Below are 60,948 nucleotides of genomic sequence, written 5' to 3' on the forward strand. Positions count from 1 at the left end.
ATCTGACTTTCTATAATTAATATTTTACAAATGTAATTGTTGAGAGAAGGGGGATCATGAATCACACCGAGTTTTAGTCGTCCTCTTCTGGTTGAACTAGATGATATGGGTTGACTTCAGCAAATTCTCCGCAGTCCAAATTCATTCGGTAATCGTGTAGATTAGGACACCTCTATTTTTTTTTGAAGTTCCGTTCAAAGCTTATTTGTGATTAATCAAAGCCCTGCACTTATCTATCCAGAAGATATTACGCTTCTTTGATCATCGCCAAATATTTAGGTTTGAAAGCCTAAACATGAAGTGTCTCTTCGTTTTTATACTGAACTGGTTCCTAAACTACACGATTACATTCATTTTAATTATTTTTTCCCGACATAAAATTATTTCAAAATAACTATCGCCAAGTATGTAGGGTGGCAGATATGTCAATGTGCATTTGATGTTATAACACCTCACCCACAGATTCTGTGTCTTGATTGGCCGAGAGCGAGTCACTATACAAATATTGAGTGGCTCAGCGTGGAATGGGAGGAATATTATCGCAAGGTAAAATCTGGACTTTTCCATTTCACGAGGCGAAGCCGAGTGAACTGGAAAAGTCCAGATTTTACCGAGCGATAATATTCCTCCCATTTCACAATTTAAAGCTACTCAATATTTGTTTTATATAACTGACATATAGATCCTTGTCATTTGATATATTTGAACTTTTTTGTCAATACAAAATTGGAGGAAAATGTATTTCTCTCTTCCAAACCACCCTTTCACGAAAATGTTTGAACCCAACGCTGTAGCGCTGGCTCTTTGGAACAATACGCGCTACGCGCAACGCTGAACGCCGCACACCAGCATGCATTTGCACACAAATACCGCGTCATGATCCTAACTGTTGAATAGTATTTCCCATTCCCCATGGGCGGATAGTACTTTTTGAGCCGCGGCATGAATGGGAGCAATAACAAATGCCACGTGATGTGAGTTCCACCAATCAAATGACAAGGATCTGTATGTCGGTTATATAAATGTTACTTTCTAATTTTGCTATCTTTTGTGCAAGGCCAAAAGTACTATGCGCGTAGCAACCAAAGTACTATACCATTAGCAACCAAAGTACTATTTCCACGGCGCAGTATTTGTGTGCAAATGCATGCTGGTGATGTGCGCGTTGGGCGTTGTGCATAGCGCGTATTATTCCAAAGAGAGCGCGCCGCAGACTTGGGTTCAAACATTTCGTGAAGGGGTAGTTTTTAAGAGAGAAATACATTTTTCCACCAATTTTGTATTGAAATTGAAGTTTATTTCAACTGTGTTCAGATTTAAATAATTTAAAATATTAAAATCAAGCAGAATCTGTGAGTGAAGTGTTGTAAAACAAATATTGAATGCTTTATCTCGTGGTGAAGTAAAACTAGCCTCCCTCGGTGATCCATGGACCATTCTATTTTCCCTCGGCTTCGCCTCGGGAAAATAGAATGGTCCATGGATCACCTCGGGAGGCTAGTTTTACTACGCCACTCGAAGCATTCAATATTTGTATAATATGATACAAGTATGGCATTTGGCACACAGTCAGAGTATGTGATAAAAAAAGATATCGGTTGTAGGGTCATCGCAGATTTGTCCTTTGAAAGGGGGCGGGGGCTCATACCATACTTTTAATGGGGGCGCTGTTCAAATCCGACGATTATTAACACTACATTATACAAATATTGAATGCTTCGAGTGGCGTATCTAAGGCTTACCCCCACTCTTGGCCTGTGCCCCTCCCCCATGAATCCCCAACCTTCTTAGAATTTTGGGGAGATTCAACGGAGCGTAATTGATCTTGTAAATACAGTTGAGGTGCCCTCCTCCAGAAAATGAGGTCCCTTCAATTGGATCCCATCAGTCACTACCATTGTATTTCTGTTGCAAATCTTTCAACTGTTTGCACATTTCCTAGACAAATTTAAGCAATTTAGTGTTGGATTTTGTGAGTGTGTGGTATGTAATTTGTATAAAACCTGATATCAAAAAAAAGAAAGAAAAAAAGTTGATCCCAACTTCTGCTTTCTCTTTTAACCCCTCGCCCGCCCGCCCTGTCCGTCTGCTTTCCCCACTTTTCTCGGCTATGGCCCGAAACCAGTTCCAGCCGATTTAGCAACAACACGAATCACATGTCTGTTCGGGTTGCTGGCGAGATTTCGATCGGCCATGTGCGCCATATTAATTTCGTATAATCTATTCAATTATTTGCATGAAGTCTATATTTCTGCTGCAGTCATCACAACGAAATTAATCAATCGGAGATGCATTTTCCTTGCTAATTTTGAGTTCAACCTCCTCTCAGGCTCGGATCCGGGGGGGGGTAAAAAGAAACAGCTATGTCAAAAATACAAATTCATAACCCCGAAAAAAGATATAATTTTCAAATGCTGTTTTCCTAGCGACATGAAGGTTATTCACTTTTGAATGAGACAATAATTAGGTCTGAAAGCCTAAACATGAAGTATCTTTTCGTTCTTATATGGAACGGTGTCCAAAACTGCACTATTGCAATTCATTTTTTCCCGACAAAAAAAACTATTTCAAAATGACTATCGCCAAAGATAGTCCGGTAGATATGTGGAGGGATTGAGCCTTTGATGATACAAGAATGGCATTTGGCACACAGACAGAGTATGTTATAAGAAAGATAGCGGCTACCGAGCATAGGGTCATCGCCTATGTCGTTTGAAAAAATATATAGGTAGAATAACAAGCAATGGCAGTCATTTTGAAAATGGGGGCGTTGTTCCACGGTTTCTCACGCCATTCAAACTACTTATGCTACACATCGTGAAAACTAATTGCACGAAATTTCAATTTAATCAATTTTGTATTTCTCAAGTAGTTCATCGGAAACGAGGTTGTTCTTTTTCTTCACTTGTGCAGCATCCGTGTTGATGTGTTGTTAAGACCACTATTTATGTGGCGCGCCCTCTTTTATAGTGGTCTCGATCTCCACCACCTAACCCGATTTCGGACCAACAACTCAAGAAATACACGTTACATTAAAATGAATTTTCGTACACTCATTTGTCATGATGTTTGACATCAAAAGATTTCATTTCATAATAAAAACGTCAAATTATCAAGCTATTATGACCGTAACAATACAGGATTTTAATTGCAACAAATACAATCCTAATGTAAGTCAACATGGATTTTAACGTTTAAAACACTAGATTGTTACGATCATATTGTGATTATAGCTCCACGGTTTCTCACGCCATTCAAACTACTTATGCTACACATCGTGAAAACTAATTGCACGAAATTTCAATTTAATCAATTTTGTATTTCTTGAGTAGTTCATCGGAAACGAGGTTGTTCTTTTTCTTCACTTGTGCAGCATCCGTGTTAATGCGTTGTTAAGACCACTATTTATGTGGCGCGCCCTCTATTATAGTGGTCTCGATCTCCACCACCTAACCCGATTTCGGGCCAACAACTCAAGAAATACACGTTTAATACATTAAAATGAATTTTCGTACACTCATTTGTCATGATGTTTGGCACCAAAAAAGTTCATTTCATAAAAAAAAAGTCAATTAATCAAGCGATTATGACCGTAACACTACAGGATTTTATTTGCAACAAATATAATCCTAATGGAAACCAACAAGGATTGTTAACGTTTAAAACACTAGATTGTTACGATCATATTATATTTATAGCTCCACGGTTTCTCACGCCATTCAAACTACTCATGCTACACATCGTGAAAACTAATAGCACGAAATTTCAATTTCATCCATTTTGTATTTCTTGAGTAGTTCATCGGAAACGAGGTTGTTCTTTTTCTTCACTTGTGCAGCATCCCTATTGATGCGTTGTTGAGACCACTATTGATGTGGCGCGCCCTCTATTATAGTGGTCTCGATCTCCACCACCAAACCCGATTTTGGGCCAACAACTCAAACTTGTTCAAACGAGGTTGTTTCTTACGAAAGCCCATTAGCGCCACTGCAAGTATATATGTTGCGGATTATTTAATTCGTTATTACGGATTATTAATTCGTTATTACGGATTACTAATTCGTTATAACGGATTATTAATTCGTTATTACGGATTATTTAATTCGTTATTACGGATTACTAATTCGTTATAACGGATTATTTAATTCGTTATTACGGATTATTAATTCGTTATTACGGATTACTAATTCGTTATAACGGATTATTAATTCGTTATTACGGATTATTTAATTCGTTATTACGGATTACTAATTCGTTATAACGGATTATTTAATTCGTTATTACGGATTATTAATTCGTTATTACGGATTACTAATTCGTTATTACGGATTATTAATTCGTTATTACGGATTACTAATTCGTTATTACGGATTACTAATTCGTTATTACGGATTATTTAATTCGTTATTACGGATTACTAATTCGTTATAACGGATTATTTAATTCGTTATTACGGATTATTGATTCGTTATTACGGATTACTAATTCGTTATAACGGATTACTAATTCGTTATTACGGATTATTTAATTCGTTATTACGGATTATTAATTCGTTATTACGAATTAAATAATCCGTAATAACGAATTAAATAATCCGTTATAACGAATTAATAATCCGTAATAACGAATTAATAATCCGTAATAACGAATTAAATAATCCGTTATAACGAATTAGTAATCCGTAATAACGAATTAATAATCCATAATAACGAATTACACAATCTGTAACATATATACTTGCAGTGGCGCTAATGGGCTTTCGTAGTTTCTTCACTTGTGCAGCATCCCTATGGGTACACACCGGTAAATCGATCCGCCAAGCTCATGAATAAAAGTTATACCCTCAAAATATTCTATATTAGAGAGTTCTGAGCGCCGTAAAATTGGGGAATTGAAGAGATATGGTAGTGAACCTCTGGCCCGGACTTGGGGCTTCCAATTCTGAGCATTTTGGATGCTATTGGGCTCGAAAGTGGCGCTATTTTGCCATGTTGTGGAGGGATCGTTTTTCAAGATGGCTACTTTTCCGCTTTGGGGAAAATAGGGGTCGTCTTCTTTGCGTGAAAATATCTCGAAAAGTCAATGGTCAACCCACCATAAATTGAAAAGAAATTGAAAGATGACACATTGATCATCATTTTTCTGTGCAGCTTGAATACCTGTGAGAGTTTTGAGTATTTTTAAAAGAATTTTGAAGTACGGGCATTTAGCACTAGTGTCTATGGGAGTTTATTTGCAGGTATGCACCCCTATTAGTATTGATGCGTTGTTGAGACCACTAGTGATGTGGCGCGCCCTCTATTATAGTGGAAAATACAAATATTTCTGTCTTTGCATGGTATTGACTCTTGAGGGCGCTGTTGACCGCGCGAAAATCTTGACATCTGACATGGCTGAGTGACATTACACATGTTACATGCATGATATGTCATGTATGTCTCGTCTGATTGATCGATATGTGCAGTTCTTATTCATGATGACATCCAAATAGAATACATGGAATAGGTCTCCAGGCAGGACAAAGGTAGGAACTTCGGAAAAAAATCCATACTGGGCCACCACTCATCCATGTATTCCTCATATATGGCCTGAAAAGTACCAAAAGTTTAGTCCAAGTTAAGTTACTAACACAGTAACAGTAATACTAACTTAGTTAGACCCTTGAACGTGGCTATATACGTAGCCACGCTTCAGGCTATAGTGAAAACACTCTATTGTTATCCGCTGTTAGTGGAGTGACCATTCTAGCCGAATTTCAGCTACATTTGACGGAATATTTGCATACAAACATGACAAAAATGAGTTGTACAGAAAATCAGCTCAGAATATTTTTTTCTGCAGAATTATGAAGTTGAAGGAAAATGAAAAAGATTGGAAAGAAATAGGCAGTGGATATTTTGCCGGAGACGGCAAACCTTCAGTAAACGTTACTTTGCCTGATATGCACTGAACATGCGCAGGTACTGTTTTTTTGTACTTCAAAATTTTCCGGTGACAAATTTTAGTCTGGCTCCATTTACGGGGCTAGCCTAGGTTGCGTGTCGTTGTGTTAAATATTATGACCCTTTTGTCACATGTGTGACAAATTTTTTGTCCCTCTAAAAATTATAAGTTTTCCCTGTAGCGACCTATCAGCCATCACAAAGCTATGTCCTAAAAAGTCAAATTTAGGCCAAAAAAAAATAAATCAGTCTCTGGTCAGCGCGCGCGTCAATTTTAATCATGCGCGTCAACCTTTTTTTTCTTGAAATTGTCCGCGGTAGCTACAGCAGTGCCCTCTATTGCCACACCTCCTCAAATTTTTGTACCAAGGAATGGTGAAATTGCACCAAGGCAAAATATGGAGGTCCCCAATGTATACGAGGACACAACAAAAGCAAAATAGTACCCACCTTGTCTGTACAATCCATGCTTCAAAAAAAAAAAAGGCCAAAAAAAAACAAAAAAAAAAACCGCATCGCCGCATCAATACCAGAACTGTGGTCTGACCAGAGACCGAATTTTTTTTTTTTTGGGCCTTACCAGGGAAAATATTGAAGCAACGCTGAGAAAACACTTGGATATGTTCAGACCTGTCTCATGGGGTTTGATTGATGCATGCATATGGACTTCCATTTCAGTTTGCAAATAAAGAGACAAATTTCACCAGAAGAAAGCAAAAGCAAGTCCAAGTGGGATGCTTGGGTATTAGTGCATGCCGAGTTTCAGGCATAATGATTCCCACGAAAACAAGTGCAATTGCACAATAAGCTCTGGCCGTCTTGCATGAGAGTCTTGCATGAAATGTGACAATTACTCACTTAGTCGTGATTGTCAATTGTGTTGCCTCTATTCAAAAAGTTCATAAACAATGTCACGAATTGTTACACACAATTTTTGTCAAGTATTTAGTGTATTTTTTTAGACAGTTAAAATTTGGTACTTACAGTTTTATGGGTGAGTTAGGGGGTTTGTTTTTGGTCAATTTTCTTGGGGGGACCGACTGACCGACCGACACCTGAGTGACTTGTAGAAAATCTGTTGCCAGAGCTTTAAAAATGCCATTATTTTCCCAAGTTTTCAAGCTCATGTGGGAATGGCGTTGAGCACGGAGTTGACTCCAGTGTAGGCTATAGAATAGGACTACCCCCACACTAGTTCAAATTGCAGACATCGTCAGGAAACTTTTGGAATTCGGTCTTGTCACAGGGTGCCACAAAAGTGCAGCAAACGCAGGTTGAGAATAGTTGATTCAGGTATTAAACAATGCATGTAAAAAAATTAAACATGAACAAATTAATTGACCATCATCCCACCCTACTTTTTTGTCTGGCTATAAAAACTTGGAGCTAATAAAAACAATTTATTCACAAACCAACCCTTAATTTTTTGTCAGTGTTATGCAAAGACGAAACGAGTCACTATTTTTGTGATTCGAGTCGAGTCGAGTCAAGTCATTTTAAAGAAGTGACTCAAGTCGAATGGAGTCATTAGGTCAAGACAGTCAAGTCAAATATATATAGTCAATTCGGGTCACGACTTAATTTTGAACACTACATACCAAAATTTATAAAAGGAGGGCATAAATTTAGCTGGTGTTCGAATCCAAGAGATTGATAAGAAATCGCCCAAACCCAACATTAACAATGAAACAACGAATTGGAAGACGTGTTTAAAGTCTGGTTCCTGGTTAGTATTTTGTGCATTCTACAACCATGAGGTGGGAGTCTGTGACACGTTGTGTGTTTATACAAGACAAGCGGCTGCTGTACCGTAGTGTATTCACAAAGTGACGTGAACATAAATTTTGCACCGTACATTGTACATTGTAAGTCATCGCAAATGCTTTATGCAAAGTTTTGCTTTTATTTTGGGGGCTCAAGTCTTATTAGCCTTTGCTCGAGTCGAGTTGAGTCTTCTGATGAGGGATTTGAGTCGAGTCCTGACATTTGCTCGCAGTGGCTCGAGTCGAGTCATTTACCCTCAGGGACTCGAGTCGAGTCACCAAAAAATGTGACTTAAGTCAGACTCGAGTCGAGACATTGACTTGAGTCATTACAGCTCCGGTGTTACAGGAATCACAAGATGTTTTTGTTTTGTTTTGCCTTGGTCCAGTGTGAGCAGTCCAGGCTGGTACAATCGTCCAGAACAAACTACTGGGAATTTCTTTATAACTTTAACTGAGAGACATTTTGGAGCTCAGATCTGAAGACAGACTTTTGTAAAACGAGGTCATCATGGGCAAAGCGAGGACCAAGCGTAAAAGTGCTTCCACTTTGGAGACAACACCGGGTGAGTTGACTTCAACCTATTATTTTGTGCATGAATGACAAACAGAAGATACATGTAATAGCAAAATTTAAGGGCAAATAAAAAAATTTACAACAGTATCTCATTGGACCCCCAAAAAAGTCTCCAGTTTCTGGTACATGTATGTGCGCACGTCACCGTAGCCATGTGCGTCGGCAAAATGAAATGTAAGATGATGTCTCAAAACTGCCAAACTCCCTGGTTTGACTGGAATCCTGCTGCTGCACAATTTTAACGCGTTTTTAGATGGGGTTACGATCGACTATAAGCTTTATGTGGCCTCTCTGGACTCCCATATATTTTGCACGAAATTTAGTCTGGCACTATTTGCAGTCACTAGCGGACATTTGAAGAAAAAAAAGTAACTAAAAAACGTAGCCGCATTGCCGCACCACTTTTGGGGCAATCTCCATACCAGAAACCGGAGACTTTTTTTTTTGGGCCTTACTGCCAGCTCCTATTTTTCCCGGCCGCCACTTTTTTTGTGTCGCCTAATCAAAGTTTTGGGGGCACTTACCAGTCCTAAATTCTGTATCCCCATACGACTGTATAACGTTAAGGTTAAGTTTTGAGAAAAAAAAAACATGTAACTTCTACATGCTTTCTTGGATTTTGATGAAACTTGGATGCAGTGACTCTTGGGTGGGAAGACACAATTCTGCATTGGATAACTGAGGTCAAAGGTTATGCAGGGGTCATTAGAGGTCATTGTTTCTCATACATGTTTCAAATGTTTCTTTATCTACAGAATTTGATAGATTTTAATGTAACTTTGATGGAGTGATCGTTGGATGGAGGTTCACAAATTTTCAGAAATTAGAGGTCAAAGGTCATAGGGGTCGTTTGAGTTCCTTGTTTACAATTGCACAAGATGTAACTTTTTTTGACAGAAATCAATGGGTGTTCACAGGGCCGCCAACTTTCACTCAAGCATTTCAGGTTATTCTCACGCTCTCACGCCCACACAGGATTTCCCACGCATAAAAAAATAAAAAAATAAAAAATAAAACAATTAAGTATTTAAGAATCTTACAACTTTATTATACAATTTCTTAGCCCCACTAGTGTGGCCGTCGGTATGCTGCGCTGAACCTAAGGCCACACACCGTGGTACCGCGCACTACTGAGGACGTTTTCATAAAATTTGCAGGGAATTTCTTACATATGGTTGTATTCTACGATGTCCCATCTATCACTTCTGGGATGCTTAGGTGTAATGATGTTCAATTTTCCGAGATATTCTTGAATCTTTCTGGAGCCCATATGCACTCGTGAAACGTCCGGTGATTGCAGCCATCTTGAATGTGACAAGAGATGACCTCAAGCTGTGACGTCGCGTTTATGCAAATTGCTTGTCGAGTGAGGGCGCGAGTTGCAAATGCGACGGCTGTTTCCTGTACCATGCATTTATCGTCTGGGGGCCACGTGCACTGATCTCTATTCAGGATCTATGGCACAGGAAACAGCCGTCGATTTGCAACTCGCGCCCTCACTCGACAAGCAATTTGCACAAACGCGACGTCACAGCTTGAGGTCATCTCTTGTCACATTCAAGATGGCTGCAATCACCGGACGTTTCACGAGTGCATATTGGCTCCAGAAAGATTCAAGAATATCTCGGAAAATTGAACATCATTACACCTAAGCATCCCAGAAGTGATAGATGGGACATCGCAGAATACAACCATATGTAAGAAATTCCCTGCAAATTTTATGAAAACTTCGTCCTCAGTAGCGCGCGGTACCACGGTGTGTGGCCTTAGGTTCAGCGCAGCATACCGACGGCCACACTAGTGGGGCTAACAATTTCTATGCTGTCCCAGCGTGTGTGCGGGGTTTTCTGGTCGCGCGACGAACGATTGCATTGGCCGTCATCGCATTGGCGGTGGCTGTCTGCACTCCCTGACACTTACGTGTTCCATCTCATGCATGTGTGCAAATTTCTCACCGTGCTCCACACACAAAATGATTTCTCATTGGGGAAAATCCCTCAGCACGCAATACACAGCAGCGGTGTCATAGCCAAATCGAACCCTGCATATTTTCCAAGCGATTTCGTATTCCTATACATCGGGACACCCAGATAATGATGATCTTTTGTTCCCCCCCAAAAAATGATAAAAGTGGTCAGAAATTGCCTCAGATCGCACCACAGACATGACAGAGAGTCTAGAATCCAAATTTGTCCCAAGTATATCAACATTTCAACGCAATGACCCTAATCCTCTTTTGTCCAAAAATGCGGTTACAAGAATCGTCGTCACAAGTGTCTTCAAACATCACCCAGCGATAAAACCTCAGTTTAAAAGTAAAAAACATTCAACAAAGTCCTTTTGAAGGCCTGTCTTAAAAAAGTGGATTTTATAAATCATATTGTTTGCCTAAAGCATGATTATTGAAGATATTGTACACTGCAGTTGTTAACAGTTGTTGAAACAAGTGTTCTGAGGCATTTTCGTTTTTGGTTCAAGCAGTCAGAGCACACAATAAAATGCTTTTTTTTTTTTAGACGAAAGAGGTTTTAGGGTCATTGCCTTTAAGTGGTGATATTCTTCGAACGGATTGAGCAATTTCAGTAATTTTTTCATTAAAAAGTGGTTTATGAAAGTGGCTTTCCAGTCATTATTATGTTTTGGTGCTACAAATTTTTTTCAAATATGAAATATATTTTTGGGGGGTTTGGGTTCTGGTTTTTTTTTACTCGCCCTACAGGTACATGTGGGATTTAGGATCTGAACAAAAAGAAGAGGGAAGAAAAAAAAATCAGAACAAAAACAAAGGCCTTCCTGCAACTTTGCGGAAAAACAAAACATAAGCAAATGTGTGGTGCAAAACATGTATCAATAGCACGTATTTATTTTCATTTTTATTTCAATGTTGCTTTTCAGTTGAAATATTTGTTGCTGTTTGTGTGGTTTAACACACGGGCTGATAAATCCTGAACATCATGTAACAAAAAGTGGTCAATTATGAGAAATGGTTCAATTTGGCACAATTTTCATAATTGGAAAAATTCACAATTCACCGCATCCGAAATTGTTTTAATTTTGTAAAAAAGTACATATATGTATGAAACATATAAAGATTGAAATTTCTAAAAATCAACGACAAATCGGCAGAAATTGCATGAAACCATTCCCCCCCCCCCCCCTTTTCATTAATGTAATTTTCGGTGTTTCGTTTGGAATTTAGGAAGCAAAAGGAGCAAAAAGTTGGCTCGTGGGAGCGCAAACCAAGGCCCTTCTCAACCCACGGTGTTAAACGATGACTCGACTTTCGGTCAGTTAGTGAAGGACGCTGGCTTCGTATTGATGGCTGACAACTCCCCAAATCAGCTAAGTATGTAGGCCTACTGTCTCATTACATATCCTGGATATGTTGCGGACAAGTGTATCTGCTGTAGTCCCATTGTAGAGCGCCATAGTCCAACGGTGTTTTACTCTTGTACCTTGTGGTACGTAGGTTCGGACCCTGATGAAGAACATGCTGCTTGTGTCTTTGGGCAAGACACTTTACTACAATTACCTCTCTCCTCCCGTGTGTATAAATGGGTACTGGTGAAGATAGAGACCAGAATGCGCTGATCTCAAGCTGCTGCTGCTGCAAAAAAATGGTTTCACCACCTGATGAACAGGGGTAATAATTGTGAAGCGTTTTGAGACCTTTGGTATAAAGGGCAATATAAGCACCATATTATTATTAGTAGGCCCTATTGTTTTTCAGGATTTAATTGCCAGATTCCAAGCAATTTTCCTGGAGTCTCCCCAAAATGAAGTTTGAAAGGTTGTGAATGGGACTTAAAACGTCATTACAGGAGGATTCTGGGGAAGACATTCAGAGTTCTGCAACTACTACCCAATGCAATGGGGCTACTGCAGATAAACTTCACCGTACAAATGTAATTTATCCGTGATATTTGATTGTTTTTTTTTTTTTTTTTTCTTTCTTTCTGGTAATGACACCAAGGATTCCTCAAAAGCCCCCTGGGCACTGTAGCTCGCAAGCCTGAAGAAACCTGAAGAGAGAAGACAATGAGAAGAAATGACAGTTTAAGAGGTGGGAGGAAAACCCCAGAAGAATATTCTGGGGGAAACCCAAGGAATTAGGTAGGGACTGAAAACCCAATCCACATGTGGACCAGTGCAGGAATCGAACCCGGACCGAAGTGGTGGCAGGCGGGGATAGTAGCCACTGCACCAACCTGACTCCCCTCAGAGGAGGGTGGGGGGGGGGGGGGAGGGGGTACACTTTTGTCATCAAGTGGAATGTGAATGATGACGACCATCCCTTTTAATGTATTAACCCGAAACTCTTGCAGATTCTCCATTAAATTGAAGTTTTTTTTATCAAATTGCATTGCATTCCTGTACATGGGTGGATTGTTTGTATAAATTGTATACGTTGCATCAGCATTTACACTGTGTTTTGAGTCTTGTTAAATGTGCAGACAACATTTCATGCTTTTCAATTCTTACAGGTGTTGACCAGGCCATGTTTCAGCAGAGGCTGTCCAAGGCTTTGAAGCGGTCCAGCGATCTGGAACAGGTCTTGATAATCATTTCTTTTTCTTTTCTTTTTGTTCCATTTAAACCTCTTTCAACTTGTAGAATTTCCTTTAATTTTACAGTTCACATTCCACGTGTCTTATTGTCCACTTTTGTTCACACGCTCAAATTCTAAAAGCGCATTTCAGGAAATACGCTTTAATACCCAATGTCTGATTTTCAGTTTTCGATTTTTAAGGGTTGGCAAAATTTGAAGCTACATGTACATGTAAACGTACTTAATAACTGTTTTCTCCCAATTAAAGGTAAATAGACACCATTTGCCAACATTTCAAAAGGAAACTGTCCCAATATGAAATATCCTACTTGACAAAGTAGATAATAGGATCGTGTGACATTGTTGCGCCTAGTATGCTGTCATTTTTGAAAAAATTTTAAGAGGCATCCACCTTCAGTTCCTTGTGACGGTAAGGACCAAACCATCGTGCCTTCTGCAGAAACTTATGCTTTGCTTCGAGAAAAACGGAGGTGTATTTACACCGTTTTCTCAAAAACTTGGATATTTACGAACTGAAATAGCGGCAGATGTAATAATCTGCTTCAAATTTATTGTATTGTTGTCTCCTGAATCAGCACAAATGTGATGCGATCAGGCTAAATGAGTCGTTTGTCAGGAATTTTCATTTGGAGATTCAGGCCAAAATAGGACCACTTCATCACATCACTTCATCATATTTCTTGGAGTTCCGACTTCCCTCATTTTTTAGCTAAAGGTGGTATCAGCATGCGGTTTTCACAGCAGTAATGCTGAGATTGTGCTCTTTTAAAATCTGTAAAAAATAAATTGACCAGGGTCGACAAACGACTCGTTTATATGTAGCTTGATCGCATCACATCTGGTGTTCATTACATTTAATGTACATACCACAAAGAGAATAGTATTAATGTTAGAATTGGTCCAGTGTTAAGGTTGGGTTAGCATATGTGAATATACCATAAAGTAGTTTAGATAAAAGTGCATGTAGCTCAAAGTTTGAACGTTATTTGCTGCACCTTTCACTACAGAATCTCTCTTTTTGGTTTTAAACATTATTCGAAACATCTGCAATACCATGCTTATCTTGAAGATTATGCGTAAAAAATATCCACCTCTTTCTTGCTTTTTTTTTTTTTAGATTGTTGAAGAATTCACAAGTGGAATTCAAAATCACATTGAGGATCCTGTTCGGTAAGTAAATTAGTCCAACAAAGTTGCTTCACTTGTAAGCCAGAGGTCATGGGTTCGAGTCCCACCCAAGCCAGCTCGAGATTTTTTTTTTTTTTCAAGCTCTTGACAGCGCCAAGTGTAAAGTTGGGTTGAAATTACGTCCGTGAAGGGCAAACACAATGCTTAGAAATCCATACAGAATAGTTTTCAATATTATGGGAATAAACGTGTGCTTGGGAAGTGTTAAACACTATGTTTAAGACTGGTTGGAGTCGGGAATGCTGATAATTACCCGAAGATAATAAATACCTTGTCGGTCATCAAATCAAAACTGTTCTGTCCAAAAGTCAAAAAAGTCAAAAAATTAAAAAACTGCAATGATTTTGTTCAACAATTTTAATTTCTGTATTTCAAAACACCTCTCTAACTATATTGTGGAGTGTCCAGCTAGCGAGTAAGATGTAAACAACTCCTTTTATGGAGATTGGGGCAGCGCCACCGCCAACAGCTATGACACCGTGCAATGGAAGTTCTATTCACCGTGCAATGGAAGTTCTATTCACCGTGCAATGGAAGTTCTATTCACCGTGCAATGGAACTTCCATTGCGCTGTGCACTGCACGCGCTGTGCGTTGGGACGAATAATTCAAGAACATGTGATCAATGATCCACCAATCAGATGACGGGGATTTATTCAGGTGTTGTATAAAATGCTCCATTCCACTCGGAAAGTATGTATATTATTCCACTCGGATTGAATATTACACAAATAATGAATGTTTGTGAGCGCAATGGTAAGAATAATTTCATTCATTGACAAGTGGAATGCTCCATTCCACTAGGCATCGCCTCGTGGAATGGAACATTCCATTTGTCATCTCATGAAATTACTCTTACATGTATGTACCATTGCACTCACAAACATTCATTATTTCAACACATGCTATGTACACTTGGCATGTACCGTACATGTACATTACCCTCTTTACAATAGTAGCAGAGTTGTAACGAGTATTTGAGCACTATACAATAAAAAAACACAAAAGCGAAGTCATTTTTGGCTTTTTAAATATTACATTCGGGCTATTACAAGTGGCTACACCAAATTTGACTTTTAATGAAAATAAAAAGGGGGTGCCAGCTGATCGTCATTCAACTAATGGGGACACTGATCAAACCACGTATGTATATGTATACAATATTCGCGAAAATTCTAACGTGACGTAAACAAAAACCGGCACCGGCGTAAGTCATTGCAAATATTTTTCGCAAAGTTTTGCTTTTATTTTTGGGACTCGAGTCTCATTAGCCTTCCTCGAGTCAAGTCGAGTCATTCTGATGAGGGACTCGAGTCGAGTCATTTGCTCGCAGTGACTCGAGTCGAGTCGAGTCATTTGCCCTTAGGGACTCGAGTCGAGTCGAGTCACCAAAAATTGTGACTCGAGTCGGACTCGAGTCGAGTCATTGACTCGAGTCATTACAACTCTGAATAGTAGTAGTACTAGAGTTACTGCAAAGCTGGAAAATGGCAATCCGAGATCTCTTTCGTTACTAAAAAAGTAAAAAAAAACTCAAGTCTTTTTTCTCTCCTTTCTTCACAGCTTCAAGTACAGCTTGTTACCCACATTAACATCCGCTGAATGCGAGAGGTACAGTATGGGCTTATCAGATGACCAAAATTAGAAACTAGATTGTAAAATTGGTTACCACTGCCCCCCCCCCCCCGACTTGTGTACATTGACCTCCTGCCTTTAACCTGAAGTCATAGTTGGCATATCTTGATATATGCTGAATCTGTAGTCATTGACATATCTTGATATATGCTGAGTTGGCCTATTCAAACTGCTAGTTAATGCCTTCTTGTGTGATTTGTACGCAGCGCCAGGGGCGGAAACCAGGACAGTCTGATGCGACTTCTTCTGGGAATAGATGAACTTCAGGTATGGAAGAAGCAAAGGAGATCTTAGGGCCCGTTTCAATTCATCTCCGGGACACGTTCCAGACAGGTTACTGATCAAGCCATTCACTTTGTCTCGAAGAAGATCTGCATTTGTCCCGCATTTGCACCGGGAGAAATTTTCACTAGCAAATGCTTGACTCGCCAATACCGATAACTTTAACGTGGGAAGATTGCAGGGGAAAATGTTCAGAATCCTTCAACTTCTACCCGATTCAAGGTCCGCAACTTGTCGGGAGTTCGTGCTAAATATGAATTGAGAAGGGCTCTAACTGTGTCATAGTTGAGTCCTTTTATGAGTTTCAGGCAGTATCAGCAAAAAGTAGATTTCAAATTCGCTTCAGTCCCAACTTTGGGAGAAAAATGGCTTAGTCAGGCCTTGTCTTGAGCCCTGCTCCAGCATTGCATTTCAACACTGGTCTTGGGCTTGCCTGGACTTCCAGATTCTAGATGGGAGTCTTAAGACCACTCAGACCTTAAACAGGTGTGTAACAAACCACAACCTGGGCTCACTACTACATTTCTGAGTATGTACAAACGCTGGGCTCAATCTCATGGAGCTTTTAAGCCAAATGTACTTGTGTAGAAAATATGTTTATATAACTGACATACAGATCCTTGTCATTTGATTGGTGGAACTCATATCACGTGACATTCATTATTGCTCCCATTCACACCGCAGCTCAAAACGTTCCATTCGCCCATGGGGAATGGGAAATACTATTCAACTGTTAGGATCATTCTTGTTCCATGACGCGGTATTGTGTGGAAATCCATGCTGGTGTGCGCGTTCAGCATTGCGCGTAGTGCGTATTGTTCCAAAGAGCCAGCGCTACAGAGTTGGGTTCAAACATTTTCGTGAAGTGGTAGTTTGGAAAAGAGAAATACATTTTCCGCCAATTTTGTGTTGAAATAAAAGTTCAAATACATCAAATGACAAGAATCTTTTTGTCAGTTATATAAAACAAATATTGAGAAGCTATAAATTGTTAAATGGGGGGAATATTAAATCTGGACTTCTCCAGTTCACTCAGCTTTGCCTTGTGAAATGGAAAAGTCCAGATTTTACCTTGCGATAATATTCCCCCCATTTCACTGTGAGCCACTCAATATTTGTATAATAAACTTATACAAGCAATTTACAGTATAGAAGCATTTTGGACGATATTTTGACCTTTTTTCCCTTAGCAAACGTGAACAAAAAGTTAGTTGATCTCACGGCCCATTGTTAAGTCCCAACACTTGATTTTTTTTTTCTCTGAAAAAGTATGTTTCTAAAAATAACAAATGTTCTCACTGTTTCACACAGTATGCGGTTCATAAGTGCGACTTCATTTCAACTTTAAACCATGCCCACTACATGGAGTAGCATTGAAAATCATTGGAACCACTGGAACCGGAAGTGCAAAGTGGCGTGTCTAGCCAGTGGGCGCTAGTAATCATGGTTGCGTCCGCGTGTGTGACGCAGTCACTTACAAACCGGATTCTCCGGAGGATGGACAAAAGACACTCTCTGAAACTTGCAGAACCATTCTCCCCACCGGTTCTTTTCAGAACCAGATTTTTTTCACAGAAGAGATTCATTCCATGGTGTACCTACAAACTCACCATTTTCTTGTACAATTTGTTTTCCGTTTTTTTCAGTCGCCCATAATCAACGTTCTCTTGGAGAAGCTGCCAGAGTTTATGGAAGACCAAGAGTGAGTCCCGATAGATTTCATTGTTGGTTATTTCTGCAAACAAAGCCTGGACCCAACAAAGACTTGACCAACAAGATGAATCAACCAATCTACGGAATCTCAGCACTTAGACTTGACAAATTCAGAACATGCATATGTCATATGCCAAATAGAGTAGGCGATATGATAGTGGAATGAATATGTGCTTGACCAGTTTCAAACGAGTATGTTTAAAGGGAATGTACAACATTTGCTTTGCTGCAGTTTTCAGAAATAAATGGATTTGGAGGATTAGTATGTTAAAGCAAATATTGTTAAACTGACTTGTTTCACGTTTTGGGTTTGTAGACGCTGGAAAAACCAAGAAAACCAATCATATTCTTGTAGTCTGGTTCCCTAACCCCACTTAAGGTGAAACAGAACAATTTATAGACTTGGGGAAATGTACGTTCAGAGAATCAGTCTAACAGGCTTGTACCCCTTCACAAGTGTGTAGTCCATTGCAATGAAAATGCGGAGTAACTAAATATGAACAATTAGGAGCAGTATTTGGAAAAAAGCCAGTTTTCTCCAACGCTGGTCGGCCGACCAGCGTTGGAAAAATACAACTTTTCTTGAAAATGTCAGCACACCAGGAGCCACGATTTTACAGGATGCTTTAGACTGTCATTCCCTAACAATCCAGTAAGGTATTTCGTGATAATTTGATCCTTTCGTTTTTTGATGTTTGCAAATGTTGTATCTTCCCTTTAAAGCCGGCTAGGGGCCTGGTCGTGGATAATGTCCCGAGCATTCGATTCCCACTCATAAATACCATTTTGGGTAAAAAAAGTCAAAGTAAGTCAAACATTGACAAACTTCCAATGATTGTATTCAACAATTCTGGCTTTTCACAATGCAGTGCGCCACCAAGAGTTTGCCACGTTGCCATGGAGAGTCAATTTTCAAGTTTACAGTCGACAAAACAAAGCCCATTGGAACGAGTGTCAGTAGACAACTTGACCTAATTTGTTAAGGATTAGGCGTAGCATTCTGCCGCCTTACAAAAACACACCATAAAAGAAAAGAAAAGGGCAAACAGATAGTGGAATCATATGCTTACGAAAGCACTGAACAGACAAACTAACAATTTCAAATAGCCCACGCTGCGAATTTATCGACCATCTCCTACAATGCACTGGAAAAATGAACTCTCCATGGCAAACTCTTGGTGGCTCACTGTATTGTGAAATGCCCGAATTCCACTTCATGTTTTGTGACACACAAATTTGGCAGTGTCTATGGTATGTACCTCGTGCGCGGCACATACTGCGCAACCTGGCACGTTCTGTGCCGGTAATTAACTGGTGGTTTTAAATGTGAGTGGTTCTCGACCAATAGGAATAGGTTTTGTCTGCGGTATTGTCTCAGGTATTTGTGAAAATGGTCTGCATTTATTTTTATTTTTTTTCGGTAAGACTAATTGAGAAATAATTGGCAAAGTGAGCATTATTTTTTGCGTCATTACAGTAACCAAATATTAAACAGTAACATTTTCAATGAACTGTTTCCTCCTTCTGTAGTAGCATGTTTGACCACAGCGATGCGGCCAATCTACCCAGACTCATTCTGAATCAGTTCCAGTGGCTTGACAGAGTGCTGAACAGTGAGGTGAATGGGCTTGATGGTGTGTGACATCCCCCCCCCCCCATTATTTGTTTTTTGGCAAAATCGTTTGCCAATCGGCAAATGTGCCACATCAAGTAAACACCACCGATTGTTAGATGGTGTCAAAATATTGTCAGCTTTGAACAGCGCCCCCATTAGTCAGATAGTGTCCATCCCCCACCCCTTAACCCCCCCCCAAACCCCTCCCCCCCCCCCACTTTTCCAGTGGCCAGATGACTCGAAAACATTACTTGCTACCTTCCAGCACGAATTTGTTGTTGACCCCCCACCCCTTAACCCCCCCTCAACCCCCCCATCCCTCGACCCCCCTCCCATCCCTCGACCCCCCTCCCACTTTTTGCAGTGGCCAGATGACTCGCAATTATTCCTTGCTACCTTCCAGCACGAATTTGTTGTCGACCCCCTCCACCACCCCTCAACCCCACCCCCACATCCCTCAATCCTCCCCCTCAACCCCCCTCCCACGTTTGGCAGTGGCCGGATGACTCAAAAACATTCCTTGCTACCGTCCAGCACGAATTTGTTGTCGACCCCCACCCCTCAACCCCCTCAAACCCCCCCCCCCCCCCACTTTTTCCAGTGGCCAGTTAACTCAAAAACATTCCTTGCTACCGTCCAGCACGAATTTGTTGTCGACCTCCCCCCCCCCTCAACCCCCCGCCCCTCAACCCCCCTCCCACTTTTTGCAGTGGCCAGATGACTCGCAAACATTCCTTGCTACCTTCCACCACGAATTTGTTGTCGACCCCCTCCACCACCCCTCAACCCCACCCCCACATCCCTCAATCCTCCCCCTCAACCCCACTCCCACTTTTTTTGCAGTGGCCAGATAACTCAAAAACATACCTTGCTACCTTCCAGCACGAATTTGTTGTCGACCCCCTCCACCCCTCCCCCCTCAACCCCTCCCCCCTCAACCCCTCCCCCCTCCCTCCCACCCTGCTTTAATTTGCAGTGGCCAGATGACTCCAAAACATCACTGGCTACCTCCCAGCATTAATACTTGTATGTTGTAAAAAAATATATATATATTGATGACACCTTTGCTCACACCAATATAAGGATGGCATTCCAGAGACGTGCCAAACAAGATGTAGTATGAGGAGCGACTCAAATCGACCCAAGTAGAGTTTGGTTTAAAGGGAATGTACATCATTGGCTTTTGCTTTAATTTTCAGAAATGAACTATTTGAGGGGTTAGTATAATAGATCAAATTATTGTTACACTGACATGTTTGAAGTTTTGTTTTCGAAAATGCTGGAAAAACCAAGAAAAACAAAAAAAATGTTCATGTAGTCTGGTTCCCTGACTCCACTGAAGATGAAATGGATCAGTTTACAGATGCCGGAAAATTGTACGGTAAGGGAACCAGTCTAGCTGGCCTGCACCCATTCATGAACATGAAACCAATAGCAAACAACATTTGGACTGAAGAAAATGGTAAATTTGGAGCAGTAGTTGAAAAATAGTTAGGTTTTTCGTACGGTGGTCGGCCGACCACCGTTGGAAATGTATACAAAAAAAAAATTTTCTTCAAAATGACTTCACACCAGGTGCTATAATTTTACAGTATACTTTAGACTGTCATTTACCAACATCCTGTAAGGTCTTTCGTAAGAACTTGGTCGTTTTATTTTTCGATGTTTGCAAATGTTGTATTTTCCCTTTAAGACAGGCCAACTTTGTCTGTTAATATATTAAAGTATGGTTAAAGATTTATTTGGTACCCAGTCTCTCTTTCTACACGTTTCATCAACATTCGTGTGACCAGACTGCTGAATTTTCAAAAAATTTGAAAAGTTAGACAGGTGCTAGTCTGGTGTTAGGCTTCAAATCAAAATCACTCTCTGCTGCAAAAGACTGAGAAAAAAAAACTTCCTTTTTAATAAAAATGTGTAACTTGGCTGTTTGCATACTGAAGACTTTAACCTTCCCTCGCAAAAAAATTGGAGAATTTTGTTTGCTAACGGTAAAGTAAAGCTGGCCTGATGATATCTTGCATTTCTTTCTGCTATCGGTTCCCAGTCTGGACTGGAATATGACTTGTGATTGGCCACTTTGTCCCCAGGAAATGACCAATAAGATGCTAGAGATGGTCAGCGTGTCCTCCCTCGCTGTGCAGCAAGAAATCATCGCCTGTATTCCTGAGGTTGTCAGCGACAGCGAACATAATACTGTTGCTACACAGCTCAAGTGAGTCCTTAGAATAGACCGTAATTCATAGCCTCAAGACCTTTTCTTGATTCCTGACAGTTACTGACAGACACTTGTTCAAGTTTTCATTTCATTTCTCGTCATTGGTTAAAGACACTTTTCACAAAGAAATATTTTCCTTTACACAACGCCGCATAAATCTCTGTCACCTAATTGGTGGGTTATTGATCGGATGTGTTTGAACTATTCCCATGCCAGGGGGATTGCGCAAGTTTTAGTTGCAGTATTATTTAAATTGATATCATTCAAAATGTTCTTGTACTTCAGGGAGCTGTTATTCAACAGTAGCGAGCTGACCGTCCCTGTCCTGGATGCGCTTAGCAACCTGAATTTGACCCCTGACCTCATGACGGAGGTAAAGACCTAAAAAGTTATCTTTACTCACCCTTACGTCAGTGTGCTTTTCCCGAAATTGAAGGCACTCGCTCTTCAGCTTAAGAGGTTTTCTGATCAATATGTGAACCCCACATCTTGCTCATCCAAAACATTTGTGCATAAAAATTGGTTCAGTGACTTACCCTGCTTATTGTCAAGTTCTGAAACAACAATAAAGCACCCAAAACAACATATTTACCACAGCAAAAACATACAAAAGTCTGGCTGCGTTTGATGTTGAAGTACAACTGTTACACGGAAGACTCACAAATGCTCATGAATATGGAAGTTTCGTATTTGTACAAAAAAAAACAATAAAAAGGTACCAAAAAGGCACCCATGAAATTGGCTGTGCAAGGATTGCATTTAAACCGTTTTGTACAACTGACATGCAGACCCTTGTAATTTGATTGGTGGAACTCACATCATGTGACATTCACTATTGCTCCCATTCACACCGGGGCTAAAAAAGTCCCATTCACCCATGATGAGATTTACTATTCAACAGTAAGGATCGTCATTGTTCCATGTGCGTTGTGCGTAGCGCGTATTGTTCCCATGAGCCATTAGCTACATAACAGAATTGGGTTCAAACATTTCGTGAAGGGGTGGTTTGAAAGAGAGAAATACATTTCCCACCAATTTTGTATTGAAATAAAAGTTCATTTTAACTGTTAATCAAATGACAAGGATCTATATGTCAGTTATATAAAACAAATGTTGAGTGGCTTTAAATTGTGAAATGGGAGGAATATTATCGCTCGGTAAAATCTGGACTTTTCCAGTTCACTCGGCTTCGCCTCATGAAATAGAAAAGTCCAGATTTTACCTTTCGGTAATATTCCTCCCATTCCACTCTGAGCCACTCAATATTTGTCTTCTATTTGCTCCGTTCACAAGTACCCCCTCACCGGCAAAGAGAGTACAGTTGGGGGTGACCGACCGACGCCATCTTGCCTGACTGCAATTCATTATGCATGCTGCGAAGTGTGGCCACTGCGTACACGTGTACATAGTAGAAATCCCCTGGTGTACGTGTGTCACACACAAGGAACAGTGCGCGTCAACCAGCGAAATGTCCCGCCCATGGGTAAAAGGGCGCCCTCTCTGTCGGCGCACAGAGCCCATTTCATGGGCCCTTTAATATATCCATTGTGTCACGCCGTATGTTGAACTTTGCAGGTACGTAACGCAGCTCTGCAGACCTTAATCTCAGCTGATCTGGAGGACCTGCCAGTCATCATCAAATTCATTCTGCAGTCAGTCAGCAGTGCTGATGCTGTTGAGGTACGCGTTTTTTTGTGGTGCAACATAAACATAACATTTTGAAAATTCTCCACAAATGGCATTCAAAACCTTTCTGTTTCATTGTCTGCGAAGTACACTTTGTATAAAAGTGGCTACTGGTACCCGATGCCATATTCCAAAAACAGTTCATGACATAATTGGTCGACTATCTGGTTCCGATGCACACCCCAGCGATGGTTCATGGGATTAAACCCTTCCAGGGAGCATGGAACTTGTGTTCTTGGGCAAGACACTTTATTATGATTGTCTCTGCCTACCCTGGAGTACGGTATGTGAGGGTAGAGACCAGATCAGAAGCTGCTGCAGAAAAGTGTTTGTGGATTACCTTTTTTGGGGAACCCCTGTATTGCTCTGCAGGTTAACAGTTAACAAAAAAATATGTGATGTACAGTGCTTTTGACTGGTGCTTAGTCCAATTTCGAAACTGGCTTCCAGGGCTACAGCTGGATCTATCGTCAGCTTGTTCCCATGTAGTTGTATTTGGCAAAGACCTAGACAATAGCTCAAAGACCTAGACACATGTCTGTCAAGTTTATGGAGTTTATTACTTATTATTTTACCGGTTATTTAATTCAACCGTTGTGGATTTATTTCAGGTCATCAGCCAAGTGAGGACAAATTTGGAATTCCCAACAAATCTTCCCTCTGCCTCGCCTTTCACACCGCATCGCAAGAGAGGGTAGGTTGGTTGGTTGGTGTTTTTGTTTTTCTGTGTGAATTGCTGTGGCTGTTAGGCCATTTAATTTTTATTACTAAAAAATCGGAAATAAAAAACAAAATTAAAATCGCTGCCAAAAAAAATCTACTTTTGATGTCAAAAACGGGGGAAAAAAATCAATAAATGTAAATTCCCTTCCAGTTGTAATCACAAGCTTTTGATTCACTTTTAAACTGGAATCCCGGTATTTAGCCCAAAACTAGAGAAAGGAATCTCCTTACATTTCCACGTGCCTTGATCCATGCTATGCTCGTACTGCCCGGTGTTTTACATTCATGCACTGGTTGGTCGGGGAGTCAGTCGGTCAGTCAGTCCGTCAGGTCAGTCAGTTGGTCGGTCGGTCGGTCGGTCGGTCACTTGGTCAGGTCAGTCAGTTGGTCGGTCAGGTCAGTCAGTCGGTCGGTCGGTTGGTCAATCAAGTCAGTCAGTCTGTAAGATAGGGGCAAACAAGCCTCTAGACTTGCCCTCTTGGACCAGCAAAATTGACCACTCCTTCCTTGAATCTAGTCCACATTTAAGTCTGTTTTGAAACGATTTTGACAATTTTTATAGTAACGAGCTGCTTTGAATAATATTTTATGTGTAGATCAGGCAATAAAAACCATGACAACACACTACTGATTCTCGATGCCATCAAGACCAACATGCGCTTCCAGAAAGTGGTGACTGAAGGTTGGATTAAAGTAAGTGTGTCTCTGTTTAAGAAAAACATGTCCAAGGAGCTTGAACTTGTCCTCCGTAATCCTCCTGGCTTTTAAGCCAGAAAGGGGGATCTTGCGATAGTGTATTCCTTCTGTGTGTGTCTGTGTGTTCCATTTTGGTTAGGTTAACTGTTTGGTGCTGTCATATGACAACTCAGACTTCAATCTCAACCAAACTTGGTGACAATAATCTTTGGGTAAGGGGACTTCAGATGACTTGAGACTTTGGAGGTCAAAGGTCATCTAGGGGTCAAATGCGGTCATTGTTAAAGTTGGTTAGGTACACTGAACAGTGTGCTTACCAACTGACTGTATAAATATTGCCAGCATGCCAGGGGGATCCCACAAGTTTGACTGGCAGTATCTTTGTTTTAAAGAGGTTGTGGAAAGCTCGAAGACATTTCCGTCATTTTTCAGGTATATGTAGCCTAAGGTGTGATGAAATAAAAACGACTATTGTGTCTGTCATGAAATGAGTACAAAAGGTACTTTTGAGAGCTGTTTTTCAGGTCCTGTTTCGTCCCGAACGTGCAATTTGTGTAAAAGTTGTCGTTGGGGGCAGCAAACAAAACATAGTAAATCGTGACGTAATAAACAGGACTCGTTTATACTACGCTGCATCGGGAGTCCTGTTTATTATGTCACTATTTATGTAAATTCAGTTTCACTGCGTGACAACCCATGGTCCCAATTTTATGTTTTTGGTATCAAAAGATGCACAAGGCTCAAGGCTAAAAAGTCAGAACAGCTCGGGTCGCAAATACATTTTTTTTTCAAAGCTGTCACGGAACAAGTTAAGGTCCGCCCCGGCCCCTTTAGGGTTAAAATACTCTGTGAAATGTATCAAAATGATTGTTTTTATTATTGACAGTGTAGTTATATCCAAACGCCTATTTTGATAATTTTGTGAAACAAAATATTGTTTTTGTGAATATCATTACTTCATGACTATCAGTATTATTAGTGGTACTATTTTTGTCTTCATTTCAGGCAGTAGAGAATGTGCATACAGCTAGTGAACACAAGGTAATGTAATTCCAGGAGTTTGTAATCACACTAGAATTGAAAAAAAAAAACAATTTGACTTTGGTTTAGCTGAGCAGCGGCGGCGGAACGGGTTTGAAACTGGGGGGGCATCACCAAAAAGGGGCACTTGCACATCCGTGCTGAAATGTCGACACGTTTTTTTCACCGGACACTTGGCCTCCGTAAAATCAAATAAGGGGGGGGGGGGGGGGCTGGGCTGGTACCATCTTCCAACATAGGGGCCGCTCTTCAAAACCAATGATTATATGCTAAATATGCATTATGTGCCCATTTTCAGGCCGTATTGTATGGGTTTTGGGACTTGGTTTCATATTCCTCGTTTATATAAAAAATATCTATACCATTATTGGGATATGGTTACTTCTAAGAAATAGTAAGATACTTTAAGGGCATTTTTGTTGTATCTTGAGGGGGCACTTTACTGTTCGAGGGGGCACATTTATGGCCGCAAAAGGGGCACTTGGGAAAATCTGGGGGGGGGGGGCAAATGCCCCCCCAGCCCCCCCGGTTCCGCCGCCCCTGTAGCTGAGACAGTTTACCTATTAACTTGTTGGTAAAATTGTGACGAGAATCGGATAAGCTTTTTGACCAAAATTTTATAAGCCAGTTTACAAATACACTGCCTTTTTACACATTGGGTGGAAAATAACGTGTTAAAATGCTAGAATGTTTTATTTTGCGTCTAAGTTTATTTCAACATGTTCAAGAATGAAAAAGACAAGGAAAATGGATGTTAACAGTTTTTAAGGATATTTATTTTTCGCACCCCTTTTTTTTTTTAAATCAAGCTCCGCCCCAAAATGGGTAAGATTCAAGATGGGTCCACCTCTTAAAACCATTTTTACCCCATTTCAGCCCTGCATGCCCGATTTCATGTTTTGACCATAAAATGAAGGATTTTGGCCAAAAAAATGGACCTGAGAAGCTCCCCTGTTTATATAATTGTCTGAGTTTTACTAAGCACTACTTAACTCTTTCAGTGCCAAACTCGTACATGTACGAGGTATATTTGTTAGTGAGAAAGCGCCAACCTCGTACATGTACGAGGTAGGTTTGTGATTAAAATCGCCAAACCTCGTACATGTACGAGGTAGAGTAAACATGTTATTAAAAGGGGGTGCTCTCGCAATGGTACCATTTTCATGCATGTACGACCTGTATTAATTTTTTTATTCGAGTTCTTGCGAGAGAGCGCAGCACTAAACCTTGTATTTTTTGCAAAAAAGTGCGGAATTCCCCTGTGTTCAGGCCAGTGTTTCAGGGTGTATCACTATGTACATGACTACTATTGACTTTCCAATATACCAAGGATATACCAGAGAGCAACAACAACAAATTTAGTGCGTAAAACTTATTTACTTTTTTTTTTACAGAATTTTGAACAATTAACAAAAACGCTAGAAGTTGGGCACTTTAGGGTTAAACTTTTCAAATTTGGCGGGCACTGAAAGAGTTAAATGGTGTACTGAAAGAATGAATTTATCATGATAAGACTGTCCCATCGTCATTTGTGTCCGTCTTCAATTCTTTCCCGCTTCCCTGCAGGTCATAGACATTTTCATCCTTCTGATTGCTCACACCGTTGCATCGAATCGTAAGAAAGCTCTAGAGAGTTTGTTCCGCAGCAAAGTTCGCTCCGGTCACTTCCGGGAGGAACTTCTTAAAGCGGCATTCAGCTCCCATGCAAAGGTCAATTGCCATTTTTTTCCCTTCGCAAAATATATTTTCCCAGAAAATGCCAAAATCCTCTCAATCTCAGAAGATACAGAAAAACTAGATTCCTCAAACAAAATAAAAAAAATGAAATAAAAAAGTGTCACCTCATTTTCATACTTTTGTACTGTTGATTTATTTTCTCTTTTTTGCAACAAACATGCCCGATACAGTATGAGATATTTGTGAACTTTTTTTCCCAACTGAATGCCTATATTTATTAAGTCAGAAAAAAGAAGTAATTTGTCTTTAAAACCTGAGGCTGTCCCTTTAAAAGGGTAATTTCAGTAAAGTGTCCTGCACAAGGACACAAGCATGTCGATACCCATCGGGGTTCGAACCCACACACTAGAAACTAACCACTGGATCACAGCGTCCTATTGGAGTTTTTTACAACTGAATGCCTATATTTATTAAGTCAGAAAAAAGAAGTAATTTGTCTTTAAAACCTGAGGCTGTCCCTTTAAAAGGGTAATTTCAGTAAAGTGTCCTGCACAAGGACACAAGCATGTCGATACCCATCGGGGTTCGAACCCACACACTAGAAACTAACCACTGGATCACAGCGTCCTATTGGAGTTTTTTACAATGTTAATTTGCAACTTGGAAATGAATCCTGCATTTTAAATAGTTAACTCCAGAATTCTATCTTTGGTGTTGAGTCTTGCTTTTTTTTCATGTTCTGGTCTGGTACCACAGGTCATAAGGGAATATTTCCCATCCATTCTCTCTCTCGCTGAGGTCCTGTTGAGATCCCCGGAGCCGGCCGTCAGCCTGTTTGCCTGCTGTATCTATAGGCAGGCTTTCCTGGCGTTTGATGTCATGTACTATAAACAGGTCAGTTTGCCATCTTACACACTCTGCAATCCTGCACAATAATGGGGTCCTTCTAAAATGCGTCAACAAACGTCAACGGTGGTCAACAAGCATCAACACATTTTGTTTATGCTTTTGAACATTAAAAGTAGCTTTATATGGTAGAAAAAGCAATAAAGAACATCTGCAGCATATCAATTAAAAGTTAAAATTATTTAAAAACTTGTTTTTTGAACACGTTATGTACAACGAGTTTGCCAATTAGTGATGGCCGCCATTTTGTTTGGATGGCGCTGTACACTTTGCGCATGCGTAGTATGGCTCTGCACACTTCACGCATGCGTAGTACGGCTAGCTTCACGTAAACAAAATGGCGGCCAACTCAAACTCAACAGAGTCAACGTACGTTTTGCGTTGAAAAAAAAAAACTTTTGAAATAGTTTTTACTTTAATTTATATGCTGAAGGTGTTCTTTGTTGCCATTTCTACCATATAAAGCTGTTTTTGATTTTCTAAAACTTCTACAAAATTTGTTGACGCTCGGTTGACGACCATTAACCCTAACCCCCTAGGCCCTTGTTGCTTACAACCATCCTCAATCCTCCAAAATCCTCCAAAATTTTGCAACTCCGCCTAAATTTTTCAAAATTGTCAGACAGTCCTGCCTCAAATTCGGCATTCATCCTCAATCCTCCAAAATCCTCCTCATCCCAAAACTTTGCACTCGTGTTTAAATGAAGGATAACCAACGCCAAATCCTTCAAAATCATCAGACAGTCCTGCCTCAAAATGCATTCATCCTCAATCCTCCAAAATCCTCTTGTGCTTCAATCACCATTCATCCTCAATCCTCCAAAATCCTCGTGTGTTTCAATCACCATTCATCCTCAATCCTCCAGAATCCTCATTGATTCAATCACCATTCATCCTCAATCCTCTAGAATCCTCCAAAAGCGCCAGGAGGATTTTGGAGGAATGAGGTGGGTTAGGGTTAAAGTTTGTTGACGCCAGTTGACCCTTGTTGACTCTTGTTGACGCATTTTAGTAGGACCGCAATAATGTGGTATATTTGTCAATTTGTAACAGAAGCCATATCCTCTCAGTGTGATCCCTGTTTGCTATTTTCCAGGTTTGCAGCATTGCTAATGTTGCTAGCATCGTAACTTTGGGCGTGATCCCTGACTGCATTGCTTATATGGGTTACAGCTTCTGACTAGGACCCCTTGAACAACGACATTGACAAAATGGGCAACCACCAACATGGGCCTTATTCACGAGTTGGCCATTTTTGTTGAGTTCCCTGAACATCATATCATTAATTCTTATCTGTTGAATGGGATGGCGCCAGACTATTTTTGCAGGCATAATGCAGCTTTTTTTTACTGTGTTTTTTTTTTAATCTGGCTTTAAACATTAGGGAATATTTAATTACACATTTTAAATTATTCATTGAAGCAGACTGGAATTAATTAGTAATCAACTTGGTTTCATTTCTCGACACAAGTTCCAAAAATGAAGATTTTACCTCACTCTCAATCCAATATGGCCGATTCGTGAATAAGGCCCATAGGGCTGGATAGCTCAGTTGGTAGAGCGCTGCAACGGTAACCCAGAGGTCACAGGTTCAAACCTTGCTCCAGTCAATTTCTTAGTTCAATTTTGCAATTATTAAATTCAAAAATACTTGCTTTTGTTTTTCACTGATTTAATGTACCTGTAATAAGCACTCTGTACTATTAGAGGTTCTGAGACAGACTTCACAAATTATACTTTGGTGGTTGTCGAGCCAATGACCCCAACTTTCTAGTTCAGATGGCTCACCAACTTCTTGGTCTTTCTACTCAGGAGGTGATAGGTTCCTTGGTAGCGCACATCGGCAGCGGTTTTCAGGGTGAGATAGAGGCTGGACTTGATGTCCTACTCAGCCTAGTGGAGCACCATGCCAGTGACGTGGCACCCTTTGCCATTTTCATAAAGGTACCTACACAATTAAGCAAGTGCTGTTTTGAGGTTGATCCCTGAATTTGTTTACACTTGCGACTGTTGATTTGTTTTTAGCAACAACCGATGCCAATTGTCTCAATATCATCGCAGTTACACTCAGGTCGTAAAAAAATTAGCGACTAATATTTTCCCGACGGTCTTAGTTCAGATGCAGCTCGATCCTGAAAAGTCAGTCACCGGCTGTTCTGTGTCCTCACAAGGTCAAACTGAGGGATCCTTGGGGTGCACTTACTGCTTCTGGTGATTTTTGGTCAATTTGTTTTCTTGGTTCTTGGTTGGTTCATCTCCTTAATACTCCGCGTGGGAGTTTATACAGGAGACCAGAAACACTGGGGCAAACCCCTTCTCTTGGCTATAAGTGTCACTGGGTTCTTTTACGTGCATTGGATTACACAACACACAGGACCTACGGCTTTACGTCCCATCCGAAGGACGAAGCAATAATGGTTAAGTGCCTTGCTCAAGGGCACAAGTGTCCACCCGGCGGGCTCGAACCCACGCCACTGTTGCCTCTGAAACACCGGAGCATGAGTCCGGTGTTCTTAACCGCTAGGCCATGACACTCCACTTTTGTTTTAAGAAATGATAACACCAAATCCTCAAAACTGGTACTAGTTATAATCAAACATGCAACTTGTCCTCGGACCAGCAGTTGTCCTCGTTTTTCACTTCACACTTATGCAGTTACAAATTGAAAAACACTGTATAAACTCTTGTAAAGGGTGTGGGGTGCTGTGGTCCAGTGGTTACGGTGTTCGACTCGTGAGCCATGGTATATGGGTTCGAATCCTGACAGGGAACATGGTGCTTGTGCGCTTGGGCAAGGCACTTTACTACGATTGCCTCTCTCCACCCAGGTGTAGTAAATGGGTGCCTGGTAGGAAGAAATTCCTTCAATGCTTGAGCGCCGTAATGGCAGCCGTGCTAAAGCCAGGGGAATAATAGAGCGCCAGGAGCATCACTTCGTGACGGACATGAGCGCTATACAAGAAGCCAATATTATTATACATGTAAAGGTACCACTAAGGAGACACGTTATCGTAATTTCTTCACATGATAGGAGACATTGGTCATTCACAGCCCCCCCCTTTAGAGGCACAATTTTTCTGTCAAAATTAGTTTATATTTGTTGCTCGTGGTCTAATTAGTAAACATACCGAAATTCGTGGGAAAAGGACAAGGGAATATTGGGTTAGGGCACATTTAAGTTTGAAAAATTGTGTGCACAAGTCTATGGGGATGTCTCCCAAATGTCCAATCCAGGGTAATAATAATAATTATTATTATTAAAGCATAATAATGATTATTATTAAAGCTTGGAATTCCCTCTTTGTTTTTTGGGTTACTTTCCACTTACATTCCTGAATAATGAATTCTAAATCCCGGTTCATAGTCGGCTCGAAGGCGAATTTGTGACGTCATGTCAAGTATTCGCGCTGCGAATTCGTAAAAGTTTAACATATTTCAACTCGGGCGAATTTCACAGCGAACGTGCCATGACGTCAAATTCGCTTCGCATTCGCGTGAAGTATGAACCGGGCTTCAGAGACCTTCATTTATTCATTTGCTAATTTGAGACTCATTTTGTGATTGATTTTTCCCAGGGCGTGCTGGACTACTTAGGCAACCTGTCTCTGCCGCAGATCCGCAAACTGTTCTCCATCCTCAGCGTCCTCGCGTTCAGAAACACCCAGGAATGTGCCAACATACAGGTCAGTTGATTTTATTGACTCAGGCAAATGTTCATGAATAAACACCCCCTTGGCTGTGTCTATGATGTGTGCATTGCGCTCGTAGTGCTGAAAATCTACTTTCATGGAGATTGGGGTACGCACGTACTGCACAGTGTGGCGCAGAATGCAGCGGTGCAGGAATATGTGTTTAAAACCAGCCAGTGTTTCATCAGCGGTTTAAAACCACTCCCAGTGACAAGCTCTCGACCAACATAGGCATGGGTAAACTGGCTTAGGTATTCATGAAGTTCATTTTCATTGACGGTCAATCAATTTCATTTCATTGAGTATTCCAAAAAGTTCAAGAGTTCATGTGCTTGCGAAACATGCAGCCAATGACTTTGGCTGTATATTGATAATCATGTATTTTTCCTCATTATTGCTCGTCATTGTTTTATATGATAATCACTTATAGTGTTGCTTTAACCCTAACCCTGCTGAATCGAACAGGATTCAACTGTGTCACATACCCGATGGAGCCTGTTGGATTGAGCAGTTAACCCCTGGTGTACATTCCTCATGCAAAATGTTGGATTCAGCAGGAAACTGAACCCCATTATAACGCCATGTTGGACTCCGTTGGATTCAGCAGACAACTGAAAATGAGGCACAGTGGATTGAGCAGGAAAGTCCGGTTGGACTCTGTTGGATTTAGCAGGGTAGTCCTGAGGAAGTTATAGGGGGTTAAATGAGTTTTTCTGTGTGCTTCTTTTCTCTCTCAACTACAGGATGAGTTGCACATTGTCATCAGGAAACAGCTGTCCAGTAACAGTCCCAAGTATAAGCGGATTGGCGTGATCGGCTCCCTCATGATCGTACGCAACATGGCGTTCCGTCAGGAGCCCGGTCAAGGGAGGGAGCTCTCTACAGAAATGTACAACACTGTAAGAATTCTTCCAATTCAATACAATTACAAAGAACTCAACTGGACATTAAAGGAGCAAACAATGTACAACACTGTAAGAATTCTTCCACTTCAATATACTTTTAAAGAACTCAACTGGACATTAAAGGAGCAAACAGTGTACAACACTGTAAGAATTCTTCCACTTCAATAAAATTTCAAAGAACTCAACTGGACATTAAAGGAGCAAACAATGTACAACACCGTAAGAATTCTTCCTCTTCAATAAAATTTCAAAGAAGTCAACTGGACATTTAAGGAGCGCCTAGAAAGAATCCATCCATTCGGGTTCAAAAACCAGGCATGCAACGTTTCCTCGGATCCGCTGATTTCCTTGTTTTTTACTTCTCATGAATGCCATTACCCTCCTATGGAAACATGCATTGTCAGCCTGGTTATTACTTGGGTCAATATTGGTCAAGACCCCTATTGGTTTGTACACAGTATGCCAGGAGGTGAGATACAAACATTTTGACCATGGTGACCTCTTAAAAAGTAGGAGGGTTAAAAATTGAAAAACACTGTACAAAGTCTTGTGTGGTTTGGGATTTCCTCCTTTTTTCTAAATTCCCAGTTGCATGCCCGAAAAACGCATTTACCACGAAATGGTAGTATTTGAAAAGATTGTTAAAAACTAGAATACAGGGTGAGCCAAAAAAAAGTTGTGCAAGCAGACATCTCTAAATTTCTCAAAAAGCATTTCATGTTGATGGAGTATATTGTTTGTACTCTTGTGTATAATCACAGCAAAAACTTTGATGAAAATCCATTCATGCAAACCAGAGATACAACAGGTTATAAATGGCAATGTGTTTTTTCCCCTGTTCCAATGTGATTTACAATAATGACAAGACCCATTGCAGAGTGCTGGTCGAGCGATTCCCATTGGAATATTAATACAGCTTTGGTTTTCATGAATGGGTTTCCATGGCATTTTCACTGATAATACACAAAGAGTATAATTAATATGCTCCATCAAAATGAAACACTCATGTAAGGTACTTTTTGAGAATTTTAACAATAATTTGCTTGCACAACTTTTTGGGGGGTCACCCTGTACGAACGTTCACTGAGACTTTACCATGGGAATTTTGCTGTTTTGGTATAACAACTGCGGGAAGAGATTATGGGGGAACCAACTTTTGGTCCTCACAAATCAAGCTGTCTGAGCGCTTGTCGTCATTCAAGTCATTACAGGCGCAGATCCAGAGGGGGGGTTTTGGGGGTCAAACCTCCCCCCCCCCCCCCCCCCCAGCTCTGTCCAAAAAAAAAAATTATCATACAAATCCTAAAAAATAAGTCGAAACCCCCCCTGTGACACCCGCCGTGACACCCGCCCAAAATTTACACTGGTGTAATGTCCGCCTTTTCAAAATACGGTACACCATTTTGTAATCTAGTGTTAATAATCGTCGGATTTGAACAGCGCCCCCTATTGAAATATGGTAACAGCCCCCCTTCCCCCCCCCCCTCCCCCCCAGTCTTTGATTTTACGGAGGCAAAGTGTCCGGAGAAAAAAACCCGTGTACATTTTCAGATTTGTTTGCTGATGAAAACACCCCCCTGCGAAAATTCCTGGATCTGCCCCTGCATTATTATGTTTGGTGCTAAATATTTGTTTAAATATGAAATACATATTGTGGGTTTCCGTTTTTTTCAACTCTTTTAGTAAAACATGCAGAACTTCAGATAACTTTTTTTTTTCTTCAGATGATGGGAAGATCATGGTCTTGTAATACATACTTCATTTGGTGTATCAGATTTGATTGCTTTTTAATAAAAAAAAATTAATTAATTCAGGTCACTTCCTTTTTGACTCGCCCTGTATTGGGTCCAGTTAAAACATTTGTCAAGTTTCGATGAACCGTTGGATCTGATCTGAAAATTAAACTTCAGGATGGTTTTTGTTTTTAACCCCAGATTGTGTCGTTGCTGGGGCAAGTCAGGAGCAGTAGCAGTAAAATGCCTGAGGCGTCAGCACTGTTCTTTGATGAATTGGCCAACATTGTGGAACAGCGACAGCTGGACCAGAAAGTAGAAGTATGCTCACTTTTTTGTATTTGCTTGTATTGGGGACTGGAATCATTTGCCTGGCTATCGGTCATCATAGCTAGACCTCAGTTTAATGCTCAAGGGCAAATGATGACTGATAGCCAGGCAAATGATTCCAATCCCAACCGCAGCCCTTTGTCACAACATGAAGAATTTTACACAGCTCACTTAACACAGCACTGAAATTGATTAAGGCAAGGAACTTGGTCACGGTGTCCAAAAATTTGGTTGTGATCAATTGTCCATAGTGCAGTGAGGCGTGTGGAAAATTAAATAAAACTTATAGGGGTTGAGGCCAAGGATTAGGAGTATCTGCACAATATTATTTTCTTTGTGGTTTTGTTGTTATTTCAAAAATATTTAGACAGACACTTTTTGGGGGGGACATACTGTGTGACTCTGTCATTTGAAACAAGTTAACTCTATCAGAGTACGAAATAGTTTTGATTTTGGCACATATTTTACAGTTGTACATTGCATGCATGACTGCATTGTAGGACGCCAGTTTGTGCTGGTCCCAGACTGCCAGCCTAGTGTCCTCATTGTGCCTATCGCACGAGCCTTTAGCCAAGTCCACCGCGCTTACCCCAGACACGTGACGCACCCCGGATGCCGACACGTAAAAAGGCTAGCACGAGCGGCAAAGCCGCGAGGGCCTTTACCATCTCATGGAGAGCGCCTATGTCCTCTTTGTGCCTATCACACTAGCCTTTAGCCAAGTCCCACGCGCTTACCCCAGACACGTGATGCACCCCGGATGCCGACACGTAAAAAGGCTAGCACGAGCGGCGAAGCCGCGAGGGCCTTTACCATTTCATGGAGAGCGCCTATGTTTTTTGTCCATGAAATTTGTTTACCAATTCGGTAGACAAATTTTCATGCATGATGCATGACATGTTGTGAATGCGTGCGCGTCTTGTATTTTTTTAGAACGCGTGTGGCGCGCACGCTCAAGGGCGTGCACACGTGTCATCACCTCAAAAATGGCTTGTTCGTGGTGATTGGTTCATACGCATACAATCATGCGTGATTCATATTACTTGAAAAAAAATGAATAATGATTAGCTCCACGAGATGGTAAAGGCGCTCGTGGATTCGCCACTCGACTGGTCTTTTTTTCGTGCCAGAATCTGGGGCGCCAGGCGTCCGGGTAGACATGTGCGCCTTGACTAAAGGCTACTATCTCACTGACTGACTGACTGACTGACTGACTGACTGACCGACTCCCCGACTGACTGACTGACACTTCTGACTGGTTGTAGTTTACTGGGCAGTGCTTTTGTATTAGGCCATCAGCCTGGGGGTTTAGTCGGTATCAAATGAGGGGAATAATGCTCATTGTGATTTTTGGTAAGGTATGCACCCCTGTATGTGATAGCATTGCAGCGGTGGCAGCTTTTTTAGGTGCTATTACTTTTTTTTTAAAAATGGCGCCAAAACATGCTTGTTGCCACATTAAATTAATCCAGTAACAAGCATATTGGCGGCCAGTTAAAAAAAAAAACAATTAAAAGTGATAACACCAAAAATACGCCACCGCTCACACTGCAAAGCTATCACACATTTTCCAACTCCAGATGTGCATACCTTGCCAAAAATCGCTATGAGCATTGCTTCTTTCGATCATTTGATATCGGTGGCCCAATGTTTGGACTGAAGCTGATAGCCTATATAGGATTATCCCGTAACGCTGCTTAATTCTTATTACTCCTCAAAAGTGACCTATGCACTGTAGCTCTCAAGCCTGAAGAAACCTGTTAATTAATAGAAGACAATGAAAAAAAAAACAATTTTTTTTTTTAGAGATAGGGAACCCCAGGATAATATTCTTGGGGTGGGGGCCCATTTCCTGTGTTATACTGGAATGCGCCTGGCCAGCTGGCACACAAAAGGAAGCTGATCTGTCAGCCAAGTCTGGGCTTGTCGTCTATTCATAGGGTCTGTGTCTATTGTCATTGGATGGGGATTAAAAAGGCCGTGGGGCCAAGGCTTAGCTTCGGCATGTCTGGGCCTTTTTAAAGGCTTTCCTGCGTCAGGGTATTCGCTGTGCTCCCTAAGGTAGAGACTCAAAACCCAATCCACATATGACCAGGGCAGGAATCGAACCCGGGTCACAGCGGTGGAAAGCGGGGCAAAACTGCTACGCCAACTTGATTCCCGTAAAGGCTACATCTGCCTCATTGTGTTAAGACCAGATGCATGAGAAGAATTCCAGTGTGAACAGCAATTCCAAATCAATTGGTTAGAATATTGTGCGCTCTGATTTTGACTGGCGTGGGGCTGGCTTTACCAGGCTTGCGTTATCTTGTTGAAATGTCCAAACTATCAACATGTTATTAAAGGGAATGTACATCATTGGGTTTTGCTGTAATTCTCAGAAATGAACTATTTGAGGGGTTGCTATGATAGATCAAATATTGTTCCACTGATATGTTTGAAGTTTTGTGTTCGAAAATGCTGGAAAACCAAGAAAAACACAAATGGTGGAGTAGTCTGGTTCCCTGACTCCACTAAAGATAAAATGGATCAATTTATAGATGCCAGAAATTTGTAGGGTAAGGGAACCAGTCTACCTGGCCTGCACCCGTTCATGAACATGTAACCAATAGCAAACAAAATTTGGACTGGAAAAAATGATGGATTAGAGCAGTAGTTGAAAAATAGTTAGGTTTTTCCAACGGTGGTCGGCCGACCACTGTTGGAAATTTATACAAAAATACAATTTTCTTGAAATTGACTTCACACCAGGTGCCATAATTTTACAGGATGCTTTAGACTGTCATTTACCAACATCCTAGTAAGGTATTTCATAAAAACTTGGTATTTTTATTTTTCGATGTTTGCAAATGTTGTATATTCCCTTTAAATGCCTTTTTTATAAATTTTTCTCCCAGGAATTTATAGGCGATAGCATTCTGAATGACTTTCAAGATGACTTTGTTGTCGACGTCGAAGCTGATCAAGTCTCGGGGTAAAACAAATTCTTTTGACGATAAACTTAACTGATAGAATTATATGAATGAAAGAAACTATGCACTATACACTTTGCTTTCTTTATCTTTGCCAATGGTTCTAATGGAGTGAAACGTTGCTTTGGACTTAAAACAGTGGAACCTGGCTGTGGTTTAAAAGGAACATATTCTGTGCAAATTTCTCCTCCTAGATGTATGAAAACTGTATGACATCTCTTTTTGGCTAATTTTATTGAAACGTGCACTTCTTTAAACATTTCAAATTTGACCACGCTTTATTGTGCAACTGAGGGCGCTGTTGCTGTGATGTCATTTCAAGAAGGCGCTGCTCAGTTTAGGGGTTTTGTGTTCAAATTGTGAACCCAAAAATGTGCTCATTGAAAACGTTTGTGAGCAAAGTTTGCTCATTGGTGTACCGACACAACATCGAATCACCAACAAAGAAACAAATTACAGCAACAAAATATCTGAAATTCTGGCAACCTTTGGTGCTGAAATAACTGTAACGCTGAGGTTTCTGTCTGAATGACATCACACTTTTGCTCATGAATATGGAAATGTGCTTTACCATAAAAACCAAAAAGGCACCAAAATGGCAAAGCGAAAATTTAAAATAAGGTTTAATGGGACACAAAGATACATTTTCAAGGATTGCATTAAACAAAGATACATCGCATAGGCCCTTTTAATTATTTGCAGTCTGACAGAAATTCAGTTCTTGCATGGTAGACTGGTTCTCTGTCCCTATCAGAAGCGATAATGAAGGACCGGAAACCAGTCTACTCATTGTAGACTGGTTTGGGTGCATACCAGCAACCCAAAGTAAAAGCTTTTTTCTTCAGAGATCTGCAGATGCTCAAAAATTTATAAAAGTAGTTTTTGTTTTCTTCGTTAAATATAAAACATACAATTCAAAATTTGTGTAAAGAGAAAAGGAATTCAACTTTGTTGAAAAGCGTGGATAGCACATCTTTTAAGGACTACGGTCTGTCAATGAGGAAAGGACACGCCACAGAAAGAAGAACTTGAAGAATATAAAAGAGGTTTGCCCCTGTGTTTCTGGCCTCCTGTTGTTAAAACTCCCCGGTGGAGTATTTAGGAGAAGAACCAACCAAGTACCAAGTAATAAAGAATTTCTTATCTATTTTTCACCCAAGGGACTACGGTTTGCCGTTGAGTGAGGTGTACGGTCTGGAAGCTGAAGAGTCCCAGGGGGGCGTGGCCATCAACCTGCTGCCCCTCGTCAGTAAGGCGGAGAGGGCCCAGCTGAACCTTGGCTCATTGCCAAATGAGGAATCAGAAACTGACAGGTTAGATGGGTTGCTCGCACCTGTTTTGGACTAGAGTTACTGAGTCGCTCTGAATAAAACTGTTCCAGAGATTTGAAGTTAGGGTGCGAAAAGTTTGACATTTGAAACCGGAACGACGACATTGAAAGATCGACTATCGCAGTTATTTGTCGGTTGAAAGCAAAGTTCACCTGTTTAAAACTGACATCTGATTATTTATTTTTTATAATTTTAGTTAATTTTTATTGATTTCGACAACATCCAATAGCGCAAGGGCCAGAACAGGATGGATAGGGCTTACTTCTAGTGGGGTCTTTTGGTAGAAGATGTAGAAGGAAAATTACAGTTTTAGTGGTGGGAGGAAAACTCCAGAATGATGTAGGGACTGAAAACCCAATCCACACGTTGGCCCAGGTGGGATTTGAACCCATGTCACAGCGGTGGAAGGGGAGGAAAGTACCGCTACGCCACCCTTACCCCAATCTTTTCAAGTCACACTGAGTAAAGCCAAGTTGAAAACGTAATTCTTGACCCTGGAATGCCAGTTTCAAACGGGTGGAAGAAACGGCGGATTGGCACTTTTGTTTCCAGGGTTTCAATTGAACAGTGTTGTGGTTACAAGTCCATCACAAGTTCTCCAGTCCCAAGTCAAGTCACAAGTTATTCAAATGAGCTGTGACAAGGCATTCCTTTGTGATTGTTCATCCCCTGTTACTTGTGACTAGACTCGTTAAAAGGACTTGGGATCTACTTTTGATCAAACTTGTGATAGACTCCACTACGACACAATCAAAATCACGATCAAAACAATACAAAGAATGACAAAGGAATGCCTGTGCCATTCCACGAGTAAATATTCTGTACTGGAACTTTTTTTGTAAACGATTGTTTGGAAATGTTCTTCCAAAGAAGAGTGCAAAAAAAGTTTTACTGAATCGGGAGGCGTTCTGGCAAAATAAGACAGAGCTTGGCAGAGGTCGAAATGAGGGTTGCGGGTATTAGGAAAGAGAATAAATTCTCCTTACAATGCTGTTTGTTGCACTTCAATCAGACATTCTGTTGACAAGTTACAGCTGTTTAAAATTTGCATTTATCGACATGTCAAAAAAGTAAAATACTGAGAAAAGGCCGTTAAAGTTTTGAGTTTTGTTCATGTGAATATGAAAGATGCCAAGTGTTTTTCCTTAAAAACACTTTCACTCCACATATTTTATAATATATCTTTAACATATATGTGTAGTAGATGTGTAAAAGACCGCAAATATAAGTAAATCGGAAAATTTGGAAAATAATCAACCTTGTTCATTTTTTTTTTCCAGAACGCCTCTCAATTATTAGTGGTAAAATTTCATGTGCACTTCTTCCCCCCCCCCCCACCCTTCTTCCCTACTTGCTCCCTTCAGATCTCGCACTGTCTCGCCCCTCTGCATGACTCCCCACTTCCGCCTGCTGAGGATGTGTGAGATGGCGCAGAACGATAACATGGAGGGGATCGATGCACTGTTAGGCTGCCCACTCTATAACGTCAGCAATGAAGTCATATCTAAGATCAGTTCCTTGGCCAAGAATGAGCGAGAGATGCTCTGCACTTGTCTGTTCCTGACCATCAACTGGTTCAGAGAGGTAGGAGTCAGTTCTGTAGTACTCATTACTGTTGTAGTTCTCATCACTGTTGTAGTACTCATATCAAGAATGAGGAGTTAGCGCTCTAGTAATTTGATATAGCTCTATGACTCATACTCATAATTGTACTCATGAGAAAGAATTTACCAGCACTCATGGCAAAGTACCTGTAGTCACAGAGGGAAATGCAGGGAAAGAAGCTTCTCCTTCTGTTTGAATGGCTTTTGCATATATGTTTTGGCTTCACCGCCGCCCCTGTCACATGCTCTGCGTGGGATCAACAGTGACCGATCAACTCTTGAACACACGCACCCATTCTTGTTCCCTAACTGTGGGGACTACACACTTGTTGTCCCATGGTACTTTGGGGACCGAAGACACTGTGGGGACAGCAGAAAGTCCCCATAACTCGGTCTTAATTTTCCTAACAATGAAAAGCTTACTAGCAAACGTGATGACAGCCCACCCACACACACATTTTCCGCTTTCAGTGATGCCTATTCTGACAAGAAGTACTTGGAAACATGTCTACCCAGCAAAAGCAGCTCTCACTCTACTTATACTCATATATACTCTTACTCGTACTCGTACTCGTACTCGTACTCGTACTCGTACTCGTACTCGTACTAGTTCTTGTACTTGTACTTGTATTCGTACTTGTGCTCATACTCGTACTCGTACTCGTACTTGTACTTGTACTTGTACTTGTATTCGTACTCGTTCTTGTACTTGTACTTGTACTTGTATTCGTACTTGTGCTCATACTCGTCCTCGTCCTCGTACTCGTACTCGTACTCGTTCTTGTACTTGTATTCGTACTTGTGCTCATACTCGTCCTCGTCCTCGTCCTCGTACTCGTACTCGTTCTTGTACTTGTACTTGTATTCGTACTTGTGCTCATACTCATCCTCGTCCTCGTACTCGTACTCGTTCTTGTACTTGTACTTGTATTCGTACTTGTGCTCATACTCGTACTCGTACTCGTACTTGTACTTGTACTCGTACTTGTACTTGTACTCGTACTCGTTCTTGTACTTGTACTTGTACTTGTATTCGTACTTGTGCTCATACTCGTGCTGATAATCGTACTCCTGCTCATGGAATTGTTACTTTTACTCTCTGAAGTACATGTACACTCATACTCTTGGAAATGTACTCACACTGGTACTTGACAAGTAATGTTCAATAAGGTTGTACAGTGAGTAGCAGGGTTATGTTTATGGTTTGTCAGTTGTACCAAAATAATCGGGTTGGAGAAAAATGTATACATGAAATGTGGTTGATCACTTTTTGCATGCCGTGGTCCAGTGGTTGTTGAGTCCGACTTGTGTGCAGTGGTGTGTGGGTCCAAATCCTGACAGGGAATTAGGGTGCTTGTGCTCTGAGGCAAGACACTTTATTTGCCTCTCTTCAGGAGTATCAAGAGGTAACTGTGAGGATAGAGACCAGATTGCGCTGATCTCGAGTTGCTGCTGATAATTGGTCTCATGGCCTGATGAACAGGGGTAATAATTGTGAAGTGCTTTGAGACTTTGGTAGAAAACGCTAGATACAGCCAATAAATTATTGTATTTATCTTATTATTTTGTAGATTGTGAATGCCTTCAGTGGACTGACAGATGCTGAGATGCGGGGCAAGGTGCTGGCGAGACTCAAGAACATCACAGAAGTCCAGAAACATCTACAGACGTGCTTGGCAGGTATGATAAACAGATAGCAGTTATTTATCTTGAATTGTTTTGGTTCATTATGGCAGGTAAAACAGTTTTACACATGTTGTGGTATCATCAAGTCTTTTTCCAAATGAACCCTTTAGTAATTGTAGCGCCCAGAACTGCCCTGCCAATTACTCACTGTAGCATTATAGTTTTATTGATTCTTCAGTGAATAAACACAATGTAATACAATGGAGTACAATGTAGTACAATGTAGTACAATGTAGTACAATGTAGCACAGGTGCTAAGGGGTTAAGTATTTACTCATTAAGTTCCTGTGTAATTGCAAATAATGCTGCGGACATCATTGCACCCCCCCCCCCCTCCCCCAACAGTGAAAAGGACACTTGAGCATCTTTCCAGTTTCCAGTCCTCTGCAAAGACACTTTGGATTTGTGAACACTCAGAAAATTTGTTGTGTTTTCTCCCCTTTATATGTGCACTAACTGGCGCCCATATACTGGCTCATATGCAACACATTGCTATCAACTCTCCTCGCTCTATAATTCACCTCAGCTCCGAGATATTAAAAAAAGCAGACCTTGCCTTCTGAGAACCGTCAATTTTGAACATCTTTATAAATCCACAAACACATGCTATTTTGTCCAATCATGCGTGCTTGCAGAAACCCCTAACTTCAGCCCGCCCCTGGCCAACTTTGACAACGATTCAGTTCTGAGTAGCGATGGTGCCTCAACTTCCACATCCGGCCCAACGAACACAGCTACCGTCGGGAGCAAAAGAGGACGAAAGCCCAAGGAGTGAGTGACATTGGTGCAATCACAAATGGAAGTAGAGTTTATCCCACTCATCTCTATATAAAGACTGGTTAGCGGAAACCCCCACACGAGTCACAGGCTTGAATTTACATTTTGACCAGTTCGCCCCCGGTCTTTCAAAAATGGCCGTGTATATACAAACGTTCTGCGTGTGCATGAGTTGATGTGCATTTTGATCACGTACACGTATTGTGGTGATCTAAAAAGGACAAATTTCTGTCTTGATTATATTTCCAAACGTCGCAAAAGGTGAACTGTGGCATTCAAAAGTAAACCACAACTTTTGACAAATTATAAAACGTGGTCAGTGGCGGTGGACAAAATGTAAACCAGGCGAACCACAATATACAATGACGGCAACTTGTCCTCTATAGATCACCAGCCGGTCTCTCCAATATGGCTTCAAATGGCGCTCTTCTGCGGCTTTCTGTACGCTATCCAGTCTTTATACAGAGATCAGTGGTTTATCCTTGCAGTAATTGTCCAGAAACCAACTGACCAGAATATGCAAGAGCTGGACTTCTAAATAACTTGATGACTGGTCTGGGAGTCCCCAGACGAATTTGAATGGAGGTGGGGTGATGACTAATTTGCCGAAAGACCACTCCGTGCTGGAAGGCTGGAAGGTAGACAGGAATTTTCCCCTGTCACCTGCCAGCCAGCCCCTCCCCCCCCCCCCCAAAGGGGGTGGCTTGACACCGACTGAAAATAAATGGGAGCCCTGTTCATAGGGGACATAAATGGCCATTGTCATTCAATAGGTGGCACTATTCATCGTGGCATATCAACATGATTTTGTTGACAAGCACGTGATTTTGCCAGCAGGGATGAATGTCCTCCTGCAATTTCTGGATTTCAGTTAAAAAATTGTTAACAACATACTACCATCCTACTGACCTGTGTACATGTATACTGTATACCTCAAATTTCATGCAAACATCAGAGACCGTTTTGATACATCCCTGTGCCAATACGGACACAGTTTTGCCGACATAAAAACAAGAAATGTGGCAGGACATGTGACACCCCCCTCTGGTGACACCACTGTAAAAGCCGCCTTTTCGTAACGTGCGCATTTTGATCCGTTTAATGAAAACGTTGCGTATGCGTTGCGTATCCGTCAAAATCACTCCATGGAGCGATTTGACAGCCAATCGAAACCACGCTACGCGTGCCACATTACGATATTGAATGTTCATGTCCGTTAAAATGAAACACATATGCAACGTATATGTGACAGATACATCGATATTTCATGTCCGTTAAAATGAAATGCATACGCTACGTATACGTGACAGATTTTTAAAAAAATGCACATATTGAAAGGTTGCTAAACTTGTAAATTGTAGCTGTCATATTGTATACAGATATAACTTTAGAAATTTCAAGGCAGCAATTAGCCTCATATTATCTCCATATTTTTATAATTAACAATTATAAGATGGAATTTTGCGTCGGGGTGATATAAATCAAATTAGGTTTTGCCTTTCACTGACGTTTTTTAAACACTGTATACTCAGTGTGTTACCTCCCGAGTGAAAGTTGGAAAAAATCACTCGGGTGGGACTCGAACCCACGACCTCCTGCTTTCTAGTGCAGATGTCTTACCAGTGCAGATTTGCGCCCCGACACAAAATTCCATCTTATAATAGTTTGTGCGGTACCCGCTGCTATGTACATCAGATTCGAACCGGCCAACCGATCCCGTTAGCTCGGTGGTCAAGTGGTAAGACATCTGCACTAGAAAGCAGGAGGTCGTGGGTTCGAGTCCCACCCGAGTGATTTTTTCCAACTTTCACTCGGGAGGTAACATAATTAACAATTGTTGACTGCTGTGATGTGGGATATGACGTTTTGAACACCCGAGGGGCGCATAGCACCTGTGCTATGCGGGGGTGCTATGCACCCCTAGGGTGTTCAAAAGGTCATATCCCACATCACAGCAGTCAACAATTGTTTTGGTATACCTCTGTCTTGGATTCTTTGGATTTTGATGAAAAATCACAAAAATAAACAGCAGTAAACACAACAATCATGTCAAACGAACATCAACTCACATGCATTTTGCGTGCTCGAAACAGCTGATCGTCTGCTAGTTCGCCGCTCCCACTCATGTGTGAAAACATGGTGAAAATAGCATGGGTACCAACGATACAAGCGTTTCACACCGAATGTATCGCATGTACAAAGTCATAGCACACTTGGATATCACGTATGTGATATCCCACAGGGAGTGTGCTATGCCTTTTCATAAACTTAACACGTGATCGTTGTAGGCCAATGAAAATACAGCATTCAAGACAGCGGTATAACAGTTGAGTTTGAACCATTAAGGGTTTTTTTTTCTCCACTTCATAAAATTGGTCAACTACATTTACACTTGTTAAATTTTATGCTTCAACCAGACTTGATATTTTCATACTTTTGTCTAAAATCAAAATTTTTGAATCTGAGAGAAAGACATATGCATCTTTCAGACCTTTCATCAATTTTCAGGCTTTTATTTTAATTGTCAATCTCATCTCTGTTCAACCGATGTTCAAGTTTTTCCCAATAATTCTTGCTCTCTCGCTCGAAATAGGAAGGAGAAAAATGCCGCCAACACATCCGGTATCTTGAACGACACCGTTGCTCACTCCAGCACCCAGGACACAAGCCTAGACACAACCCAGAACACAACCCAGAACAGATCTACAGATACCGAAGCGGGCGGGTCAGAGTCTGTCACCAAGGGGGCTGTGGACTTGTCTCGGTATAGGACTTACTTTAGGGAGCTAGACATTGATGTCTTCAATATACTGGGCTGCGGACTGGTGACGAAGAGTGTCTTAGATTCAGAGATGCACACAAGGGTGAGAAATAAAGAAAATCAAAAGAAAATTAGCATGGTTCTGGTAACCCTGGATTAATTGGGTAATCTGGTCAACTTGGGTCACCAACTTAAACTTAGTTAGTAGCTTTAACTGTAAAACTGGCTAATCTGATAAAACTGGGTTATCTGGTAAAACTGGTTTATCTATTAAAGGGAATATACATCATTTGCTTTTGCTGTAATATTCAGAAATGGATGGAATTGGGGGGTTGGAAATATATAGCAAATATAGTTACACTGACTTTTTTGAGGTTTTGGGTTCGAAAATGCTATAAAACCAAGAAAAACAATCATTTTCCTGTAGTCTGGTTCCCTGACTCCATATAAGAAGAAACAGAGCAGTTTACGTACATTGGGGAATTGTAAGGTCAGGGAACCAGTCTAGCTTGGGGCCAGTATTTGAAAAAAAGCCAGTTTTTTCCAACGCTGGTCGGCCGACCGGCGTTGGAAATTGATACAAAAATACCACTTTTCTTGAAAATGACAGTATACCAGGTGCCATGATTTTACAGGATTCTTTACACTGTCATTCACTAACAGTCCAGCAAGGTATTTCAAAATGATTTGGTAGTTTATTTTTTGATGTTTGCAAATGTTGTATTTTCCCTTTAACCCTAAAAGGGCCGGGTTATTTTGAACATTTCTCTGGGTTGGGGGGTTGGGGGGGGGGGGGGCTGAGAGATCTCGGCCATCGAGTGAGGAAAAATTTTGAAACTCGGTACATGCATGGATCAACTTATCATGAACACACCCAAGAAATGTCCTGACTATAGGTCAAAGCGTTTTGGAATTATGGCTAATTAATTATTCATATGCATGAATGGTAATTCTGCTCTGTGTACACATCATATATGGGTATTAAATTTCATGTTTGCTGTGCGGCAACCCGTGGTCCAATTTTTATGTTTTTGGTATCAAAAAGTTGTTGGTACCATGAAAGTCAAGCTGCAACAAACACTACAGGACTCGCATCTTGTCTAGTTCATCATGACAATGATGGAAAATCTCCGCTTTTTCGTCCACTTGAATGGTCAGAACAGCCGATGGAGACGCCAGAAGAATGGTTTACCACAGGGCAGTGTCCTTGCCCCAACGTTGTTCACCATATACGCCACTGAGTTGTTTTGCTTTACTTGTTAATAAAGTAGCTCCAGTAATGTCTTAAAACTAGTCTTAAGTGTAGGCAGCTTTATAGAATTCAAATTATGCATGTTTACTTGTTTAGACTAAACTGTATTACACTTGAGCTCCAGTTTGTAGTAAAAGATCAGTATCAATCAACATCATCCTGACTTTGTGCTTATATTTGTGCCAAATGTTTGCAGGAGGTTGTGGTGCTGAAGCTTCAACCGCCAGAGCTCCATTTCCTTTTGGAAGACCTGAGCCTGAAGTTGGACCATGCACTACTGGCGTCTTCTACCAAGAGGAGAACGTTCCTTAAGGTATTAGGGTACTTGCTCTGTTCCAGGGTAATACATCAATCAAGACTTTATGTACAAAACTAGTGTGTGAAGCAAACTTTAAAGGTACAGTCCATCATTTGTAATTTGTGCATTTTGTTCGTTTGAAGCAACAAACATGCTCAAAATCTAAAGAAGGGTGCTGAACAACTAACCTGATGAAGTTTCAGCTCAGCTTCAGCTGTATATTCCGAGAAAAACAGCATTCTAGGATCTCGATTTCAAATCAAAATTTGCTGAATCATGTTTTGATTTGGGCCTGAATTCAGCGTCCGAGACACGTTCTCACTGAGCGGATTGCAGCCACGGGATGTCGCGCACCGATCCGACAAATTATAGCAAGTGCGTGTGCATCATGGCATACGCTTCGCCGAAAAAAAAAAGAACTACTAATTGAAATTTCCAACGGTGCCGTTGGAAAGGCCTTCTTTCCTTGATTTCTTCAAAATGACAACTTGCCAGAAAGAATAATTTCACAGGGAGTTTAGTCCCCTTACTATCTTTCAACCTAGTATGTTTTTCAACAATAGTTACGCCAGTTACTTTTTGGATAGCTGCAAATGATGGACTGTAACTTTAATAAGGTGATTTTATAAACCCAAGCCAATAATAATTGAGAAAAACATTGAAATCCTTGAAATAGCAGAGTTAGAGTTTAGACCTAAACCTCAACTAAATCCTGAACTACACCGTCTTAGATTTACATCCGGACTTTGTGATTTGAAGTGAAAGTGGACTGTCTGTTATTGCCTTGTACCGTAATTTTTCGGAATAAAGGAGTAAAAGCTGCAGCACGCAAAAATCTGCAAATTAAGATTTGAAGTCGGCTTATTAGCCGCACCGGCGTATAAGCCGCACCAGCTGCAGCGGTTTCAATTTTGTAAGGCCTCCAAATTCTAAAGTCAAAAAGCTCTGGACCAGTTCCATTTACACTACGAAAGCTATAAAAAGGGCCACAAAAGTTATATCAAAACATTCGATACTTTTTAAAAAAAAAATATGGGAAATTGACGATGAGAAATAAACCTTGAACAACTGATATTTTTTCTGAATTTTTATTTTGAATTTCCGTAGACCAAATCAGACAAGAATACAGGCTTCTCCCACCTGAACCGTTTCACTCCTCGGGAGATTGCCGTCAAGGCTATCAAGCTCCTGCCTCATCTCTGTGATCATCTGGAGTCAACCAGCGCATTCTTCCAGGCAAGTCACACTGGTTTCAATTCTCTATTGAACAGTGGTGTAGGCCGTTGTGTTTTGTAGTTGGTTCAAGTTTAGTCACTTTAAAGTCTGTTGGTTTTTCCAAGGCATGTCTCTACACGTCTTAATTATTATCGTATTTAAAATTCCTAGCATGAACATATTTAAACTACTAGTGGTGTGCTTTTTTATGGGTAGTACGAAAACCAGGTATCCTACTGAAGTAACACACGGGTACCCAGGTACCCATAAAAGAAGCCCAACCTGAAAATGCAAATCCTGGAAGTCGTCTGAAGAGCTTTATGGCTTTACGTTTTAAACTGCAACTTTCGCGACATTATGTCTGGTATAAGTTGCAGGATCCTGAACAACTTCCTTGCAATCTTCCCGCAATGAAGTTATCAGTATTGGTGAGTCAGCAGTTGCTCATGAAAATTTGCCCGGAACATGTCCGGGACAAATGCAGAGCTTCTTCCGGACAAAGTGAATGATTCAACCCGCAACTTGTCCGGTACTCGTCCCGGATATGAATTGAGACGGCCCAAAGTGGTTTCAAAATGATCCCCAAGTCATAAATCTAAATGCAACATGTCTTTCTCAAACTTTACAAGTGCGTTCGATTACTTCCCCCAGCTTACTCGCGCCTGCTCCTCGCGTGATGACAGACATGCGCAGTGGAGCTAAATAAAGGAACGGTTTTGGGTAAAGTTTCATGCAAGAGCTGGAAAGTTGAATGTTGAAATGACACTGAGGCTGCATCCGAATCAACTGTCTAGAGCTAGGTCTAGGTCCGCGCCCATTGAAAATACACGGGGACGGACTGACAATTGACATTGCTGTAGCTCTGCACATGGCCTGAGGCGTCCGCCGGACGTCACGTTGACAGCCATGTTTTTTGCATGGCCTTATGGGATACTTACCCAACTAACCGGCTTGGAGTAAGCGCCAGAAGTCACCTGAGAGGTCAATCAAACGCTGTCAAGCTTGCACGAGTAAGCGCGGGGGAAGTAATTGAACGCACTCTTTGAGTAGAATATAAACTAAAACTAAAATCCGAAAAACCAAGTTTTGGGTTCTCTTACAGGCCCTCGTAGAGCAGAATGACGGGGTCGTTGATGGTCCGGGTGCCAATACTCCTGAATACCACAAAATGGCAACGTGTCTGCACCTCCTACTCAAGTCACTGCTCTCTCTCTTCTCATGGTGAGAAACTCTATTATAAGCCCTTTTCACACTAGAGCCTCTCAACCCGGGTTGAACTCGACCCTGGGCGAACCCAGTGCCTCCCCGGGTTGACTTTTTGATTTTTCGCATCGTTTCACACTTGTTTCATGCAAATCAAGCTTATCATGCTCAGTTACTACTGTTTTGAACCCTGGCAAGAATTTCAACCCGGGTTGAAAATCTCAACCCTGGTCTGGAGCAGGGTTGAGTTCAACCAGCGAAATCAATCTCGGGGTTGACGCAGGGTTGAAATTCTTCAAGTGTGAAACGATGCATGTTTTCAACCCTGTGTCAACCCTGCATCAACCCCGAAATTTGTCTAGTGTGAAAAGGGCTTATGAAATTCACCCTTGTTGAATAACAAGACCAAAGCCCATATTGTTTTTAGCTTTGATGGGAGGAAGTAGTATTAAATATCTTGAGGTATCGTAGTTTTAACCTCACCTATTAGGCTAGCAACTTTGAACTTCCTGTCGCAGTGGAGGTATCCGGCTCCAGTGGTCTGCTGTTTTTGGAACACAATGTCTCTTGCAATTAAGTGGCTTGAACAAGGAGGCGTTATTAAAGTTGGCTCTCGTTCATACAAATTTCTGGTTAAAGTGAACAGAAAGCTTCGTCCCCACTGTGCATTTATGTGCGCAGGGAATGGGACCAGCGCTCCTCTTAATAAAACATTTCGATGTAACAAAATATTTTGACCAGGTCTAGCTGAGTTTGTATAAATGGGAGTCGAAATGTAATTCACAGGTAATATAGAGGCTGGTGATCACAGCAAATTCATGTGTAAAGCTGAAGAATAAAGTAGATGCCGAAGGAAGGAATTCGGTTTTCTAATTCAGTCTTATCATTACATTTTTTTCAGGAATGGCTTTGCGTCCAGTGAGAACAAGTCCTTGTTCTTGGATGCCTTGAAAGTCTTGACATCCCGTATCAAGAGCAGCGGCCGAACGCAACTCACAGCCAAACAACTTCACAAGTAAGCTGAACATGTCTAAGAGCTAAAATTTGTAATGACTTAACCCATGAGCAGCTGAACTACATTGTATTACATTGTATTACATTGTGTCTATTGGGCCGGGCAATACAGGAAGTATTAGGCAGGGCAGTTTTGGGCAGTACAGGGATTATTGCTTTAAAAGTAGAGTATATCATTTGTCATTTGTGCATTTTTTTTCGTTTGAAGCAACAAAAGTGCTCAAAATCTAAAGAAAGGTGCTTAACAACTAACCTGATGAAGTTTTAGCTCATCAGTGAATGCTGTATATTCCGAGAAAAGAATATTCTAGGATCTCGGTTTCAATTCAAAAGTTGCCGAGACAGGTTTTGAATTGCGCCCGATATTAGCGTCCAGGACACATTTTCATTCAGCCGATTGAAGCTACGCGATGTCACGCACTTAATCGACAAATGAAAGCACATGCGCGTCATGTCAACGCTTGTGCGCACCCATTCACCGCCGAATTAAAAACGAACAACTAATGGAAATTTCCAAAAATGTGTCTTTAGACACATCTTTGAAAATGACCTTCGTAGTGTTTTTCCTTCAACTTTACTTATCCCAACCAACAAAAATATTTGATGAAAATGGACATGGGTTGAACAACAGATCTTGCGATACGTAGTTCGTTCTACTGTCCACCAGGCCACTGTGGCAGCTTGACGAAAGCTGTTCTTTGAAATGCTTTAATATACATGCATGACTGGGTGGTAGCAATGGTGTGACGTCATTGTTATTTTTTTATGAATAAACATTGAACTAGCTGAATAATCATGATCTATTGACGATGTTTGCTGCAGATAAAAACACTGTTAGCAGGTCTCATATGTGGATTTCTGTTGTTTTTTCTTTGCATTATGTGATGTCAGGCACGCTTTCAGCTACTTGGAGAAGTTCTTAGACACAGTGCCTGACTTGTCTTCAGCCATCTTCCTGCTTCGTCTTCTTGTCTCTCTCAGCGAACACTCTGAGACAACCGATAACAGTGAGAGTATAGGTAAGCTCAAATGTCTACAGAGATTGCACCAAAGGGTGGCAGTCCACCCCCAGAGACTGTTCCACGGATACGGCCATCTTTGTGGTCACATGGTCATCTCAGGTGGGCATGCCATTAAAAATACATCCCATCATGCTGAGGATGCAATGGAATGATAGGACGTAGTTTCAATGACATGCCCCCTGTACCATGTCGTCACCGTTTTCACGAAGGGGCGAATTTCATGGAAATCGTCTGTTTTTCGAAATTTGCTTTTTTGTGTGAAAATGAATAAATATATCAATATCTACAACCTGGTGAGGCTATACTTTCAAAAAATTATTTAAAATCTTAATTAACGAATGGGCGAATTTTCTAAAAGTGCCGTTTTGCCTTTTTCACGAAGGGGCGAATTTCCGCACTCTATGGTATTAATAAATTTTCAGTAAATAAATGCATTGTAATACAATGGTGCGTATATCACGAAAGGGCGAATTCCATGCGCGTGCGCAGTGGGGCAGAATCTGCGCGTACTGTACAAAAATGCATTGACTCAGACCGCAGAAGGGCGAAATCTGCGCGTAGTCACTTCAGCGTTTTCACGAAGGGGCAAATTTGCTAATTGGTCTTTTTTTCATTTTCACGAACAGCCACTTCTCTTAAGTGATTAATTCTGCAAAACTAATCACCTATTTTTCCTAAAGTTTGCCACATTTAGGAAGATTAGAAGCTCTTTTATCCTCTGATACCTAAATCTTTCATATATTATGCATCTTTAAGTTTCAAATTGTCAAATGAAAAAAGGACCAACTTTAAACGCGATTATCTCGAATGTTTGTTCAGACAGTGAAATACTAAATTTGCCTCTTCGTGAAAACGGTGACGATGTGACCACAAAGTTGGGGGTATCCATGAAATGGTGCATGCTGTAAATATTGAGAAAATCCCCTAGGCTGAACAAAAAAAAGGGCATCTCTCTGGAAAGCTATGTGACACATGGAATACAGTAATCGTTTTAACTTCCCCAAAGCTTACAGAAAAGTTCCCTAAATATTAGCTTTATCTATTTTTGCTTTGAATAATCGACATGAGCAGTTAAACTCGTAATATTTTTTTGTCCTAAACCTGCTGAATGTCATTCAGTGATAGAAAAACAGTGAAAAAATGTTAAGTCAAGAAGTAAAAAGTAATTAATGTGGACAAATTAATAAATTTGAAACAAGTCAAGTTGCTTTCAGGAGAAAAAAAATTATATTAGGCCAAAAAAAAAAATAAGTCGGTCTCTGGTCAGCGCGCGCGTCGATTTTAATCATGCGCGTTGATCTTTTTTTTTTTCGAAATGTTTTGCGGTAGCTCCAACAGCGCCCTCTATTTCCGCACCTCCTCAATTTTCTTTTACCAAAGAGCACCAAGGAATGGGAAATTGCACCAAGGCAAATGATCGAAAGCATCAAGACAAATTATGGAGGACACCAATGTACATGAGGACACCAAAAAAGCAAAATAGTACCCCACCTTGTCTGTACAATCCAAGCTTGAAGAAAAAAAAAAAAAAGCGTCAATTCCGGAACTTTGGTCTGACCAGAGACCGAATATTTTTTTTTTTGGCCTTAGCACTCATTTTTATACATTTTGTTATAGCAATGGTCACCTCAAATGTCACATTTTTTTTTCAGGATTTCAATTTTCTTGCGTTTTGATAATGGCCCAAATTTTCATAGTCAACGCTTCGTGTTGTCTTTTGTAATTGAAGAACTGATTAAGTTAATGTAATTGCAGCTGACATGGCCGAAGGTCTGTTGAAGCGAGAATGGTTGAACCAGGACGGCCTAATAGAGAAAGGTGCCAAACACAATGAACTCCTCCAGTCACTGCTCAGGTAAGCCAAGACAATGAAAAATGGCGAGAAAACAAGGAGATTTTCCTACTTTGACACTCTCATACCATTTATACTCATTGATGATTCAGTATAAATACATTGACGGACCAATCGTCTGTTTATACAAAGGTGATTTTTTTCCCCCAATGAATGGAATGGAATGTGCGTAACATTAAAGTTACGGAGTTTTAAACACAACCACTGTTTTAAAGTTCTGTCTGCAGATCACAAAAAAAGGTGTGCGTTCTTTCAGCAAACATCCTTACGTGATTTGTTCTCGGTTTGCCTTAAGAACACTGAACTTTTTGTGATCCGTGGACAGAACCTCAAAACGGCAGTTGTGTTTAAACTCTGTAACTGGAAATGTACATGAGTGATTTGAATGATTCTTGTACGAAAAGAAAGCTTATGAATTTGGATTTTATGTCCTAGATTTTGAAAGTGCTACATGCAGAACTTCACTCAAACAATGGTCCTGACACTTGGGTTTCGTTTGTTTTACTCACCCTGTATAATTCATATTAATTAGCGCCTTGAGTACCTAATTGTTGGTAGATACATGCGCTATTTAAGACTCCGGTGTTATTATTATTGTGAAATCACAATTGCTGATTGGTTGATGCCCATAGTAACAGCAGTGTTAAGTATAGAATAAATAATTGGCGAGTTAAATTTGAATAAAATCTGGAACACCGACTTAATCCAATGCTTTACACGTTTTGACTTTGCATTCTCCCGACCAAAGAGACTGTTACTATATCACATGATTCGGGGCAAGCCTTATGCTAGCAACCCCCAGCTCTGGCATGGTCTGGTGTCTTTGTGCCGTTCTCACCCATTGTGAACAATTTATTGGTGCCGAGCGCCAAATGTACTTTATACATTTTATCAACATCCAGCTATTTATGAAATGAAACTGTTTGAACACTAATAAAGAGTTTTGCTGCTTTGTTTGCCAGTTGGTGTGACTTTGTAAAATATATTGTAATTCGTAGAATCTACCTGTGCCATACACCTGACGTTCTGAAGAGCATTCAGGACATCTGTACTATCGCGATCCCAGAACTGATAGACAGCAATGAGAGGACGGGCTACTCTACTACCTACCAAACCCTCAACAGGTACTTGTTAGTAGGCTTGTGTGGTACTGGATTTTAAGAGTCCACAGTATACCTCCACAAAAATATGGCGATATTCGGTATCATTATTTATATCAGGCTTCCAGCAGTAAAAATAAATCTGCGTATTGTATGCTTTCATAAAAGTTCCTGGATGCCTGCAATAATAAAGTACCAGGTTGACTGCAATAACGTTATTTTTGCAGTCATCCGGGCATTTTCGCTGGTTCCCACATGATCAAGAGCATAGAAAGTCACAGTTGTCAACCACTCAACAGAGCGTAGCGCGCGTGTACTGTCGCAGAAGGCCAGGTATACACGCACTGTTGTCAACAATATTACTGTGGCAGCTTCAAATAGTTTGAAGAAAAAGATGAAATGAGGACAGTGTCTTGAATTGTATTTCTTGCTGATCAAGTCAGCCTGATCTAAATAATAATAACAATATTGGATGGCTGTTTTTTCGGTGGATACAAGAATATATTGCATGAGCTATGACAATATTGCACGAGTCGAAGACGAGTGCAATAAGGCTTAAGACCTTTTGGAGTCTGTATGCTGATGATTACGCTCACCTTTTTTTCTTTCTTTTTTGGAGGTTTGGGTTCCGCTTTTTTTAACTTACCCTGTGAGCACTTACAAAGTATTGATCAGATTTGTTTAAACAAATTTATCAAAAAGTATATCATCATTTTGTATAAATTTGTTGTACGTTATCTTAACACAGATTGACGTTTGGAACTTACTATCGCGTCTTATTTGACCACCTGACTACCTACCTTCGTGACCTTTACGCCAGAGGGGCGTCCAAGCGCGGCGGTCACCTGACCGAAGAGCGACTGATTCGCTGGAGCATGGCCGTCCATGTCTTCCACGTCCTGATAAGTCTTCTCAAGGTGTTTGAAGCAAGGAGCAATCTGACGTCTGCACTCAAGGTATTAAACTTCTTCTTTTTTTTGGTAACTCTATCCCAGGATGCAACTTTACACTTCATTGATTTCGCTTTTTGCTACTTAAGTAGTCACTTTCTTAGAGTTTAGGCACTCTCCTGAAGACGGTCAGAGCATACTGACCGGAACGTCGAGTTTATACCTCTGGTTCTTTTCAGAACCATTCTCTTAGTTGAGAAATTATTCGCACATGGTGTTTCCGCAAACCTTTCATTATTTAACTCTATCCCTGCCAGACACAAAACAGGTGCAATAGATGTACACGTCGGTGGGATATTATACAAATATTTCCCGAGGCAAAGCCTCTAACACGGAGGGATCATTTGTTTTCACTATTTCCCCTGCTTGTATTTGTTTGACTATATCTCATAAATATTCAGCAGACAGCCGCGGTATTTTCATTGGTCCACTCCACTATGTATTTGATCGTGCAGTATTTTGATAAAGCGAAACGTTATTTTAATTTAAGGAGGCAAACAGAATAGAAAGTTAATTTTTTTTTCATTTAAGAACTTTAACATTCAAAAAAACACTGGATTTGTTATTATTGTGCAAAATTTCACCCAGTTCATCCTTGGTTAAAATCACAAAGCGAGCACCACGTCTTTATTTTGATGTATGCCGTAATAGACTGGCGCAACTGTCCACCCTGGTGATCTCACGGCACGCATGTAAAGCGCATGCGTCATTGGTAAAGAGATAACACAGTACTGGAACAAATCTAAGGTTGCGACCCAGGTGTGTGATAGTACCTCCCTGGTTTTTGCGCGTCACGCGTGTGCACGAAGACTGTCAGTGCAGATGATTATATGAGATGTTTTAGTTTTAATTTTAAAGGCCAATTGTCCATCAACTGATTTTCAGTTTCAATGTTTTCGTCTTCCCAGTATGGACGTGTCTTCATTGAGCTCTTCCTGAAACACGGCATGCCTCTACTCGACAGGCTGTTCCCATCCCAGAGGGAAGAAGTCTTGAAGCTGTTGAAAACCCTGCAGCAAAGCACCAGGTCACTACATCACGTGTGTAGTCATTCTAAGGTACGGTGAAGCAAAGGAACTATGTAAAAACCAAATATTTCTATTACATACGGAGGCCCTAAATCATTGTGTGTAAAACATGATACGAACTTGAAACTCAACATCAATAGCATGCATCTCAAAAAAATATGCACACATGTTATGATTGTTGTTATTTATTTGACCTCAGCAAACAAATACAGACAGTAAAACAAAATTAATATAAAAAAAATATTTAAAAAAAATTTCAATATTTTTTTCTATTTTTTATTATCCTATGGCTACAGTACATTATTAATCACAACAAGAATGGTATGCACATGTAAACCATGTACCTGTACTCGATGTTGGTAAAGCTTGTACATACACTGTTAATATACGAGCAGTTGAAAATGACCGCGCGGGTTGATTACTAATTTGGATTTAGAAAAGTTGGCAGCAATGAAAATGGTGTATACAGTTATGCGCTGTATCATGAGGATGGCCGGTAAATGTCTTGAAATTTGTGTTCACTGTGTCATTTTTGTTTCAGGTTGCGAAGGATGTATCGTTGACCAATCACGTACCGGCCGTCAAACGCAACCTGGAGCTGTTTGTGTATCGAGTCAAAGCCATGCTGGCTCTGCATAAATGCCAAGAGGCGTTCTGGGTGGGCAACCTCAAGAACAGAGATCTACACGTAAGGGAGCATTTCAAAATTTGGAAGTCTTGGAAGGCTCCTAGGGAACATTGTCTTGTCTGAGACTTCTGAAGTATTCCTACTTTTCCTACTTTTTCTATTTTTTTTACCTTGCTCCTTTTTTTCCTACTTCTTTCCTTAACCCTGCGCAGAGTGACCTCCGTATCGTGGGTACGCAGGTGACCGAATTTTTTTTGAAAAAAAAAAAAATTGAGGGCCAATGACGGTCACCTTCCATCTAATTCTCATTCAACCCATGCCAGATCAGCTGGTTCAATGAACTTTGCAGCCAGGGCTTCACCAAAGCCGTGTCAACAAACTTTCGACCAGGCCTCCTGCCAAGTCTCATTGAAACATATACAAACACCTGTAACTTGACACAGCCATCTCCCTTCATAGCCGCAAACCACAGCCTCCAGTCAATTATCTTTTAAGTGCCCATTCTGGCAACTGCCTGGAGAGGGTCTGGCACATGTTTTTGTGTCGTTTTGACATGGATAGGGTCTTGCCTAGCAGGGGAAGTACCTGCGTCCCAAGGGTACGCAGGTGGCGACTCCTGATACACATTTCTTGTAAACGCTGCGCAGGGTTAAATTTCTACCTTTTCCTAAATTTTTTGTCCCGCAACTCCGAAAAATGAAGTCTCATTGAATGTTTTTCATAAGGGTGTTATAAAACACTGTCATGTGTAAATCACACACTGAAGAGCTTGGGCGCAGGAGAACTGCAACTGTACTTCCAAGATCCATTTCGACACAGATCTTTAAAAACGAAGCATTAAAAGGTGTTTTGTATTTGAAATAAAAAAGTGCATTTTCATGTGCACAGGTTTTGATATAACGGTTTTATAAAATATGTCTGAAATTCCCCAGCCCATGTCATTTTACAGAAAATTTGTTCATACATTTTGCAAGTAGTTAAGTGATTCATAGGGACAAAGTTCAAGAAATGTTTTGTTTTACGAATGTGTTTTCTCAAATGATGAGACAATGTATTGTCAGGAGGTAACACACTGAGTATACAGTGTTTATACGTCAGTAAAGGGCAAAACTATTTACAAAGTATTGTAGGATAGCCTTCTGGAGATTATGTTAATGGTTTTCGTACATTTTTTGAACCGGAATTGTGTCATGCAGGGCGAGGAGATTTTGTCCCAGCAAGCCAACGATTCAGCGAGCGAGAACGGAGATGATGCAGATGAAGACACTGAGCTTCCCTCAGAAGACAGCAGCAGCGGTGATGAGGTAATCCTTGATCCCAAATCCTCCCAAATCGGCCAAAATTCAGTACGGTAGAACGTCGCCGTGACAGACACTGTCCGTCACAAGTTCAGTTCACAAGTTGATCATAAACCAATTCACAAGTCCTGGCTGAGAAAGTGTTACGTCCCCTCCTCCCCAGTTCGCGAATTTTTTTCTCCCAAACGACATCCGCATATGTTTACGCTATGGCGTTTTGGACTTAACTTTTCTAAAACATGAGAAGAAAATATAAAATTAGAAGAAAAAAAAAGATTTCGAGCATTATGAAATTCAGACTTCATTTCCGTTTTAAAAGAATCCTCCAAAGCCTCAGGTTAGAAAAGGAAAAAAACAATCGGGTGCAAAACCGAGATACGAACCCGCAACCTCGTGGTGCAAAATCCTACCTTCTATAGACTGAGCTGCCGCACTGCTCGCAAAGGTGGGGAAACAAATAATTATATACCTGCGTGCGTATCATAAAAGTATCGTAGAGGGCGCTAAACAACAATATATGCGGATGTCGTTTGGGAAAAGAAAATTCGCCCCCAGGTTAGGCTCACTTCCACAACAATGGTTCATGTGCATTCCATAACGACAAATTTCACGCACGTTTAACACACACGATCACAGACAGCAACTTTACATCCTGCTTTCATAGAATATTTTCACAAGTTAGTACCTGAAAATGGATCGCTGCCTTTCAGCAGATTGCCACCACACCAGTTACAACCATAGTTGGGCTTATTTTCACTTCAAAGAGGAGAATCAAGCCAATTTATGAAACGGATTCACAACAGCCATAGTGAAACCACGGCGTTCACTGAGCCGGTGTAGTGCGCGTGATCCAGTAACTATGGTTGCACCGAATTGACCTCCGAGTAGTGGCGTCACAACTACGCCAGTGAATATGGGATAATAAAACCAAGGAAAGCCTTTGGTCACAATTCAGTGAATAGCTTGTGCCATAACTTTGGTCTGGGTGATTTCAGATTGACTTGTGATGAACTTGTCAAGACTTGTGATGGAATTGACTTTAACACTGTCCAGGCGGCGCTTCTAAAAACCGCCTAAGAAAGAGATATTTAGGGTGTGTAGTGTAGTCCCCATGGAGCACCATGGAGCAAAGAGATGTAATCAATCACCCAGTTAACCTCTTAAAGATGCATTCCCCTGCTATATTCGAGTTTCACCTCAATTTTATTCGAGTTTCACCTCAATTTAATTTGTTTTCTTTTTCCATTCACTTTTGAATGAGACATCGAAAAAAGAAGAGTGAAACCACCAACATTTAGTTATTGAATTATTTCTTCACAAAAATCTAATTATTGGCTGGGTTATTTGTGCATACAATGTGCATACAAGCCCTTTTTCAGAAGGTTGCAGACGCCAAAATGGGAATAAAGTAGTTTTTTTGGTTAAAACAAAACATGCAAATTGAAAATTTGTTAGTACAAAAGAAACTTCCATTTTTTTAACAGCATGGGGTACACATCTCAATAATACAAATGTTCTCTCTTCCGTTGTTTTTGCAGTCAACGACCACTATGGGGCAGGAGGAGAAATCTGACAGCGACGATGAGTCGTGCAGTGAGAGTTTCTAACAAGGACGTACCAAGCTCAAACAAAGTAAGCCATCAATATACACTGTTTGCATTCAGCGCACATCTTGGAGGTGTCTTTGCTGGTCCCAGAGGGCCAGCCGAGGGTCGTTGTTGTACCATGTGACTGACTGTCACTTGTGAATTAGACTTGATTCAGTCACACCATGGCCAGAGATGCCACTTTTCCGGTTTAAACCGGAATTTCATGGTTTTTTTTTAAATCTCACCAAATTCCGGTTTTTCCGGCCGTAAAAAAAACTGGAAAAAGAGGAAAAAAATGTGGAAATGCATTGATTTTTACCTTGTTTTTAATAGCGGTCTGGCACAACATTGTTCGTTGAAGTAGTTTTAAAATCAAGTCTTTGTTGTTGCCGAGCCTGCATGCGATACAGGCCGTATATGTAAGATTTGAGGCTTTGCATGGTGGAGATACTACATGTAAATAATGAAAGGTTTACGGAA

General features: G+C 40.8%; 1 protein-coding gene across 2 annotated transcripts; it reads left to right on the plus strand.

The window, feature by feature from the left end:
- The first annotated feature begins 5,354 nt into the window (after nt 1–5,354).
- LOC119726797 (Fanconi anemia group D2 protein-like) lies at nt 5,355–60,682 on the plus strand. 2 transcript variants are annotated; one of them, XM_038198655.1, is made up of 39 exons: nt 5,355–5,524; nt 8,095–8,271; nt 11,482–11,628; nt 12,767–12,834; nt 13,970–14,022; nt 15,603–15,650; nt 15,881–15,941; nt 17,603–17,658; nt 19,203–19,287; nt 21,375–21,499; nt 21,788–21,875; nt 23,078–23,182; nt 23,800–23,882; nt 24,508–24,604; nt 25,613–25,648; nt 27,215–27,358; nt 28,082–28,219; nt 30,044–30,175; nt 31,807–31,914; nt 32,664–32,819; nt 34,760–34,879; nt 37,786–37,862; nt 39,021–39,173; nt 40,556–40,775; nt 42,367–42,475; nt 43,117–43,252; nt 45,852–46,122; nt 47,468–47,584; nt 48,677–48,805; nt 49,887–50,005; nt 50,889–51,002; nt 51,893–52,020; nt 53,779–53,878; nt 54,874–54,999; nt 55,724–55,931; nt 56,834–56,983; nt 57,495–57,641; nt 58,778–58,885; nt 60,418–60,682. In XM_038198655.1, exons 2-39 carry the CDS (start codon nt 8,217–8,219, stop codon nt 60,484–60,486), a joined length of 4,386 nt encoding a protein of 1,461 aa, XP_038054583.1. In that variant the 5' UTR covers nt 5,355–5,524; nt 8,095–8,216; the 3' UTR covers nt 60,487–60,682. The 2 variants fall into 2 exon arrangements, with proteins under 2 accessions (XP_038054583.1, XP_038054582.1); XM_038198654.1 differs by having other exon boundaries at nt 19,200–19,287; nt 60,418–60,681.
- Nucleotides 60,683–60,948: the final 266 nt, after the last annotated feature.

This window comes from Patiria miniata, unplaced genomic scaffold (genome assembly GCF_015706575.1).
Source record: "Patiria miniata isolate m_02_andy unplaced genomic scaffold, ASM1570657v1 HiC_scaffold_2, whole genome shotgun sequence".
Lineage (NCBI taxonomy): Eukaryota > Metazoa > Echinodermata > Asteroidea > Valvatida > Asterinidae > Patiria > Patiria miniata.

What these genes read in the sequence shown, in the direction of transcription:
- LOC119726797 (XM_038198654.1), top strand. Translation starts at nt 8,217, where the DNA reads ATGGGCAAAGCGAGGACCAAGCGTAAAAGTGCTTCCACTTTGGAGACA. An exon ending in CACTTTGGAGACAACACCGG is followed by an intron (nt 8,272 to 11,481) that starts GTGAGTTGACTT and finishes TTTGGAATTTAG; the next exon opens with GAAGCAAAAGGAGCAAAAAG. An exon ending in CGATAACAGTGAGAGTATAG is followed by an intron (nt 52,021 to 53,778) that starts GTAAGCTCAAAT and finishes ATGTAATTGCAG; the next exon opens with CTGACATGGCCGAAGGTCTG.